Source organism: Pongo pygmaeus, chromosome 9, assembly GCF_028885625.2.
Source record: "Pongo pygmaeus isolate AG05252 chromosome 9, NHGRI_mPonPyg2-v2.0_pri, whole genome shotgun sequence".
In the NCBI taxonomy this organism is placed as follows: domain Eukaryota; kingdom Metazoa; phylum Chordata; class Mammalia; order Primates; family Hominidae; genus Pongo; species Pongo pygmaeus.
In genome coordinates, this window is record NC_072382.2 from 14,692,849 (window position 1) to 14,746,004 (window position 53,156).

Genomic DNA, 53,156 nt, shown 5'->3' on the forward strand with positions numbered 1-53,156 from the left:
TCATCACAAAGTAGTAGTGTAATACTTCTTTTTAAGCAAATAAATGAAAAAAATGAACATTGAAAAAAGATTTTCCAGAATGAAAATACCATAAGGGCTTTAAATAATACCACAGCAGGCATGTGACCTCTATGTTGCAATATCATATTTCTATTCCAGTCTGAGAATAGAAATATTCCATATTTCTATTCCAGACCTTCTAGGGTCTCAGATGGCAGGCCCAGCTGGAGAAATTTGTTCATAGTATAAATTTGCTAAAACCCCCTCAAATGGACCCTCAGTATAGCTTGGTAATCCTGTTTCTCTGATCAGTTTATTCTCCACTTCCATGAGTTTTCCCACATTGAAAAGTGGAGCCACGCAGTTCAAACTCATGTTTTTTAAGTGTCAACTGTATTATTATATTACTAAATCTCCTCTCTCCTATCAGAGAATAAGGCAATTTCTTCCAAATTTATTACAAGCTTACTATAGAGAAACATTTTTGTCTGTTTTGGCATTACAAATGTCTGATTCTATCCAAGACCATAAGAATAGTGGGAATAATGGTTAGGGCAACTGCCTGGACCTGGGAAACATACTGCCTGGGTTCAAATCCGTGCTTCACCATTTGCTAGCTACATACCTTAGGACAAGATTTTTAACTTTTCTGCCAAAGTTTTTTCATCTGAAAATGATCCACCTGCCTCACAGGTGGTTGTTGTGAGCATTGAAACAGTGCTTGGAATATGAGTGGTACAAAGAATGGGCTAAATATATGCTGTTATTATTACTATTATTAAAGCAAATTGAAAAATAGAATATATTTGATAGAAATTTAGTTAAAAAATGAACTTTGCTGGAAATGCTTCTGTTCCCTAAGGTAAGTTACCTTTATATTTGTTTATTTTACATGTATAGATATACAGTATACCATCCCCTCCCCCACATTTTGAGGCACCATTTATTTTCCAGACCCTTAGACCATGAAATCTATGTCTTCACTTTTGCTGAGCTGTTGAGCTTTATGGTGAAGGACACAGCATTTCTAATCACCCAGTTGCTGAATAATTGGGACCTAGGCAGGCCAATGACGTTGAAATTATGTGACTCTCGCCTGACATAATACATCTGCTTTCCCAGATTCAAAAATCCTGTTCTTCTAATCTGCCTCTTCCCTGATTTTGATTTCTCTGCCTACTCTTTTTGTTATATTTTTCCCCTCTGGCTTCTTTAATAATATTAAAATTTCAAAAAGGGACAATACTTTGCCATTTTCAAACCATATTCATATAACATTATTTCATTTGATTGTCACAACGGCTCCTGGAGAAAAGGCAGATTTCTCCATTTATGATCAATCTGTCTTTTTTCTTTATTATTGCTTTTATTATTACTATTATTCCTTCCTTATCCAGTTTGGATTCCACAGTCTATCATTTAAATAATATTTTTTACAATGTCCTAAGCTTTCTTGCCCTTCTGCTATTTTGTCATCTCCTCTAGCAAAATCTTAACCCTGGATAAAATCAAATAGATCGCTTCCTGGGTCCATAGTTTGCCTGGCTCTAGCAGCAAGGCCTTGCAGGAGCAATTTGTTCATACTCTGAATTTGTTACCACATCCTCAAATGTGCCCTCTGTACAGCTTGGCAATCCTGTTTCTCTGACCACTTTATTCTCCAGTTCCATGACTTTTCCCATGTTACCATTCTGTTCAACATTCTGACTCTACCTATGCCCCTGCCTTGGGCATGACGTCACTACTGCTTTGACAGGGATGACATGAGCCATCACATCAGATCCTCACTGCCACTACTGCAAAGCTGTGGATATCTGTGATAATTATACCTTTCTATTTTGTAGAGAAACTGCCCTTTTTCGTGACTTAGGTGATGTTTTCCATCTGTGCTTTTGATTTCTTGAAACTTACACTGTCATTCATCCCTTCTGTCTTACCTTGGTTGTTCTAATTGGCTTATAAATATGCCAACAATTCAAAAACAAAAAGCCACAACTCAAATGAAAACCCCTCGATGCAGCATCCCTGTCTGACTGTTGTCCCATTGCAGGTGAGTTTAATGTACATGAAAATACTCTGTAAATAGCAAAATTTTGTAGATAGTTAAGAGGCAAGATGTTTGATGGTAATTAATGTATAGAATAATATGACCTCCAACAAGGACAACTGGACACTTGCTTTCTGAACAGAAAGATGAGGAGGAGATGAGTTAGGGAACTCCAGTGACTGGACACCTAGAAAAATCATCATTAAAGAAGGTTTATCAATCTTCTTGGAGTATAGGTCAGATCTACTGCTCTACAACCAATATCAAATCAAAATCAATTTTTAAACATACTGAAAAAGGCTTTTGTTTCTAATGACATTTTATTAAGGAAAAAGTAATATGAACAGAAAAATTTCTAACTTTAAGAGAGTTGCAGAATCATTTTTCAGTCCTCTGATCCTTCACCTTTGCCAGCATGTAGTACTGGTAATGTAGGAAGAGACAGTGAAGGGAGATACAGCCATCATTAGCGACCAACCTAAAAACAAATCTCAAACACAGTTTTTAAAGACTAGAAATCATTGTGGACAATAAAAGACATCTTCTTAAGAAGTTTTTGCAAGTAGTTTTTCTCCATGAGATTAGACTGATACCCCTTTTTCTTTTACTATTTAGGGACATTAGCTGAGTAGTTGTTGCATCTGGGAGGAGCTGAAGAAGACGCTGGTGTCACAGGATTGTTTACATACATATTTGGAATAACCAGGACAGACTGGAAAGAATGAATAAAAACAAGCAATATGGTTACTACAATCCTATGCAATTTCCCCTGGTACCATCAGAGTGAAGGACAAAGAGCATTCTGGTAAGCCGATAGTAGGATTTAGCAGACACAAGTCTGTATTTCTCCAGGGCATTTTCAGATTGTTTTACAAAGAAGAGACCCAACTCACCATATTCGTCGTGGTGTTTGCTTGGTTGGCAAAATGGGCTGTGGCACAAGCTATGAAGAACTCCAAGAGGGAGAAGATCGTCAACATGGCTGAAATGCCTTTTCCAGAAAGCTGAAATCATAAATAAATAGTGAAATTTTGGCTAATCAGGAGGGCCTCACATGGGCTTCAAAAAGTTATTGACTCATCAAATGTGCTATTGCTTATACTCAATTCGCTCCATGCTTGTTCTTCCAGTATCATCAAATGCTTGTTCCAGAGGAGTGAGAATTTATTTTGGATTTTCTTTAAAATGCCAGAAGTCTTTCCTTTTGGTAAGTAGGCTATTTTGTTTAGAAATATTAGAAAGAAGGTAGTTTTTTTCCTTTGTGATGGCCTCATTGTTTTTTTTTAATAAAAATGTTACTACTCATTAAAAAAGTCAAGCAATATAGAAACCAACAGATCATTCCAAATGCCAGTGCTTAGAAATAACCAAAATTAATGTTTGATGACTATTATCCTAGCTCTCTGTGTACAGGGAAAAGACAGAAGAATGGATGTGTGGAAAGATGCCGTGAGAGAGAGGGAAAAAAGAGAATAACCAAGAGAGAGGAGCATCATTCTATAAGAATGGAATCATGTTGTTTCTATTTTAAATAAAAGTATTAAGCTCACTTGAACTCTATACAGGCCTTCTATTTGATCAGATACAGTGTAGGTGAATTTTCCTTCATTCACACTTCTGTTTATTTGGGTCCCATTTGTCTTCCTTGCTTCCATTACAACTTGAGCCCTAGCTGTTGTTTTATATCCATGTTTCTGAATGTGAACATATAGCTGTTGCAGGGAGAGAGATAACTTAGCTGGCTTCAAGCACAGTTCTTGCTAGTGAACATGGACTTCGCTTTTTCTGTCTTCTGAGAGCCTGCTAAATGCTTAGTATGGAGGCCTGCACCTTGGCTGGAGGTTTATTTCTGTGCATTCCTGTGCATTTCTGCTCATTCCCTGCTGGTAGTAGGGTACTATGCAGGGTATGGGAAGGTGTTGCCCTTTCTTCTGTCTCGTGAGGTCCTGGGTACTACCCATGGTCTTGTACCACACAGGATTTGCTTTATCCTTTCGCAGAATTGACTGCGTCCACCCCAGCCTTCTCAGCTACAGACTGGAGAGTGTTAGTGAGACTTCTCAGTATTTTTTTTTGGCTTCCCTTCTTTCCTCCGTTTTGTTTCTAGGGAAACAAGGGCCAGGTCTAAAAGCTGTGCTTTTTTTCAGCTTTGAGTAGCATCAGAATGATTTGTTTCTCTACTTGGATGCCAGTTTGAAAGCTGTTTTTTTGAATAATTTCTGTTCTTTTGTTTGGTATTTTGGAGGATGAATTTTGTTCTTGCTTCACTCTGCCTTATTTACCAAGAAGCTTTCTCATCTATTTTTGCCTCCTGATATGGTTTGGCTCTGTGTCCCCACCCAAATCTCATCTTGTAGCTCCCATAATTCCCACTTGTTGTGGGAGGAACCTGGTGGGAGATGATTGAATTATGGGGGCTGGTCTTTCTCATGCTGTTCTTGTGATAGTGCATGGGTCTCATGAGATGATTTTAAAAAACAGGAGTTGCCCTGCACAGGCTCTATTTTTTTTGCCTGCCCCCATCCATATAAGATGTGACTTGCTCCTCCTTGCCTTCTGCCATAATTGTGAGGCCTCCCCAGCCATGTGGAACTGTAAGCTCATTAAACCCCTTTTTCTTCTCAGTCTTTGGTATTCCTTTATCAGCAGTGTGAAAACAAACTAATACACCTTCTTATATAAGCTTTTCCTTACGCTGCAAACAGTGTTGTCCTTTCCAAGCACAAAAGTGATCATTCAAATTCCCGGCCTAAAACTCTCCTATGTTTTTAACAAAGGATTGTCTCAGAGCTTGGTGGAAAAGGAGTGTGCCAGCAATTCAAACTACGGACACTGCAAAGAACATACTCTAGGGGACGCGCATCTGATGGGAGTGCTTAGACAACTTTCAGATTATACCAATTGTTGGAGTCAGGATTTCAGAACCCTTTAGTTGAGAAGCAGATGGCTTCATAAGCCTGCCACTCCGAGATCCAGTGAAACAGAATTACTTACACAGTATTGAGTGAACTGATAAGGGAAATGTTATTGTGGTTATTTGTTCAAAATATTGTGATATTGTCTTAATGTTAATATGTTCTAGATAGATAAGGAAGCCATTCTGTGTCTTTCTTAAGATATATGTAGCCCACAGTAATTTAATAAACTCTGCTTTTTGTAAACTGAAAAGCAAAAGCAAAACCAACCCCAACATAAAATAAAACAAAACCAGTAAAACCACTCTTCTGTGGTTTTCCATTGCTCACAGAATGAAGACCAAAATTGTTAACGTGGCCATTGAGGTAGGATGACAGCTTCCAGCCCAACCTCATTTTATACCATATTGCTCCATTGCTTATAGATGGTAAGCATTCCTGCCCTCGGGCCACCCATTTCCTCCTAAGGTCAGAGTCCATGCTTGGCTATATAAGGCTAATGAATGTGTGATTCTGTTTTGAGCACATACAGAGATACGTGCTTCATTTTGCAATTGCTTCATTCCTTGGGTTTCTCTGTAAAAATCAGATGTTCTTATCCCTGTCATTTCCCTCTCACTTCATACTTTACTCTGAAGTTTAACAAAAACACTCAATAGCTTGACTACGTTATTTATATAGAATTTCAAATGTTGAGAAAATAATTTTTGGACAATTTCAGAAGCCATGGAGGCCTATCCAAACCCTTCCCCATTGTTCATGTGATTAACAGTGAGATGGGCCAATAAAGGATGTCCTTTAAGCCTCGGTCTATCTGTAGAGGTAACCCTCTCACTTTATTCTATAGTCCCAGAGATCATATGACTAGGGGTGGGGCTAGAATAGAAAAAAGATTTTCCACTAGAGCTGGTGTACGGTATTAAGAGATAAAACATAGACCCACTTTACGGGACTGAAAAGAGAGCAGGCACATGGTGGATTATGGGATACTTACCACGGCCCGGTAGTCTTGGTTAGCTACCCCATTGATGCACATATCCACCAGCAGCAGAATCACTCCAATGAAGGCCAAGATAGAACTAACAATGTTCATTCCCAGGCTGCCTTTCACCTAATGGAGATGGCAGGAAAAAATCAATTATATACAGGATCACTGAAGTTAAGTGAAATAAGAATCAATCAAATTTCATGGTTCTTAATGTTTGAACTTTCAAAACAATTTTTCAAGTTTAAATTATTCTGTTTTCTGCCCTTCTGGGTAATTACCATAAACATTATTCTGTATGCAGCCTAGATGTAGGGTACTTCTAAAAAGCTGTAGAAAAATGTAAATCGTATAAAGCAGGCACTCATCTATTGGATTTTACTAAAAGCCTCATGCACAATAACAACTATATTTTCTTTATGAAAAAAATGAAAAAACAAACTTCTAATGAGCATTTTTCTGTGGCAGACACTGTGTTAAATTATTTAAATTACCTCACTTAACTCTTACAGCCTTTGAATGAGGTAGTACAATAGCATCTGATTTTATGGATGGGAAAGTATTTAGACACAACATGTTTGCTGAAAAATTTAGGAATTAATGAAAACCCTAAGTCTCTCTAGGGACTGAATATGAACCCCCGAATTTGGAAGGAGAAACTCTTTAAGCTTTTGTGGGCAGAGGTGTATGGGCGACTACAAAACTTTCCCTAGTTTCTACAATAGGATTTTAACATGCAGAAGAATAATTGTGAAACCAAGTCCAAAGGTGACTTGCTAAGGGTGGCACAGTCGAGTTCTTTAGAACGTGCTTGTGCTGCAGCATGCCTTAGAGCCTCCTGAAGGTCTCTAAAAGCTCTTAGAAAAATTGTCTTAGGTAAGTGTCAGTGGCTGTCTCCTCTAAAAGGATGGAATCTATGCTTGGACAATCTCAATTAGACGGAGGGATCCTTAAAAGTTGCACAGAAAGGGTGCTTTATTTTGTTTTTGGACTGCAACAGGAGTGGTTAATCAGAATTAGGCTTATTTTATTTTATTTTAATTTGATTTAATTATTTTATTCTTCTTTTGTCTGCAAGAGCATGAGCTACACGATCCTGTGTTCCTCTTTCCGCGTTCTTCCCTCTTGTGCTGGATTACATATAATCTTGACACCACCTCTGCTCTGGTTGACTCTAGTTCTTGGTAAATCACTTTCTTTTTCCTGGTTCAATAGTAGACCACGAAATTGGAATAGGTGGGGTGCTGTGACCGACAGAACTCAAAGTCCGGTCTTACTGATCATTTTTATAAACTCTTCTTACAGAACAAGCTAGACTCATTTAATGGCAATTTAAAGAATTGTAAAACACACAATCTGCCTAAGAGTAGGAAATAGCACAAATAAAAAAATAAAAATACAAGACAGAGCTGAGAAGTGGCAAATGAACAGTAGAGACTTGGTAACTGATGTGTCTAGTAGGTATTTCCTGGCTCCTGGATTCTCCTTTGGACTTCCCATAATAGAGTGTGACTGGACTGAACCAGGGAGCTTTTAGGTTAAAGCTTAAACAACCCTGATCTTTACTACTTCTCACCCTTGTGAGTTCAAGAGTCAGGATGTGGAGCTCTGCCCTTTCTTAGTGGCAAACTGTGTGGACCATTCTCCCACCCCAGCGCTCAGACCATGAGGCAACCAATAGATTTTTTTGGGAAAGGTGCTCCCTTTTGCATTTCCCAAACCCAGCTTTTCAATTTTCCTCCCCAATATGTTAAGCTAATCTTTAAAGGGGTTCAAAAAGTAGAAATAGTTTAACTTACCAGACAACGGGAAAGCTCCTTGGATGCTGACACAGAGAGAGAGCCAGAGATAATGAACTGTGGAAATGGACAAATTTATTTGTGAAATGGGTTAACTGGTTGTGCTTGGGAATTTCTCTTTATATGAAAGGTTGGTCTATTTATGTTCATCTAGTTTCCATCTCAAAATTTTCTCTCGCACTTCTGAATTTTCTGGAGTAACTCTCAGTCATTATGTCCTTGACTTCTTTTTTATTTTCTTTTCCTTAATTTCTGGCCTATGAATAACTCATAATGTTTAAGCATTCCTTGTTCTGAGGCTTACTGCTCCATCCCTTCTCATAATCAATTGCATTTTTTTAATTAAAAAATTTTTTTTAGAGATTGAGTCTCACTATATTGCCCAGGCTGGCCTCAATCTCTTGAACTCAAGCAATTCCCCGGCCTCAGCCTCCCAAGTAGATGGGACTACAGTCACACACCACTATGCCTGGCTTACTTGCATATTTTTAATCATGTTTCCAATCACCTTTTCTTTTCTCTCTCTCCACCCAATACATACATTTCCATCTCAAATGTAGTAGGAAACCAAAACTTTGGCTTGCTGATTACGTGATTAAATTTTAAAGAATGGAATAAGCTCCTAGGTAAAATGACGAACAAATTCCCGATTTTTTCATGCTCATTCAGAGCTGTTAATTTTTCTAAATTCTCCAGCCCTCAGATGTAGGTCTTTATCAAGAAATGAGTTGTGAATTGGCTGGAGATAGCAATACTTTATAAACCAAGAGGGAATACTTTATAAACCAAGAAGGAGTGGTGTTCTAGCAATCTACTCACAGAAAGGCCACCCCAGAATGGGTATCCACCAATAACAGCAGTAGAGGCAAAACCGAGTACTCCTTTAAAAGGGAAGCATATTAAACACAAAACAATTCCAAAACCAATGTGTATCAATCCAACCGTGATCTGGATCACCTGAAAAAAGAAAACAGCCATTTTAAAATTACTTCTTCACTTTCAGACGTGTGAAACATTACTGTCATTGCTGCCCCTGCTTATTTATCGTCAATTTTGCTGAGATCCACTGTTGTCATTCAGGCACGCATCTGAAGCAGGAGGTGGGCCGTGAAGATTCTGACATACACGAGAATAACTGGAGTGCAAGGCCCTTAGTGAAATGCCCTGTTTTGAGGTATTTGGGGAGACTTACTGGGGTGGCCCAAGAAGAATTCTTCAGAAAGTATAGCTGCTTAATCATGCATTAGCATCTCTAAGGGCTTCTAAAAAACTATTAGAAAAAAAAAATACTTTAACTGTGATGTCAGTAGCTGCTTTTTCAGATGGATCAGTTATCTGCTTGGGTCATCCCAGTTACAGGTAAAGGAATTGGTGAAGATAAAACCATTTATTAGGCATGAATTATGTGCTTGATCATGTTCTGAACACTTTACATTTATTGTTTCATGTAATCCTCCCACAGCTGGATTTAGTCCCAGAGACATAAAGATATCAGGTATCCAAGGTCACACAATTCCTAAGAGGCAGATCTGGGAATTTACTGCAGCACATTGACTACTGAGCCTGTCTGAATTATTCAGTACTGTCTTCCCCCATGCTCAACTCTGCTCTACCTTTTCCATGAAGTCTTTTTGATTACACCAAATTAATCTTTTTTCTTTCTTTCTAAATTTCTGTTGCATCTCATGACATAAAACACACCTTATTACTTGATTTTGGATTCATTTATATTGTTCTTTTTTTTCTTTTTTGAGACAGAGTCTTGCTCCATCACCCAGGCTGGAGTGCAGTGGCACGATCTCGGCTCACTGCAAGCTCCGCCTCCTGGGTTCACGCCATTCTCCTGCCTCAGCCTCCCGAGTAGCTGGGACTGCAGGCACCCGCCACCACGCCCGGCTAATTTCTTTTTGTATTTTTAGTAGAGACGGGGTTTCACAGTGTTAGCCAGGAAGGTCTCGATCTCCTGACCTCTTGATCTGCCCGCCTTGGCCTCCCAAAGTGTATATTGTTCTTTTTTAAAAAGTTGCAGGTGTGCAATCATTTTCTTACCAATCATTCTTCTTATCAATCATATATTACTAAAAGTAAGGTATACATCTTTTAGCTCCTTGTACCTCTTATTGAACCTTCCTTCATTGTAAATAAAGATAGATTTCTGAGGAATAATCATTTCTAGATTGGTCCAAAAGTTGATTGTAGATTTGTAATTTATTTTTCACCATGTTTACATCTTCTCTATCCAGGGAGACTGCAAATACAAAGACTGCTGTATTTATTTCTTCAATAAATAGCTACTGAACACAAGTAAATTGAATTAAAATTAGAAAAAAACCCAGTTTCATAAACAATGCTAAAAGTTTCTTGAGACTTCAATAAAAACCATGAACCTTTCTCCCTGAAAAATTATTCTTGCACATTCATACACACACATACCATACTTTTGCTTATAGCTTCAGAGAGATGATGGGCCACATTTAGCCTATCTCACTTAAGGAACTCCTGTATTAGACTTTATATTTGGTTTTTACAACTGTTCTTTAGAGCAGCAATTCAGCCATCTGGCCACAAACTTCCCATTCTCATCCTTGCTGTCACCTTGATGAGGGGCAGTTAGATCTGGATTTGTACTGGCCCTCATTTCTCCTCCTGCAGCCCTGCCTGTGCCATTTACTGATCAAAATTGCCTATAGGACAGACTTAAAAATTTGGACATACAATTTGTCTGCATTTTTGGCCACAGAAGCACTTTAAGGTCTGAGTTCACTGGTACAGGTGTGCCACATCCTGCCACCTGTGGCCCCTGCACTGTCATGATGCCCTGGGCCTGCTGATGGCATAGAAATAACAATCTTCGGAGAGAGGAAGTAGCTTCTGCCAACTGGAGATTTTGAAAACAAAACTTCACATTCTTTTAAAGTATTTTTATCACACGCCTCTTCGGTGCCGGGCAGCATGCTTCAGTGGTTCCTCATCCACTCAGTCAAAGCCAAAGCCTTCCGCTCTGCAGGCCTCACCAGCTGTGGCCTCTGCCACTCATCTGCCCTCCTGACAACTGCTCCCTCCCTCACTCATTCTGTTCTATTTTATTGGCGTCCTTCCTGTTCTCAAATACCTCACACATGTTTTCATCTAAAGACTTTTACACTGGTTGTTTTCTCTTTCCCTAATATCTGCAGGGCTCACTCCTAACTTCAGGTTTTTGCTCAAATGTCATGTTCTAAGGAAAGCCCATTCTGACCACCTTGAAATTGCTGCCTCCTCACTGCCTAGTACTTTTTAGCCCTTTTACACTTCTTTGTTTTGTCCATATCATTCGACACCTTCTAACACACTAAGTACTTTACTTCCTTATTATGTGTACAGTTTGATTTCCCCCTCTAGGGCGTAAGTTCTGTAAGGGCAGAGATTGCACCTCCTTTGTGCTCGATGATATTCCAAGCACCTGTGTGGGGTTGGCTGTATGGGGTGTTAGTTTGTCCCATTGGCTTATTAGGAGTGGGGAATTTCCTCTCTCTGGGAGGAGGAGGATCAGAAGGGCCACCTCCACAGCTTAGTAAATAGGCTGCTGCAAGAGAACCTATGCTCATTTTTACTTCCCTAAGACATCACAACTTGAAATAGGTAGTAAGATGGCTAGAAGAGTTTCTGGCACATAATGAGCATTCATTTACAGAATGCTCCAGCAGAGCATTTTGAGCTATTCACAGGGAGAGACTTAATATAATTTGGTGGAATTGTGCTAGCGGGATGAATGACGTATTTGGAAAGTACAGCGAAGGGACTAACAATTCTACCTAGACAGGTGGAATTTTCTTACAAATAGGGCATTTTTGTTTTTACAATGCCTATAGAAACAAGGTAGTCAGTTCAGAGTCTCCTTTGTAGAAGTAAGGTGACAGTTAAGCCGTAGCATCTCTAAGGGTATTGGCGAAAGAGGCACAGCAGATGGAATGTCCCCTAATTCTTTCACACTCAGCCTTTCCCAGACTGCCCATTTGTAGTTTCCTTTTCTGGGGCAGCCATCAATGTTCATTTTTATGTAAATTCACCTTTATGCAAATACCAGACTTGTAACTAATCCAGAGATGGGATTGAGATTGTCCGAAAAGTCCTTTGAAGAAATGAGATCAAGCTAGATGTAATAGTGCTTCCGTCATGTCAATATTACCAAATCCTCCAGCTAGGGAGGCTCCTCTGTCTCCTGTTATATTTTTGCTTGATCTAAAATGAAATGAACTCAAGGGAAAGTCTATAGGCAAACTAAATATTTCTGTCTAAAAGAGATAATTTCAGAATAACATTCAGAACTTTTTAGCAATTGGATGATATTCTCTTCTCCTATAACTTATAAGAAGACCTTGCAAATGTGAAATTAAAATTCTGGTAGTAAATAGACTTACCCCTAGTGCCTTTGCTTCTTCTTTAAAGTTCATTTCTGCTGTTCCCACACTTGGATTTATCATTTGTGTATTTCCTTGACCCAGCTGACGGCTAGCAAAGGTTCCCGGAGATGTGATGCAGTAGGGCTGAGCGTGCTGAGCACCCTGAGCTTGGTTTTCTAAGCTGATTGAACCCAGAGGCTGTTGAAATCCAGGAGCCATAAAGCTGCTTGGTGGGTAAGGGTTGGGTATGGTTTCATTTACTTCAGCATGGCTTGTTGGCTTGGATGACATCATTATGTCCTAAGTATCACAAAACATACCAAAGTGATACGTTTATCCAGAAAAGAAACTAAAGAAAATCTTACCAAATGTCAAATGTCAATTATCTATGCAAATGCAGAGAACAAGCGAGCAGATAACAGGCCATAACAACTGATAGAAACATGATTCTCATAAATCCCCAACCCCCACGCCAAGGACTGGTACCTGTCCATGGTCTGTGGGAAACCTGGCTGCACTACATGAGGTAAGCAGCAGGCAAGCATTACTGCCTGAGCTCTGCCTCCTATCAGATCAGCGTGGCATTGGATTCTCATAGCAGCGTGAACCCTACTGTGAACTGCACGTGCTAGGGATCTAGGTTGCATGCTCCTTATGAGACTCTAATGCCTGATGATCTGAGGTGGAACAGTTTCATCTTGAAACCATCCCTCATTAGAGAGATGCTATGCTGCCAACTGTGAAGATGGAGGAAGGCGTCCATGAACCAAGGTGTATGGGTCACCTCTAGAAGCTGGATGAAACAAGGAAACAGCTTCTTCCCTAGAGTCTCCAGGAAGGAACATGACTCTGCTGACAACTTGAGCTTAGTCTAGTGAGCTGGTATTGGAATTCTGACCTACAGAACTGTCAGATAAAAAAATTATATTGTTTTAAGCCACTACATTTGTGGTAGTTTGTTATATCAACAAATAGAAAACTAATACAGGGGCCAAGTAATACAATACTTGTATAACAAGGAGGGCAGTCCAAGATTAAAATTATTTGCCAGTAATTGGGAAACTAGATAGTTCACATATGCCCACTTAAGATGATTCTTCTGTTCTTTAGGAAAAATGCTTTTATTCATTTCTGTCCTTCTGAAAGCTTAGAGCATCTCAGGCCCCATGTAGGCAAGGGAAATTTTGTTGGAAATAAGCCAGTACAACTGGATATGGACAACAATGACTATTAATTCTTGAAAAAAATTATGACACTTAAAAAATTTGTCTTTAGCCTTAGATTCCTTTTTTTGAGGTCTTCAAAAGCACAACAATTTTCTTGTGCTTACGAATATCAAGAAAGTTAGAGTGATGAATGTCTCATTCTTGGTATGAAGTGTGAATACTATGAATAACCTATTGGTACAATGTATCACTGGTATCTAACAGGGACACATATTCAGACCCTGTGCTCATAGAATCCAGAAATTTTAGAGTAGAAAAGACCCTTTCCATTTATCCTGTCTCATTCCCCTTGATTTACAGATGAGAAATTGAAGCTGAGTCAGGTTAAGTGACATGCTCAAGGTTACACAGAAAACATGTGTCAGAGTTAGGACCCGAAAATGGAATTCTTGGCTGTTGGTTCAGAATACCCCTCCATGCAGCATCACTCTGGAAATTTGCAGCTTGTTTTCCAGGCCAGCCTTGCTGACCGGGGATTGACTCTGCTCCTACAACTACCCAACAATAAAACTTCTGTCTTCTGATGCCATGGAGAGGAGTTTATAAACCAGATTAACTTCTTCGTGATTGAGTAATTAAGTTAGTAAGGATTCTCTTTAGCAAGCTTTAGGTGAGGTGTGTAGAGAGCTAACATTTATTAAAGACTTATTGTAGGCACAGTAGGGTCTGTATAGTGTCATGTTTAGGAACATGAACTTGGGATCTAACCCCAATTTTGTGTCTTTGGCAAGTTTGTTAACCTCTCTTTGCCTTTGTTTTCTGTCTGTAAAATAGAGCTAATAAGACTACCTTCCTTAGAGAGTCAGTTTGAGTATTAAAGAGTTATTCTCTGCAAAGTATGTGGAATTGTGCCGATTACAAGGGTTGGCTCTATTATTATTGCTATGTTAAGTGCATGAGATACATTATCTCTGTACCCTTTACAGAACCCCATGAGATAGGTACTCTACTAATATCCCCATTTCACAATGAGAGAATTTAATCCAGAACCTGCACTCATAACCCTTACTCTCCGATGCTAGATGCAACTGAAAATGGTTGAAAACTCAATGAAAAGGGAGAAAACATCTTTCTGAAATATCTGATTACAAAGGCATTTTTTTTTTCAAAATGGAAACACATCCAGCACTTTAGGAGGCTGAGGTGGGCGGTTCACGAGGTCAGGAGATCGAGACCATCCTGGCTAACATGGTGAAACCCCGTCTCTACTAAAAATCCAAAAAAAAAAAAAAAAAAAATTAGCCGGGCGTGGTGGTGGTCGCCTGTAGTCCCAGCTACTTGGGAGGCTGAGGCAGGAGAATGGTGTGAACCCGGGAGGTGAAGCTTGCAGTAAGCCGAGATCGTGCCACCGCATTCCAGCCTGGGTGACAGAGCGAGACTCCGTCTCAACAAAAAAAGGAAACACATTTTAGCCCACAAAAGTTTATTTTAAACATGGAAAAAGAAACAAGTCCATAGCTGTGACTCTTAGAGTAACACCATGTAACTTTCAATAGCATTTGAGAATGTGAGGTTATACATCCTATGGATCTGGTTTCTGTGGCCAAATATTGCTCAAGCCCTCTATTCTAATCTTCAGTCTGCTACTTCACTAAGTCTGGGGCTTTAAGCAAGTTTCTTAATGAAATCCCTGTTAATTCCTATGTCTCGACTATAAAATGACAGAAGGTACCTAAAGAGCCTAGTCTAAAGATCAAATTATCCTAATTTATGCAAAACTGTTGGAACAGTGCCTGGCACATGGCAAGAGCTTAAAAAGGAACTATTATTTTATTATTAGATCTCAAGGTATTCTATCTTGTTTTAGGCAGTGGATGTGGCCATAGGAAAAGTTTATAAAAGGAATTGAACAGGGTCAATGTCAAGAGCAAGGAAATAGGAGATGGGTACTCAGAGTACAGTAATTAACCAGAACAAGAATTTTTTTGAGCTTTTAAAAAGCAAACAATTAAAGAATTGTCCACGTTTCTGCATGTATATGATTTCATTACATTCTCCTTTGCTGTTGATCATTGCTTTTTTTTTGTCTCGAGAAATTTTATGAGGAAAACTCAATACTTTTCATTTATTTATCAACAGTTTCTCCTTTCATATCTGCTGTTTAGTTTCTGGACTAAGATCTGTAAGTTTCATATAGAACCCAGATTATTAATGGCTAGGTCTATAGTTATTAGGACTCAGAATACATTTTTACTGGGTCAAGTTCTGGTTTTATAAAAAGAATTAAAGACAGAGCCAGCCAATTCTGATTCTTTAATTATTCAACTGAAATGAAGACAATTCTGTAAATGATACCTGAGAAGGGAAACTAATAAATAGACTCCTTTTATAGATTCCACCTATTGACTTAGTAGGATTGTTCTCTTGACAGTCGACAAAATATTTACCCCTAGTTGTCATTTTTTAAAAAATAAGAATTAGAACAACTGCAATTATTTTTAAGAACAAGGAACACATAAAAATATTGGCGCTCTGATGAGATCAAAAGTATAAGACTAGAGCAATTAGAGAAAACCTTAGCAATTTGCTCTGTGATTACATTATTTCAAATAAAATGGGAAAAAATTTATTTTTATAGTTTCTTTCTACCTCATTTTCATGCTAACTTCACTTTTGACAGAGTGAAGATGATTATTATTTTCAAGAGTACTTTACAGCATAAAGCAAAACATGAAACCGAATCATTTCCACAAAATCACCCAGTACATCCACAGGTATACACTTATATCACCTTTCACAAAATGCTGATCTGGTGAAAATGAATGTTCTTTCCCCACCTATTTTAATTTTAATTGTTTTCTTGTCAGAAAGAAGTACCTTAATTAAAATGTGTTACAAAGCCTAGGGCTCCAGTATTACTTCTGTGTTCTATGTTGTCCCTATGGTAGCCATATAATCATCAAGTGCCCAGTGGGGCATGGCCTCGTCCTTTTGGGTCCATGTTCATGGAATGGCATACAGTTGAACCTACTATTCACCTTTCTTAGCATTAGCTTTTTTTTTTTTTTTTTTTTTTTTTTTTAAGATAGAGTTTCACTCTTGTCACCCAGGCTGGAGTGCAATGGAGCTATCTCGGCTCACTGCAACCTCCACCTCCCAGGTTCACGTGATTCTCCTGCCTCAGCCCCCCGAGTAGCTGGGATTACAGGCACCTGCCACTATGCCCAGCTAATTTTTGTGTTTTTAGTGGAGATGGGGTTTCACCATGTTAGGCAGGCTGGTCTTGAACTCCTGACCTGAGGTGATCCTCCTGCCTTGGCCTCCCAAATTGCTGGGTTTACAGGTGTGAGCCACCGTGCCCAGCAAGCATTAGCTTTTTTTTTTTCTTTTTGCAGTCCATTTTATCTCTTGTATAGCAATCAACTTACTTTTTCATTCCTCTTCTATTTTGTTTCTTTCTTGTTTCATTCATGGTTTTATTCTCCCTCATTTTTCAACTGGCCTCAACATAGAGTCAAGAACTTGTCTTCATCCCTCCAATCTAGAGAATAGAACCCACACAGGTAGACCAGCCCCACTTTGTGCCCATTGATTTGGAGGAGAGATAGGCAAGGACGTATCAGTGGACTTACTTTGTTCCTTTGGCACCTCGTGTTTCCTCTTTCTCTGCTTCAACCTGTGTGCCAGTATCAGATATTTACCTGGATTTTATAGGTAGCTTTTACTTCCGTGCTCCAAACCAATTTGCCTTGTATCTTTATGTAGTTCCGAAGTCCTTTTATGGTTATTTCTCTTTCACCTCAAGTGATGTAAATGCAACTGTAAAGTTTGGAATACGCTGTGCTTTCACTTCCTCCTCTAATTTTTACTGGGAAGCCTATTGTGACCCTCCCAAACACTTTAGTATTTATTTTCTCCAGCTTTCTGATGCTTAATCATTGCAATATCATACTGCATTTTAATGCCTTTTAAATTAGATGGACAAAATTGGAAAATGCAGATAATAAAAAAGGGAGAGAAAAAGCACTCAATCTCACCACGCAGACATAATTAATGATAGTATTTGCATTTTGATTTGTAAACTTTTGTGTGCACATATATGTATTTTACATAGTAAAATCAAGTTAGGATCATAATGTATATATACTTCATAACCTGCTTTTAAGCTTAATGTCCTATAAATAGTTTTTCATGTCAATAAACATATTTATCGTAATTCTTTTTTTTTTTTTTTTTTTTTTTTTTTTTTTGAGATGGAGTCTTGCTCTGTCACCCAGGCTGGAGTGCAGTGGCGCGATCTCGGCTCACTGCAAGCTCCGCCTCCCGGGTTCACGCCATTCTCCTGCCTCAGCCTCCGGAGTAGATGGGACTACAGGCGCCCGCCACCACACCCGGCTAATATTTTGTATTTTTAGTAGAGACGGGGTTTCACCATGTTAGCCAGGATGGTCTCGATCTCCTGACCTCGTGATACGCCCGCCTAGGCCTCCCAAAGTGCTGGGATTACAGGTGTGAGCCACCGCACCTGGCCTATTTATTGTAATTCTTAATAGTGGCATGCTATTTTATTTTTTGGAAGTGTCCTATCACATTCCAGTTATTTATTTTAGGTTGTATCTCAGGTACAAATGAGTACCTTGAGACCAGAGATCCTTGGGGCAGGGGCTGATATCTATCCCCACCTCCAACTCCATGTATGGCAGAGTGTCTCACACATGTTAAGGCTCATTAAATATATGTTAAAAGAGTTGGTGGCATGAGTGCAGATTCTTTTTTCTTTTTTTGTGTATTATTGAGGGTTTTCTTTCTCTTGTGGGTTTACATTTTTATGTATTTTTCTAAAATAGAAAAAAGATGCTGAAGATTTATTAATGTTATGAGCTTAAGAAAATGACAATTTCAGGCAATAATATTGCTGAAAGGCTTGAAGGTATTTAAGCCTTGATTACTGTCTGGAATCATGATTACTGTCTGGAAAGGTATAACATGATCAACCTTATTCATGTTATCCAGGCAGCAGGAAGAGAAAGTTGAAAATAAATAATGTCAGGCTGGGCACAGTGGCTCACGCCTGTAATCCCAGCACTTTGGGAGGCCGAGGTGGGTGGATCACTTGAGGTCAGGAGTTTGAGACCAGCCTGGCCAACATGGTGAAACCCCATCTCTACTAACATACAAAAATTAGCTGAGTGTGGTGGAACACGCCTGTAATCCCAGCTACTTGGGAGGCTGAAGCAGGAGAATCACTTGAACCTGGGAGGCGGAGGTTGGAGTGAGCCGAGATTGTGCCATTGCACTCTAGACTGGGTGACACAGCGAGACTCCCTCTCAAAAAAATAAAATAAAATAAAATAAAATAAAAAAAGAAAAAAAAGAAAAAAGAAATAGTGTCTTTTAAACCTAGAATCCCCTTCCTTCTCCTGTTGGCCTTTCAGACCCACCTCCATGCAGCGAATCTTGGTAAGACTTCTTCACTATTCTCTCCTATAATCATGTGGTTAGTGCCATTAACAGTGTGATTCTTCTATGTTGTGTTCTGATTTGTGATTTCTTCAAACATGCTCTAACTTCTAAGGGCAGGAGTTATAGTACCATTTCATAATCTCTTTTGTATCCCTAGCTTATTAACATGCTCGTAAAGCTGAATGCTTTACAAAACAGTCTGTGGAGAAAGGCCATTTTTTCCATTAAAACTTTCAATTTATTGTGGACCAACACATTTGTAAAATATAATAAAAATAAACAACTAGGAAAATAAGATAGACAATAATTCAAGCCCAGCATTTTCATTAGAATCTGTAGGCATAAAATTGTTTTAATAAATGTCACCTCAACATGGGAAAACAGAAAAGAATTACAAATCTGACAACAATCCACAACTATTATAATCACTATTACACATAGCTTTTGGCTCTTCCAAAACTGTAGCTAAACAAAAATTACAAAGGAAATACTGATTTCCTGCATTAAAAGTCTATAATACACACTTGGAATAAACATTGTGTACATCACTCTTTAAATTTCCACTATTTAAATAAACTTGCTTCTTGCTTATTAATTTGTTTAACTTGGATTGATGGCAGTGCTACTTGCAGAGGATAATGCATTTTTAAACTGTTTCTATGTTTTGTTTTAACAATACCCCTAGTAGAGAAATCAGTCTCACAGAGGTATGTTGATAGGAACAGAATAAATTTTGGAATAATTTCAGAAACACATCATTTTTGTTTGTTTGTGTTTTTGAGACAGAGTCTCGCTTTGTTACCCAAGCTGGAGTGCAGTGGCATGATCTCAGCTCACTGCAACCTCTGCCTCCGGGGTTCAAGGGATTCTCATACCTCAGCCTCCTGAGTAGCTGGAATCACAGGCGTGTGCCACCACGCCCAGCTAATTTTTGTATTTTTAGTAGAAACGGGGTTTCACCATGTTGGCCAGGCTGGTCTCGAACTTCTGACCTCAAATGATCCACCCACCTCGGCCTCCCAAAGTGCTGGGATTACAGGTGTGAGCCACAGTGCCTGGCTGGAAACACAGAATATTTATTTAAAATTCTTATATATAACAAAACAAGTGATATCATGTTTTCCAAATACATATTCAATCCATCGGTAGTCACTGCCAACAATTTATCCTGTCTATAATTTTTTTCCTTTTGATCAAAAAATTGATTTTGAGATAATGCGATATATTTTTTTCTGTGTCTGGCTGATTTCTCCTATTGATCCATTTGTCTGTTCTTTCACCAATACCACACTGTCTTCATTACTGTAGCTTTACTGTAAGTCTTGAAGTTGGATAGTGTCAGCCCTCCAACTTGGTTCTTCTCTTTTGATATCATTTTTGCTAAAAAAATTTCAAATATACAGATATAGAGAACAAAATGTTGGTTAGCAGGAGTGGCTGGGGGAGGAAATGGGAGATGTAGATGAGAGGATACAAAGTAGCAGATATGTAGGATGAACAAGTCTAGAGATCTAAGGTACACTATGAGGATGGTAAGTAATAAAATTGTAATGTATATGGAATTCGTGCGAAATGAATAGATTTTGCTTCTCTTGCCACAAGAACAAAACAAAAAAACGGGTAACTGAGATGATGGATTTGTTAATTTGCTTCACTACAGAGGCTTTTTGCTGTCTATATGTATCTCATAACATCATATTGTATATTTAAATATATACAATAAAATTTATTTATGAAAAAGAAAAAAATGCATTCTAGAAAGATTAATTTTCAATTTTTGGACCTCTTCTGAATTTTATATTCCATCAAAAGAAATATAAAATTCATACGGTGATTGGTAATAACTTATTGCAGATGTGGAATATCAAAATCATCAACCACTTTCTTGCTAGTTGTTAAATGCTCTTTTTCTAAGCTTTTAATGTTTGTTTTTGCCCTCTAATCTTACCTGCAGTTTTTCTTTGCATAGAGTTATTATAATGATTAAATTATTAAGATATCACACAAATAAGTGATTCTGGTCATAGGCACATCTTTGAAAAGTTGAGATCAAACAGGCTTCTTGTCTTGATGAAATGCAAACAGTTCACTACCTATTTCAAATGTTTTCAGCAGAGCTTTTCCAATGGAATAATTGGTTATAAATGATGTTTAAATTTTCTCAATTTTTAAATATATTTTTTTGAGTTAGAGTTGACAAACCAACCTTAGCATATTACGTGTTGTAATGTGGTCCTATAGAGCATGACCAATATGAAGCTCATACCACATACAACTTGTTGTGTAAGCTGCATGCATGATGGTCTGTACCCTGTTCAATGAGACGGAAGTCACTACATGCTACTACATACTCCTCTCCATACTTGGTCTCAGCCAAAAGGCTGAGAAGTGATGCAAGCTTTATTCTCATTTTCTGTATTTATATTTTCATGAAATGGCAAGGAAGGAAGGAAGGAAGAAAGGAAGAAAGTAGTCTAGCATTGGTCTGTGGTCAACGGTTTGGGTAACACCAACCTGTCAACCATTATGACTCCATGTTTGCCAGACAGGCTCTATCTGGCAGCTAGAGGTACAGGGAGTCAGGTCTAGTCTTCTGGGACGGGGAATGGTGAGAGCTAGGTCACTCAGGCTGAAAGGGTCAGTAAAGGAACCGAGGCCTAGTGGTATAAACAGGGTCAGAATAAAGATAAGAAGAGGAGAGTTAGCATGCTTAGGGCTCCTGGAAAATGTATAGAAATAAATTCTAAACCTCAGTCACTGGTGGGTAGAGAATGGTAGTATATTCAATATCAGGTTAGGATTGATTTAGACATAATATCATGTGCCATTTAATGGATACTGTTTGGCTTTGCATAAACCTTTATTTAATTCTTCCAACAATGCCATAACAGACTTAACTGCCATTTTACACACAGGAAACTAAGTGGTAGCACGGTGAGCAATATGATTAAGGTCATGTAGTCAGAAAGTGGAAGAGAGTCTGTCCGGGTGTGTCTGAGTCCAAACTCTTTACTTTTTCTACTAAAGCAGGGCACCTTCAGCGACTGGGAGCCTGACTGAGTCTCTAGGTAAACTTGAGCCAATCAGGGAGAGTGGAGTGAGACAGAGGCAGAGTGCACTCATCCAGTTAATGGCTGGGGCTTCCACAGCATGACTTTTCAAAAGGTTTGAAACTCACATGTGTGCAGTATCTGAGCCTCAGCAGTGGCCTCAAGTGGCAAGTGTGGTACGGTACAGAGGAGCAATTGTGACATGATGGTGACAGATTTCACCACCAGGTGTCCTTCATGGTTAATCTTTGCTTAAAAAAAAATTCTTTCTTGTTTTGAACAGTTATTCTTTTATTCTCCTTTTTCTGATATAACAAGAAGTTGGCTCAGAACCTTGGAAAGGCAAGGAGACATATCTCTCTGCTTCTCTCCTAATGCTGTGCAACCTCAGAAAATGACAAGTGGTTGGAAATCTTACAATAATACTTGTACAGTGTGCCCATTTGGGTCAAGTATTTTGAATCTAGAGAAAGTATTTATCTACTAAAGCCCTTGAATTTCACTAATTAGGGATTAATTGGTTCTGTGACTCTGGTTTAAATTAGAAAGCTATAAAAGAATAGAGCACATTTTGAAATTCACCAGATACTTACTGTAGTGACTATTCTAGGCTCTAATAAGTGAATATGGTAGAAAATGCTTATCACATTCCTAGCTTCTGTATCCCTTAGGTACTCTGCTTAGTACTATTCTATCTGCAAGTTTCAATTGGGTGTACAAGCCATGTTTCCTAGGAATAGACTCCTATCATCAGAGTCTTCCAAGTTCATGGATGGTCCAAAGATCTGGCATAAATTTAGGGTGTAAGGGTAAAGCCTACAGACATTGTTAGATTCTTATATCTTGTTCATGCTAGGGTTTAGGGTGTCTCTAAAATACTGATGTCTTTAATTTCACAGATAAGAATCCATTTCTAATAATGCTATGTCATAAGCCACTCATATTTTTAAAAATTGGACATGTATTATTCTAATTAGAAAAGGGTCTGATATCAATACCACTGATTGCCTCTGAAGAATGGAATTTGTGGTTAGAGTGCCAGTTAATCATCACCATTCCTAATTAAAGTGGAAGCAACATAGGTTTCTATTATAGCTTAATGCAATTAAAAAGCAATCAAAGTACACCATCTACATTGAAGTATGTGAACTACAGATATTGTAACACTAGTCCTTACCCTCAGATGTTCAGATTCAATGGACCTCAGACAGGATCTAGAATTCTGCTTTTTAACATTCATGACCAATTGAAGGAAGGCCTCCCTCTGTGTTTTGAGAATCACTGGACTATTCTGGTAGAAGAACTATAGGAGGCTAGAAGAAAATGAAAGGTTGTAGCTAAGCCAACTACATAGCCATTCAACGGACTACTCAAAAACAAAAAGTAATAAACTATTGATACAGGAACTGAATGATCTCAAGGACATTGTGTTAAGTGAAAAAAAGCCGACCTGGAAAGATTACATTCTCTATGATTCCATCTATAGAATATTCTTAAGATGACAGAGTATATGATGATGAACAGAGCAGTGGTTGCCAGGGATTAGGGATGGGGTAGGACTGTAAAGGGGTGACACAAGGAAGTTTCTTTTTGGTGATGGAAACAATCTATACTCTCAAGTGTTTGGTGGATGGTGGAACTGTTCTAAAATCCAATTATGGTAGTGGTTACAAAAATCTCTACATTTGATGAATAAACTGTATGTACACACAAAGCATAGTGAGTGCATTTAAAAACTAGTGACATTCAAATAAGTTCTGAGGTTCAGTTAGTGGTGTTATACAAATGTCAGTTTCCTGGTTTAGGCAGTTATACTATGGTTATATACAATGTGCACACGAGGGAAGCTGGCAGAAGTGTACCTAGGAGCTCCTTGTAGTATTTTAGCAACTTGCATGTGAATGTAACATTATTTCAAAATAAAAAGTAAAAAAAAAAAATCAACAATAACAAGCCTATGTTGAAGTTGCCAATGTAGTAAGGATTAAAGATAGGTCTAAAAAGACAAACGGGGAACCCATGGAGGTTAAGAATATGATAGGATCTAATACAGACACCCTGGGTTCAGATGCCTGTTCTCTGTCTTCCTATTTGTGATCTCGGGCAAATTAGTTAACCTCTCTGTGCTTTAGTCAACTTGTCTTTGAATTTGAGAAATAACAGTATCTATGCCAAAGGGTTATTATGAAGCTGAAGTGAGATATGTGTACAGAACACTTTTATTAGTGTTTGATACATAGGGAGGACTCCAAAACATGTCATTGTTTTGTTAGCAATATGGAGAAAGAATCATCAAGACTTAGGTTAAAGTAAATGTGGGGACTAAAGGCAAGTGAAGGATCCTGGAGCAGAGGACAGAATCATCACTTGGTGCAGGTAGCTGTTTGGAGAAGGAGTGTCGCCTTTTGTGTGGAATACACAAATGGGGCTCACCTGTTGGCTTTTGGGGACAAGGTATTAGCAAAATATAGAAAAGAGAATTAACTAAACATAGTGGAATTGCACTACCTCCTCCTTCTCAAAACATCCGAGCCAAAAGAATAAAAGCTGAAGTGCTTAGAGCTGATCTCTGGAATACTGACAAATGAAAAATTGTATATATTTATGGTATACAACATGCTGTTTTGATATATGTACACCTTGTGGAATGATTAAATCCAGCTAATTAACACATCCATCACCACACATACTTATCATTTGAAGGAAAGTAAAGTTGTGTAGAAGATAAGGCACATATTTACTTTTGTTCTAATTTGAGTGCTTTACAGAGGTAGTGCTGCTAATGGAAATTGTGTTGATGATTTCGCTAAGTTCTTAAAGAACAAAGTCTAACATAGTTATTCAAAGAGAATTGAATGAGCAGGGACTGGGGATGCTGAGGTGAGTAAAAAATGGTTATTACCTTCAAGAAGCTTATATCCTAATGACAGAGTCAGACCCAGTGAAATACACAGTTATTATGAAATCCAATCAGGCCATGAGAGAAGATTTGACAGTGGTTGGTGAGGAAAGGCTTTGCAGAAGAGGTCATCCTTGAACCCGCCTTTGAGCAAGTCTTTCTCTGAGTTGGGAGGGTCTGCGTGGTCTCTGGGGCTAAGAAGCAAACTTTGGTTTAAAAGTAGCAGCATGATAATTTAATTTTGGCCAATACGGGGGGCTAATTGTGGTCTCATCATACTCACTCATAGGGTCTTCCTCAGATCTGGAAATTCCTATGCATTGGAAAGGGTGAGAATCCTGGTGCCTTATTTAATGGTCACCTTTCATAGTATCCCCTGGAGTTGAGAGGATAGGGTGAAGAAATGGAGTTCCTCCATCCTCATATTAGGGAACAGAGGGGAGGGTGTTTGGGGAATGCAGGACTGGCCAGCCCTGATCTCCATCATCAGATACACACCCTGTTCACTTCCTCTTCCCGTCATGAGTTTCTGCCTTCTGGAGTAAAAGGTGAAGGAGGTGCAGTCTGGGCCTAGCCTCTTGGGGGCCAAGTTTGCTCCTTCCTGATCCTTCACTGATTTTACTGGATACCTCCAAACACACCTTAGCTTTTGCATTATTAATGGAAGGTCCTGTTGGTGGGTACTGTCATAAAATGTTTTTGTTTTTCAGAAAAGCAAAGTGAAAGATCTGTAAACAATGATGTTTGCCAAGTGTTGGAAGGTAGAATATTTCAGAATGAAGCACCATCATCTAAGTGTGGAGAACATAGAGCTAAACAAAGAAGCTGCCTCTTAGAGATGTTCTATTCCAGGCCTCTGCTTTCCATCTGAGAGTGGATATTCAAATCTAAACTATTTTATTAATATTGTTCTTTAAATATCTGTGTCAGAATTTCCATCAAAAGTCAGTCATATATCTGAGTAGTTCATTGAATCTATCACATAATTGTTGTTAAAATGTGCCATTATTTTATACAACACCAAGAAAGAAAATTCAGCCACTTAACCTATGATACTGTAAGATCTCAAAGATGTTAAACAGTGGAAAAAAGTAAAGAATTAATGTAATATGTTATGTCTTTAGATGGAAGAGAGAGAGATTTTCCCTTTTAGTCCTAAGACAGTAGGAGAAATAATGAATATTGTATAATTAGGCTGAAGTTTGAATTCCAATTCCTCTATTGTGTGACCTTGGGAAGTGATGTTTCTTTAAACTCTATTTCTTCCTCTGTAAAATGGGATTATACCCACCTTCGCTGGGTTGAGGTGAGGAATAAATAATTTACTGGATGTAATGCTTCTACCCTAATCCCTGTCCTATGGTATACATTTAAAAGAAAATTAGTTTTCCTTCTCCTTATTTTAAACCAATATAGTTCTCGTATTAATTTAAGTCAAGTTCCTCCTGTTTCAGTCCTCTAAAGCATAGGCATAATTCTAAATTGAGATGCCTCATAAGGAGGAGTCTTAGTCATAGTAGAGCATTGCTCTTTCTCACCATCTCTGTCTCCTTACTTTGTCCTCCTTTCTTTCTTGCTGGTTAAAATGTAGACTTCAATGATTAATTCCCTGTATTGCTTTGCACACAGACACAAACATTCCTTGCTTATTGAATAGTCATACATGAACACCAAAAGGAGCAACTCTCATTTTCACTTATTATGGAAAGTGCCTTCTTCCTAGATAATGCTATAGAATGTTGTTAAATATTGCCTCTCTAATTTCTCTAAGATTTTAATCATACCCTCTTTAACTCATTGGATCTCTTCTGTCACCAACTGCCTTGTTTATTAAATTATCTCCTCAGAAGACTTCTTTTAATTCATTTATTCAGTTTAAAACTTTTGTGCATCAAAGGATACTATAAATAAAATGCAAATACAATCCACAGAAGGGGAGAAATATTTGCAAATCATATATCTGATAAGGGTTTAGGATTTAGAATACAGAAAGCAAGCTTACACCTCAACAATAAAAAGATAATCCAATTAAAATTTGGCAAAGGATTTGCATATATAGTTCTCCAAAGAAAATACACATATGGCCAATCAGTATGTGCATGACAGGCATCTGAAAAGATATTCAATGTTATTAGACACTAGCAAAATGCAAATCACCCCAATGAGATACTACTTCACATTCACAAAGACGGCTATCATCAAAAAGAAAGTAACAAGTGTTGGTGAGGATTTAGAGAATTAGAGCCCTCATAATTTGCTGGTGGGGACATAAAATGGTGTGGTTGCTTTGAAAAGTTGTTTTGCAATTCCTCAAAAAGCTAAATATAAAGTTACCATATGACCTAGCAAGTCGACTACTAGGTATATACCCAAGAGAATTGAAAATATATGCTCACACAGAAACTTATATACAAATGTTCATAGCCATAATAACCAAACAGTGGGGACAACTCAAATGTCTATTAACTGATGAATGGATAAAGAAAATGTGGTATATGCATACACTGAAACATTATTCATTCATCAGAAAGAATGAAGTACATGCCACGACATGGATGAACCTTGAAAACATCATGTTAAGTGCAAAAATCCAGATAGAAAAGGCCATATATGTGTGTTACTCCATTCATATGAAATGTCCAGAATAGACAAATTCATAGAAATGGAAAGTAGATTAGTGGTTGCCAGAGACTGGGGGAAGAAGAAAACGGGGAGTGACTGCTAATGAGTCTAGGTTTCATTTTGGGGTGGTGAAAATATTCTAGAATTATATAGTGGTGATGGTTGTACAACTTCCTAATATATTTAAAAACAAAGGGATAATTTTTCAAATTTTATGAATACCTAATAGTTGTACATGTTTATGGCATATATGTGATATTTTAGTACAAGCATACAATGTGTAATGATTAAATCTGGGTAATTAGGATATCCATCATCTTAAATATTTATAATTTCTTTATTTTGGAAATGTTCCACATCTACTCTTCCAGCTGTTTTGTGATATACAATAAATTATTAGCTCTAGTCACCCTGTTGAACACTAGCACTTATTTCTTCTATATAACTATATTTTTGTACCCACTGACCAGCTCCTCTTTATCCCTGCCTCCTCACTACCCTTCCCAGCCTCTGTTAACCACTATTCTATTCACTATCTCCATGAGATCATTTTTTTAGCACCCTCATATTGGTGAGAACATGTGACATTTGTCTTTCTATGTATGGCTTATTCCGTTTAACATAATGTCCTCCAGTTCCATCCATATTGTAGCAAATGGCATGATTTCATTAATTTTTATGGTGGAATAATATTCCTATATATATTATATATTTCCCATTTTCTTTATCCATCCATCTGTTCATGGACACTTGAGTTGATACTATATCTTGGTTGCTGTGAATAGTGCTGCAATAAACATGACAGTGCAGGTCTCTTTTCAATATTCTGATTTCCTTTCTTTTGGATATATACCTAGCAGTCAGATTGCTGGATTAAAGCTTTCAACAACAAAGAAAATAATCAATAAAATAAAATAAAATAAAGAGACCTACAGCATGGGAGAAAGTATTTGCAAACCATTCAACTGACAGAGGATTAATTAACAGAAACGTATAAGGAACTCAAACAACTCAATACAAAAAAAATCTGATTTAAAATGGGCAAAATAGACATTTCTCAAAAGAAGGCATACAAATGGCAACAGGTATATGAAAAAATTTTCAGCATCACTAGTCATCAGAGAAATGCAAATCAAAACTGCGATGAGATATCATCTCACCCCAGTTAAAATAGCTGTCATCAAAGAAAGAAACTAAATGCTGGAGAGGATGTGGAGAGCAGGAAACACTTGCTCACTGTTGGTGGGAATGTAAATGGGTACAGCCACCACGGAAAACAGTATGGGAGCTTCTTCAAAAACCTCCTTAAAAAATTAAAAGAGTAAATTTTATGGTGTGTGAAACAAATCTCAGTACAAATAATTTTACAAGATAACCAGTGATATAAGTCAGCCCAGAAGAGCTAAATAATGGTATAATGTCCTGGTGCATAGGACAAAATAATTGCTCAATAACATAGCACAGGTGGGAGCTCAATAAAATTGGAGTATTAGAAGAAAACCTCATGGAGTAGGAAGGATTTGAGATGAATCTTAGAGAATAGGTAGAACTTAGTAAGAGAGAAAAAAGAGGGGAATATTCCATGTAGGGGAACAATATCTAAACAGGATGAAAACAGAAACATTCTATTTGTGTTTAGAAGCAATAATTGAATAACCAGGCTGGACTGTGGCTAAATTAGGGTGTAATGAGAAGGCAGTAGAGAAAAGTTAAAACAATGCTATGCAGGATCTTAAATGTCCATGGCATCTGGACTTTAATTGGTAAGCACTGGAGAATCATTCAAGATGTCTAAGTAGGGATGTAACAATTCCAATTAATCGTTTATAAAAAAAGTGAAACAGCAGGAGCAAATGAGAAAGTAGACCTAAACTGAAGACTAGAAAGAAGAAAGTTGGATTTTAGAGACATTTTAGAGTAGACAAAACTTAAAGTATGTGAGGAACTTCATTAGATACAAAGAATGAAAAAGGAATAAATCAAATACATCTCTCAGCTGTGAGTGTGGATGATGGGGGAGGATGCGAAGGGAGAGAGACAGGAAGCTGAAAAGGAGGTGCGTGGGAATTGGACCGCAGGCTCAGACTGGAACAGCTCTATAGTTTTACATTGCAGATAGGAGATCATTACGAAATAATTTGCAAATACCCGGACATGCAGGCTTGGAAATCAGATGAGTAAACAGGATTGAAAATGCAATTACATGAATTAGTTACCTAAAATTGATAGACTGAGTTATGGGAATGGATGAGAGTTTTGGGGGGAAGGTGACACTTTGTAAGGAATGTGCACATTTGGTTGTCAGAAAAAATGAAACTAGTGAAGATGAAATTGTGTACGTCTAAGAAAGTAGGAGAGAGAGTTAAGAGTGTCCCATCTTGGAAGCTAAGGAAGGGCATGTGTCTCAAAAGGCAAGGAAGCAAAAGGGCAGTGTTGTTAAATCTCACAGAATGAGAATTGAGTAGAATCCACTGGATTCAACAATTAAGAAGTCATTGGCAGCATTTGGGGAAACAATTCTAGAAAAGTATTAGAAAAAACAGACTGTAATTCACTGAAAAATGAACGCGATATGAAAACATTCAAACTTGAAAGCAGACTCTGCTTTTGAGTTGTTTGGTTGTGAAGGAGAGGAGAGAGAGAATTCAATGGTTTGCAGGAGCATCTAGGCAAGCAGTTACCTCAGAATGGTGGGAGGTCTAGAGCCTACAGGCACAGCTAGATAAAAGGGCTACATTCATTCAGCAAATTCAACAAATTCAGCTTTCCACGTGCTTGGTATTAAGTGCTGTGTATATAGGAGTAAATTATGTTATTTACTTAGGAAGAATTCCTGCCTTTGTGAAGTGTACAGAATTTAGATGAATTAGTCTCCATCTCACTAGTGAGTAGTCAAGAGGATGGTGCAGGTGCAATTTAGACACTTCTATTCACTTAGAGCTAAAGTTCAGTCATATCACTTATAATAACTCATTGACAATTGGGTGTTGTAAAATGTTCTTCAAAGCAATTCTTGCTCATCTTTGATGGAAACAACCACAACAGCCAATACAGTAGCAACAAATCGGTGAGGTGCAGCATCAATGACAAGAACGATACTGCTCCATGAACCAGGTGAGATCAAGGAAACGAGAAGTCCCCAGCCCTAAAGCATCAGAAAGCTCTCATTGCATAAATAGCTCTGGCACCATTTTTCATCAGCTTCTGCAGTAACAGAGTTGCCCAGAGATTTATCCACAACTTTCTGTACTTTTATCTTTATAGGAAATGAAACTTGTTGAAGTTACGCTTTTGCGTTTTGCAGGAAACAGCTGCAGTAAATCAGAATTGATGACAGGAACAATGCATCACGAGATGACAGAAAACTTTATTAAGACATTAAATAAGACACACAATTTTTCTTCTTTTAAATAAACTTGAATTAGGTGCTTGTCAAAAAAAAAAAAAAAAAAAAAAGCTAAGATCCATCTAGGATATACTATTTTGCAGGCCTTTTGTTTGCCAGTGTGGAACTGCAAGAGATTCTCTTAAAGACTTTTTTTTTTTTTTTTAATTATATTTTAGGTTTTATGGTACATGTGCGCAATGTGCAGGTAAGTTACATATGTATACATGTGCCATGCTGGTGCGCTGCACCCACCAACTCGTCATCTAGCATTAGGTATATCTCCCAATGCTATCCCTCCCCCCTCCCCCCACCCCACAACGGTCCCCGAAGTGTGATGTTCCCCTTCCTGTGTCCATGTGTTCTCATTGTTCAGTTCCCACCTATGAGTGAGAATATGCGGTGTTTGGTTTTTTGTTCTTGCGATAGTTTACTGAGAATGATGATTTCCAATTTCATCCATGTCCCTACAAAGGACATGAACTCATCATTTTTTATGGCTGCATAGTATTCCATGGTGTATATGTGCCACATTTTCTTAATCCAGTCTATCATTGTTGGACATTTGGGTTGGTTCCAAGTCTTTGCTATTGTGAATAATGCGGCAATAAACATACGTGTGCATGTGTCTTTATAGCAGCATGATTTATAGTCCTTTGGGTATATACCCAGTAATGGGATGGCTGGGTCGAATGGAATTTCTAGTTCTAGATCCCTGAGGAATTGCCACACTGACTTCCACAAGGGTTGAACTAGTTTACAGTCCCACCAACAGTGTAAAAGTGTTCCTATTTCTCCACATCCTCTCCAGCACCTGTTGTTTCCTGACTTTTTAATGACTTTTTCTTTCCTGAGTTCTCTTGAAAATGTTTAATTAGTAAAGCTCTGAGAAAGACAAATTCAAAAAAAGGCTCTCATTGAACAGGACAAAACGGAGTAGAGTTCAGCAGAATTGAGTTTTCCGCAGGCGTTTAGCATTCTAACCTAGGATGCATGTCATTTTTAAAATCACTAGTTTTCACGGCAGCTGTACTGATAAAAGAAAAACTTCAGCCAAATTAAATTTAAAGGCGTTTAATTGAGCAATGAATGATGCGCGAATCGGGCAGCCCCTTGAGCCGGAGGCTCAGAGACTCCAGCACAGTCACGTGGTGGAAGAAGATTTATGAACAGAAAAGGAAAAGTGACATACAGAAAAGGAAATAAGGTAGAGAAACAGTTGGATTGGTTACAGGTTGGCATTTACCTTATTTGATCACGGTTCGAACGGTTGACTACATTTGATTGATCAAAACTTAGTGACTGGCACAAGGGTAGGCTACGGTCTGTTTACACCTCCACTTGTTATAGTTCACGATGTAAAAAAAAACTTTTAGGCCAACCTTAAAATACGTAGGGAGGCGGGCAGGGCACAGTGGCTCACGCCTGTAATCCCAGCACTTTGGGAGGCGAGGCGGGTAGATCACGAGGTCAGGAGATCGAGACCATCCTGGCTCTACTAAAAATACAAAAAATTAGCCGGGCATGGTGGCGCGCGCCTGTAGTCCCAGCTACTCGGGAGGCTGAGGCCGGAGAATGGCGTGAACCCAAGAGGTGGAGCTTGCAGTGGGCCGAGGTCGCGCCACTGCACTCCAGCCTGGGCGACAGAGAGAGACTCCGTCTCAAAAAAAAAAAAAAAAAAAAAAAAAAAAAAAAAAAAAAAAAAGTAAGGAGGCAACTTTAGGCTAGATTTGATTGAATTGGAATTATCTGGGGACCTTTTAAAAATTCCAATGCCTAATGCTAGCCCAGAGATTCTAATGATTACATGTGGGCTCAGCTTAGGCAGTAGGGCTTTGGAAAACTCTCACTTCATGCTAATGTGCATCCATTTGGTAACCCCTATTTTAAATTCCTTCTGGGGAGGCTAAAGTATACCAAAACTCAAAACCCAAACAGTGTGGAGTAAAGTTGTGTCCCTCTTTATTTCCTTTACTTCCTTTCTTTCTCTTTCTCCTCCTTCCTTCCTTCCTGTTTTTCCTTCTTTCTTTTGTTTGTTTAAGAACAAAGTTATCTATTTTTTCTTTGGTTGCTTGTGCCTCTGGTGTCGTATTTAAGAACTCATTGCCTTTCCAAGGTAACAAAATGTATACCTATGTTTTCTCCTAAGAAGTTTTATAGTTTTAGCTCCTACATTTAGGCCTCCATTTTAATTTTTGTGTATGGTGTGAGGTAGGTATCCGATTTTATTCTTTTGTATATGGCTATCCACTTGTCCTACCACTGTTTGTTGAAAAGATTGTTCTTTTCCCATTGAGTTTTCTTGGACCTTTATTGGTTATCTTTTAATACATATGCTTATATCATTCTCAATTAGGCACTAAGATTTTTGAGATCATGGAGCTTCTCCTATCTTTATCTGTACCCCACCATACTTAACAAAATGCTTTACCCATAACGGGTACCTGATGAACTAATTTCTCTTTCTCCAGCCAGATAGTAAGTTCTAAGGGGAGACAACTTATTTATTCTTGCTCAGCATTTTGCACTGCTGAGTAGGCTGGGGTCAATAGAGGATAATTGTAACTTTGCTTTGATTTTGCCACCACATGATTCTATCATATTCATTTATGACTTGGTACTTTTTAGCTCAGAACACACAACCAAGTTTTCCATAAAAGGAAACTCACTGAAGGATTGAAGACTTAACCTAGGAAAATTTCAGATTTGAACCCCTCCATCAGTGTTTTATGTTATACACCAAGAATTTAAAACAAATCAAATTTCTTAAATGAACTCATGCTAAATGAATCTGAAGTAACTATTTCTGTGTATTGGATCTTTGACTATTCTCTTGTTGATGTGAAATTAAAAATAAATTTTCTGGGTTTTAACAGGTGCTAGTACTTCCTACTGGTCAATGTTGACAAGACTTTAAATGTAAAGCTACATTTTGAATAATAAGAGGAAACGTGTCTTGCTCATGATTTCTGTGCTCCAAAAGTGATTAGTAAAAAGAAAGAAAAGGAAATACCCTACATATCCAATAATAGAGGAATGGTAAATTTATATTGATTCATAAAATCCTAAGTTGAAATTAAGTGATGCTTATGAAATTATGTATCAATAAGGAAAAATCTATGTTACATGTAAAAAGCAAATATTATGCAGTGATTGTAACTGAGTAAAGTTATCCATTACTATGAAGTAGGATAATCAACCATCCTGTTTGCCTGGGACTATCTTGGTTTTAACATTGAAAATCCTGTATCCCAGGAAATCCCTCAGACTCAGACAAACTGGGATGGTTTATCACCTTATTTTAAACAAAGATTATAAGAAAACCAGAAGAAAATGAAAATAAGTTATGTCAGCCTCCTAGTCAATGAGTGCAATTGGGTTTTTAAAGTTTATTTCCTTTGTGGATACAACATTATTTTTACAAAAACGCAAATTGGGAGGAAAAACTAAGGCTAGAGAATAATCTTCCACTTCTTGGCAAAGCATGTTTACTATTGGCCAATGTTATTATTTGACTCTATATTGCCAAAGGGATAATCGGGGAGAAGGTCATAAGAATTTTCATTCTTCTTTAATAGCAGACATTAAAGATGTCTCCTATTATAAGGAGTTACGTGAGGTCAGCTAAAACTAATTATTTGAGGTCATACAAATGACTGAAAATTCTTAGAGAAACCATGGGTTTGGAGAGGAATCCTCATATATGTTTCAGAAGAGGAGAAAAAATAAGATAGAAATAAGATCTTGTATTTTTTTAAAGATTTCTGACTTTCATTTTTTTCTCAGGCCTGCCCCTACCATGTCCTTTTCCTTCTTCTCTCATATATTTCAGTCGTCTGGAGTTCTGAGAATAAGGAATCCATTATCAATGATCTATCCCATGAACATTTTTTTTGAGAACCTGTGTAAGACTATATAGGCATGAATATTTGATGACCTGACACCTCACAGTTCAAACCTAGATTGGGGTTATATAAATATCAACTCAAGGCTGTAAGAGCCTCCCATGGTCTAATGTTTCAAGAGTAAAGAAGAATGGACAAACACCCATGTTGAAATCATCTGCTGCAGAAAAGAACACAAAGATAGTTTTATTAATTTAGAACAAATTTTGAGAACTTTACATAGACAGAAATGTTCTATCTTATTTTTTTCTAATTTTGGGGAATGTCTTCCACTAGTGGTCGCTAAAAATGTAGAAATACCATAGGGAGTGCAAATTACATTGTCTCTTTACCTGCCACAATCTGGCAGCACTCATCATGTAGCAAATGCCCAAATAATAGACTACAGATTATAGTGACTTCACCCTAGGTTAACATTATCTCTAGGTAAGGTACTAGTATATCTGAAATGAAAAGTAGGGAAGCTATTGATTCAGATTTGGCATTTTAATTACATTGTTTCCAAGTATGATATTCTGAGAATGTCTATAGCACTTAATGTCTGCTTTATATAAACTACCAGTTATTATATATTTATGATGCAAGTAGTTTTCCAAATGTGGTGAAAGTCTGAGTCTTTATCCCCATGGGTAAAATCTGATTCTGACTCTCTGTGTCTCTCAGTGCTTGTTTAGTGCTGGTCAGAGAGTAAATTCTTGATAAAAGCTGTTGACTTGGCGCTCACAGTTTATGCAGACATTGGAGAGACAATTTGGTTATTTCAAGCATCACAGGATTTGAATAAGAAGACCTGGTTATGAAACAAGGCTCTCACAATTATTAGTTATGACTGTTGACAAGTTACCTTTTCTTGTTTACAAGTTATTGGGCCTCCTTGAATTACTTGTAAAATAGAGATAGGGATTCTTTCTTGATCATGGAACATCAAATGAAGTTATTTGATAAAATACTTTGTCATCTGGAAATTATAAATACAACTAAATGTTGATTATTATTTGAAATTTGGGCACCTCATTGTGGCATTTTCTATGGTCATTTTTTTCTTTTCTTGCATAAAGGCTAAAAGTAGGTAGACATGCAAACAATAGCCTAGAGTGGGAGTTAGGAAAAGTTAAGGCAGAGACATGTCCATGTATAAGCTATGCTGTTTTTACAAAAAACAGATGGGTGTTGGCCATTTAGAGCTTCCCTCATGGGGTGTGGTAACTCTAAGAATGTGCCACAATGTCAGCCCTGTAGAAAGATAAATGGAATGGGTTCTATATTGTCCCTAGTTGTTATTTTTTAAATCGTCCTTAAAACAGTGATGCAAAAGGGACTCCACCAAAAACGTAGATGTGGAAAAAAAAAAGATAGTTTAGGAATGTCATGAAGCAGTCATATATCTTTTCCATCAGGTGCAGTCTCCCTGGTTGCTGATGGAGAAAATGAAAAAAAAATACTATACTAAAAAGCCTATCCAAGGAACAGGTTAGTAGGAAATCACATTCTGAAGCACTCATTCTGCCTTTCTTCAATGTAAGAAAGTTGCTTAAAAGAAGAATCATGACAACACAAGCTGCTACAACGGCTATATTCTCTACATTCAATGTAAGAGAGAAGGAGCTATCTATGGTCACTCCATGCAAAGGCCAGATAGAGATGTGTTGCGTATGTGCAGAGTACCTCAAGAAATGAAAGTCAGCATGTCTCTTGGAAGCTATGAACACTAATGTTTAAAAAAGGAAACAGAAAATAGAAGAAATCACTTAAGGAGAGCTGTCATTTTCTATTGGTGAGGATTCCTGATCTTGGGGGGGTTCTGGAAAGTTCGTCTCTGTTTCTTCTTCTTCCTCTTCTTGGATTGGAATAATTTCAATATCTTCTTCATTCTTTGGTTGGGAAGAGGTTTCAGTTAGCCCAACCGCTTCTTCTTTTATTTCAATGGTCTGTTCTTTTTTTTCTTCAGCTGACAGGAGAACTATGTTCTAAAACACAAAATTAAACAAACTATTCTTTACTTTTACCACTGACACCTTTGTCAACAATCTCCACAAACATTTATCAAATACCTCCTGGTTTTTATGCTACTTATGTCATTTATTATATGCCTTTAAATGCCAAGATTTATTTTGCAGGTGCTTAAATCCTTATCAAGTCACTTATTAAAACTCGAGTCTGAATAAATCTTCAAGGGTAACAGACATTGACCACAGTGCCTGGAATGACCACGTGGTATTGGGAAAAGAACATTGCAGTAATAGAGGAGTTTAGATTTTCGTTCTGATTTGCCTTTAGTGAATATAACTCTGGGAGAATAATTTTCTCTCTTTGATACTATTTTTCTTTAAATGCAAAATGAAGTAATTAGCGATGATTTCTAAATTCTATTCTTAATCTAACAGTCTGGTTCTGAAGCAGTTAGTAATATATCTATTATTGGTCTCTTTTTATTTCCCATTTGTGGAGCCCTTTAACCTATTGTTTTGGAAGAGGAATTAGGTGAAAAAGAGGGAAGAGGGGAATACTGAAAAATGAAACCAAAGAACTAGTGACTTTAGTCAGCCTTCAACCTTCAACCATCTTGCTTTTACACACTGTATATGGAATCATGAAATCAGGATGGAAGCCTGAAGTCAAGCAGCAGAGAAGGTTAATAAGAAGATGTACAGAGGCGGGGTATGGTGGCTCTGGCTCACACCTGCAATCCCAGCACTTTAGGAGGCTGAGGTGGGGGGATCACCTGAGGTCGGGAGTTCAAGACTGGCCTGGCCAACATGGTGAACCCCCGTCTCTACAAAAATACAAAAATTAGCCAGGCATGATGGTGGGTGCCTGTAATCCCAGCTACTCAGGAGGGTGAGGCAGGAGAATCGCCTGTACCCGGGAGGCGGAGGGTGCACTGAGCCAAGATCGCGCCATTGCACTCCAGCCTGGGCGACAAAGTGAGACTCTGTCTCAAAAAAAAAAAAAAAAAAAAAAAAAGACACACAGAATATAGAACTGTAGGCTCTAACTACAGACTTATTTCAAATTTCAAGACATCTTTCCTTATTATTGATATTATTTGCTTTCTAGAAATATGCCAAGACCAATTGTTTTTTTAAATCAAGCTCCTAGTTTCAACGACTCATCAGATTACATTCTCCATAAGTGATCCTTTGTGGATGTGGATTTTCTAGAGGGAGGTTTTGGCCAGAGGGGCTACTACTTACAGATTTGGGTCTGGAGCACGTTCTTTTCCATTCATTCTCAACGATGCCAGCTATTACAAGTTCCTGGAAGAAGGCAAAGATCAGCATCACTGACAAAATGCCCTGAAAAACAACAGAAGAATGAAGGTGAAAATGTAATAATGGCACAAAGAACATTGTTGGTGTTCAGTAAGTTACTGTTGACTATAATTGAATGATTAAGAGATCAATTCTTTAGACAGGTAATGAATAGCTGTGAGAACTGCTAGTACAGGAGACAGCGTCTTTATAACCCTAACTCTTAACACAACTTTCGGCACACAACAGATGGTTAATGTGTATTGCTGATAGAAAGTAAGGTATGAATAATCAGTTGAAGAATCAATTCTGTATAGGAAAGAATAAGTAATGAGTCTCAAATTAAATTGTATTCAGCCTTAGTTGGTGTGGCATCATGCCTAGGAGACCTCTTCATCCTTGGGAGATGCATTTTTTTTTAATCTCTTTCAAACTCTACATTTAAAAGTCCTTGGGCAAAAGATATTCATAACATCTTAGGAATTTCTTCTATGCTCATCTTAGTTAATATAATGATAAATATTAATGCCATTAATGATGTTGACAATAATTAATGTTAAAGCCAATGCTTACATAGTACTTCTGTGTACCAAACACTGTTCTAAATGCTTTGTATATATTAACTTATTTATTCCTCAGAACAACCCTATTGGATAAATAGTGTTACCATCCCCATTTTACGGTTGAAGAAATTGAGGCACAGTGTGGTTAAAATTCTTTCCCAAAGCCACACAGGCAATAACTAGCAAACTCAGGTGGTCTTGATCCAGAGTTCATGCTCATAATAAACAAGTCATCCTTCCTCCCTGGAGACAAATCCAATCTCACACTTACCAAGAACACTTACCAAGAACAGAGATTGTATGGTGTAACAGTATTGGGTAGATGGAGAGTTTTTCTCAGAGGGATTAGCTGGTTCACAGTTGTATATGTTAATATATGGTGTGTGAGCTCTAATAAAATTCAGACTCTCCATTTTTAAAAAATGGGAAATTTTAATATTAAGTATGTCCATGATTGAAAGAATCATTCCAGAAATGGCAGCAAATAGGCTCAATGAATTCATTATCATTTTTCCTTTGACCTGAAATGGAGACACAGATTTATTAACTGGGTTTGATTTCCCTTTGGAAAACATAATCTGGGAGGGAATTCCAAATGCAACTGCCCTGACTCACAAAGCAACTACAACTAAATATACTGAAGTTCTCTCAGATGTTTTTAGCCTCTTTGTCACTATAAAATAAAATCATGTCTCTATCCTGTTCTTTTCTCAGTCTTCCCTATCTCATTCACCATCCATCTGTTTTATAAAGCAAAAATTCTAAGAGTAACCCTTGATTCTATATCTTGTATCCCTGCATTTCCTTCACTGCCACTGCCACCATCCTAGTAGGCACTCAATAAATATTTGTTGAATAAGTGAAGATAAATATTATCCAGTTTATTATCTGTCTGCATAAATAGGTAGAGGGAAGAGAGTGAAGAAGGTTCCTGTATCACACTTTAGTTGGATGGTATTATGAAGTATGGGTTGGGAAGGTTCAGATAGAACCCTCTAGATCTGTACTATCAAATAAATGGAAATAAAAAAAGCAGAAACAACAACAGTAACAACACCTATTCCTGCTGACATAGGCTGCAATCAGCCCCAGTCAGCCATCTTCCAAAATACAATTAGGGCTGATGTCTTTGGGTAGCATAGGTAAGAGACTATCAGTGTGAATGTTCTACCTTGCAGGGATGATAAAAGGTTGAAACAGGAAAATATAAATAACAAGTACCATAATGATATGGGATTATTGATTATTATTTTATGCTGCACGTATTTCATTACTGGCTCTATGACCTACACATGGCAAGTAAGTAAGTCTGGCTGTATCTAGAGAATAATTTGATGTTCATAAAAAGTTTTCCCCCCAAAACTGAGTTTGTCAGGCCACTTTAAGACAGGAACCATCTCAATCCACCCATTCCCTCATTGATTATGAAAGTAACTCAGTTTAGTAAGAGACAGTGTTAGGGGAGGAATTTTTTGGGAGCGAACTTGCTGGTAAACTCTTTTCATCCATACAGCATCAGCAGCTCTGCAGGCCAGTTTCCTGTGGATCTACATGGGTCCCTAGGGGTTTTATGGGCAAGACCGCAGTGTAGTACCTTATAGCCTTTGAAGCACCATCACACACTCTACTGCCTTTCATCTCCATTGGACGTCACATGGTAGCAAGGACTGTTACCCTTCCTTTCTAGGTGAAAACTCAGGAACATAGAGGTAAACTGACTTGTTCAATGTTACGGCCAAAAAATGGCTTAGCTAGAATTTGAATCAATCATGACATTGATCAGATAATTTTCCTAAATGGTGATCTGGGAGAAAAGGTAGGGTTTTCAGAAAGATCTATTATTTTCACACAGCATTTAACATTCATAAGACTGTAGGTATGGTTTTCATGGATCTGCTTTTAGTTCTGTTCCCATGAACATACTTCAGATAGACCTTGCTTCTAAGTTTTTCATGAATAAAATCACAATAACATTGTGGAGGGTCTTTGCTTTTTAGGGCTGAGAGGCTGTGATACCTTGGCTTTTTAAGGGTCTCAGTTTTTAACTGAAAAAATAGGTACTTCTCTGACACGTGGGAAAGAAGGACATATGGTTACTTGCCAAACACTTCCTGGAGTTTTTCTCCGTTGCTGCCAGGAGTGATCCGGAAATAATATACTATAAAAAAGAGAGGTGGGGGAAATGGAGAGGGAGTGGGCAAGGCAGGAGAAAGAGGAGAGAGGGAGATCACTTTTTAACATTGATAACTGGTCAGAAAGAAGCCTACACTTTCAGCAACTTTCACGCAACCATCCACCCATTTTTATCAGTTTTATTCATTTTTTGGCTGTCATATTTCTCCTTGATTCAGGCTCAGTGACACTAAATTCATGCCTTTCGCTCAATCATCTGGGGATCTGTGACTAGGAATATAGTAAGACCAAAGAGACAGAACTCATATTTCCTCATCAATTAATACTCATACCATGAATTTAAAAGTTTTATTTCTAGTTTTTCTTTGTTTTTAACTTGTGGAACTGCCCTTTGGGGTTCACAGTGACATAAATGACTCTGATGCCCTCTGAAGAGTAAACTGATGGAGAAGGACATACTTGACCTGAATGGCACAGGCACTCCATTAAAACATTGGCTGTTACAGGAAGTGATGATGACTATTGCTCATCTTCCTTTTCTCACATTCAGGCTGTAGAATGGAGGAAACTCTTGTTCTAACTCGCCTCTACTTGTTTGGAAAATTTTAATCCTGGACTTATCTTTTATAGTGGCAACTACGAAAAGTATCACAGGGAAATAAACATCACTGTCCTATGTGCCACACCCAGACAGGGTTACAGATTTGGAAAACATGTACATAAAACAGCCAAAAGAGTGCTGCTCTGTTGATAAGCAAAATGAGACTGACTTGTGATGGGACAAATTTCACCAGGTACCATAGTAACCAAACAGAATTGTAAGCAAGAAGGAGTAGATGGGAGAAGTGGATGCTCCTGCTCCCTCTTGCTTTCCAAAACATCTTGCTATCTAGTCTAAATGTCTAGGGCCACCCTCCCCACCAGAACTGACTTTGGAGAGTTCTTGCTTTGGACAGTCCCTGTGAGATCCATGCAGGGCCCCTTTCTCTGAATTCACATGAAATAGGACCACTGACTCTCAACCATGGGATTTATACTCAATTTGGTCAGCCTGTCTTCTTAATTACTTTAACCCAATAATATTTCCTACTCATATATTTCCCTCAACACAGAAATAATCTGGCATATCCCTGTGGAGCCTTTTAACATTTTTGTCTGCACCATTTCCCAAATGGCTGCTATTCTTTTACTCACCATAATGCCTCCCCAGAGAGGGTACCACACAGTCACACAGATGGGTGCATAGATCCCTGCTGGGATCATCAGAAGACCCCCCAGGGCAATGTGGAAGAGTCCATTCATAATCTGGACAGCCTGGGGAGAGAACAGAGGCAGCAATGGATGAGCTGAAATCATCACTGCTAGCAGGCAAAGACAAGGTTGGAAGCTCTGGCTCCTGACTTGGAGCTGTGAGGAATGCCTAAAGGAAGCAGTGGAGGTGCCAAGAATTTTATCTTTTTCTTGTTCGAATCTGTTTCCTCAACCACACAGGGCATTTCCAGGGAGCATATATGCCTGGGATTCTGGCAATGGACTGGGATGGGGGACCCCTGAATATACAAGCCCCAAAACCAAAAGGTGACATAAGATCACCCAGAGGTGATCTAGGTGATAACTTCTCTGATGCACCCCTGATTTGGCCCACTGTGTTAGACATAAAGAACACATAAGGTTGGATCCCAATTCTTCAAATTGGATTGAATTCTGTATGTGGCCTATACAGCATCAGCTTCTGTCGGCCAGAGAATCCCTGCGGCGTGGGATGGAAGGCAACTGACTTACCCCCAAAGCCTTAGATTCCCTCATGAAGAAGCTTTGCGTGGGGCCCACCAGTGAAGACATCTTCCTGAAGAGTGGTTTTGGACCAGGTTGCATAGCAATAGGGCCTTTCATTGGCTCTGCCGGGAAAGTCCCGTTTACTGAATTTCTGGGTGTTGTCATTTTGCTCTCAAAACTCCTAAAAATAAAACAAATAACAAAGTGAGGAGAGCAAGAACAAGATTTTTGGCAATCTTACCTTGTGTCATGCATCTGAATGCTTCTCTCAGCATTTCCTCCATGAGTGTCATTGAGGGTAGACATGGCCTCTTCCGAGTGACCTTGGATCTGAGGCAAGGCCTACTGCTGAGTTCTGAGAAAGGAGATGGAGGGGTTGTTTAGGAAGAGCATGTGGGCCCAGGAGTCCCTGCCGGTGATCTTGGCAACTGGGTTTGGGGCATACTTCATCTTTGTAGAGAACACCTTGCATATATGATTGCATGTCCTCTTTGTTTCTTATTCCTGGATGCTTTTCTTGTGCTTTAATATTGAAAAATGTGTTTTCAATGGACTTGTCCTTGGCCTTTTGCTTATCTGCCTTTGTGCATTACGATGGGCCAGAGGCAACATTGCAGAGTATGGTAAAGACTATCTGTAGAAGCAGGAGGGGTCGATTCCAGGCCTCCCTCTGTCTCTAACTCTGCCACCTTGTGCAAGTCACATCAAGAAGGCTCTCAAGGTCGGGCATGGTGGCTCATGCCTGTAATCCAAGCACTTTGGGAGGCCAAGACAGGCAGATCACCTGAGGTCAGGAGTTTGAGACCAGGCTGGCTAACATGGCAAAACCCCATCTCTACTACAAATACAAAAATTAGCCAGGCGTGTTGGTGTGCACCTGTAATCCCAGCTACTCGGGGGAGGCTAAGGCAGGAGAATTGCTTGAACCCAGGAGGCAGAGGTTGCAGTGAGCTGAGATCATGCCACTGCATTCCAGCCTGGGTAACAGAGTGAGACTTGGTCTCAAAGAAAAAGAAAAGGCTCTCTAAGGCTTTCTAATGCGGTATGTAAGACTGTGGCCTCCTGAGTCAGATTGCCTAGGTTTCAATAGTGATTCCTCTATTTGTTCTGAGATGTTGGGCAAGTTCTTTAAATTCTCTGGGCCTCAGGTTCAACTGTAAAATTGAAATAATAAAAATTCTTATCTCGTGGGCTGCTATAACACTTAACTGGGCTCATGGTCTGTGCATGGCTAGTGTCTTTTTGTTCAGGTGTAGCTCCAATGTCAGCTCCTAGAGGAGCCTACCTTGAACCCGCAATCTATAACACGTACTCCTATTTGCTGTCTTTTACAAAATCCTATCTTATTTGCTTTACGGCATTGATCCCTGCAGGAAATTACCTTATTTATTTAATTGCTTATTGTCAATCTCTTCCCCACAGAATGGAAGTTCCATCAAAGTAGAGATTTTGTTCTCTCCTGTTCAGTATCTAAAATAATTCTTGGATTTAGTTACTTCTTAATAAATATTATTGAAGAAATAAATGTATGCAAAGAACCCATGTTGGAATAAATAGTTATTTTTGTTGCTATTCTTGTTCTTTGCACTTTACTGAGCATTAGTTTTGATTTTATCCTTCTGTAAAGTTGGAACAGTACCCCTCTCTGAGATGTAAGACATAAATAATTTAACATATGTAATCGTGCCTAGGACAAAGGGAGAGTGTAGTAAATGCTATTTATCAGTTTTCATGATTTATTCATTTCTGAAGTGAAAAGGCAATTAATAAGGCCCTTTCCAGCTCAGACATTTTAAGATTCTGTTCAATCTTCATCTTGGGTTTCCTTAGTATTCACTTGTTCACGTTAACCACTTAGCGGACTCCATTGGGTCTTTCCTGGAATCTGAAAATCCCTCTTTTGGGGACACATCTTTGCTCTTGTCTTTATTGATTGTAAATCATGTAAGATGTCTTGGAAATCAAGACTGTCTATCCAGGTCACATATCTTACTGAAGCCAGTGCCACATCCCAGCCATTAGACCACAGCCTGAAGTATATCTTACTGAAGTCAATCAGAGCTGAGTAGCTGCAGGTATGCTGTAAAACAGGCAGCTGACTACTGTCACTCACATTTATACCTACTTTAGGGCTAGAAGTAAATTGGACACATGGCATCTCATCTGAGCCTTATAGAATAGGCAAGGGGTGAATCATCACCTGTGTTTTATAGAAGAGGAAACAAGGGCATGGAGAAGTTAGGTTATTTGTGCCAAGTTACATAATTAGTAAATATTTATTTATTTGTTTGTTTGTTTTCGTGACAGGGCCTCACTCTGTCACCCAGGCTGCAGTGCAGTGGCATGATCACAGCTCACTGCAGCCTCTACCTCCTGGGCTCAGGTGATCCTTCTGCCTCAGCCTCTGGAGTAGCTGGGACCACGGGCAACCACCACCATACTCAGCTAATTTTTATATTTTTTTTAGAGATGGGGTCTTGCCATGTTGCCCAGGCTGGTCTTGAACTCCTGGACTCAAGCAATCTGCCCGCCTCCACCTCCCAAAGTGCTAGGATTACAGCTGTGAGCCACCACACCCAGCCAGTAAAGATTTAAAATGAAGACTTGGATCTCTCAAATGAGACGTCCAGGGTACCAGGCTGCTTTGTCTCCTGTGAGAAATAGGAATTCAGCCTTTCCCTTATGACCCCTCTTTTCTCCTTCCAATATATGCACTATGTGAATGACTATAAATCAATTGAAAATTATTATCTGTCTGGTGCATGGGCTAGAGGGAAGAGAAGAAACTTTGGTTGTTTCTCACTTGATTTTGCCTCTGCCCTAGATAGCCAGATGCCACATGGTCCTGGGGATCTGCTTTGTACAACAAGCCACTCTACAAGACCTCTAACAAAAACGAATATTTTAATATAGCCCACTAAAGAGTTTGCAGACTGATTCTGGTCACTAGGTAGGATTTCTAGAGCTAGTCCAAACCTCAGAAACCATTCTGTTGATTTCACAAATGAGGAAACTGCAGTCTGGGTATAGAATGTGTCTTGGTAAAGACCTCACAGTTAGCAACAGAGCCAAGCTAGAAGGCACTCACCATAGCTCTGATGTTGATGCTTTTTCTGCTGTACCATAGGTGAGTCCAGATAATTATAGTTGTTTACTGAGCACTACTATATACTAGGGATATTGTATATGGCATTGCGAACTCACTCAACACCTTCCTAAGTAGGCATTTTGACTACTTTCTGCAGATGAGGAAATGGAAGTTCAGAGAGGTTATTTTTCTCAGGGTCCTGTGGCAAGTATGGAATGAGCTGGGAGTCACTACACTCCGCCCTAGAGGGGTAATTTTAGCGAAGATAGCTTAAAGTGCAAAGGTCATCAATTGTTTGAACTGAAGGAGATGATTGGACTACCATTGTTTTAATTTCATTTTATTCATCAACTGCTTGATTAAGGCTGTGTCTGTATTAATGGTGAGATAAACCTTTTTTGTAAGCCAATTCTACTTGGGCTATGCCTGTTGTGACTAATGGCAATAATGACCACGAGGGCTGTGTGTGTGTGTGTGTGTGTGTGTGTGTGTGATATTTCTCTGTTAAAATGGTATCTCATGATGGCAGTTATACTTCTACAAACCTTAAACAAATATTTGTATAAAATAGTAGTTTATAAAGAAACACATGAGTGCTTTCTCTGTTTTTTATTTTTTATGGAAACTATCTCATATATATATCTGATATATATATATCTCATATATATGAGAGATAAATATATTAATTGATTCATGGCATTGTGGGCTGACTCTGTAATGAAAAGCTTTCGTTCCATGAGAATTCATAAATACATAAAACTAGCCCACATACTCCTACAGAGATTGGAGATTCTCGCAATTTTGCCTTATCATTAAAATACATTGTTCACAATGACTTAGTGCCCAATGCACAGTTATGCTCAAAGACTAGTTGTTAGATTAGTAGGGGTTATGGACCACATTAGCCAAAATATGGTAACAATAAGATTTTACATTTGCTGGTGTCCAAATCAGCATGAATGTTAAAATCAAGACTCAGGTGATCACTCAGTACCTCATTTAATTACTCACACTAACTCCTGCAAGTATTTTTTTATTTTTAAAAGCACCCCTGTTTTCATGTCCATCCACTGAATAGGATCTCACGGCCTTTATGGGTTTTGGTTTGAATAGACTTTTAAGTCCACTTGTACCATCATATACTGAGAAGTTTAAAAACTGCCTCACTTTTGTTACCTCCCCTTCATTCTTTTCCACTCAAAATAGCTTTGCATTTTTATCCCTTCTGGCCTCCTGTGCACTTATCTCCGAGTAAGAATGCTCTTACTTCCCTTCCCTCTGTGCTTTTCAGCCCATCTCAGTCCAACCAAGCTGTTAGCTCTTCCAAGAAATTATTTCTTCTTTGCACCTTCAGTCTCCCAATTTCTGGCAATATGTAGCAGACAGTTAGTTCCAGCTCTCTTGCTTGCTCCTCTTGTGGTCTCTCTGCAAGTTTAAGGTAATAGTTGCCTTCTCCATTTCAAAGTATCATTTTGAGAATATGAGATAAGTTGCATTTGTTAAGGTGCTAAATACTCCTTTTATGACTAAAATGTACTTTGGTGACCCTGAATCCCAAAGTCCTCTTCTTTTAATCTAGCAATGTCCTTGGCCACTGCCCAGGCTCACATTTTCTTCACCACAGCTGCTTCAGAGCTTTGCTACCCACTCTCTTCCCCCACCTCCTCTCCACCCACTGACTTCTCAGTGCTTGGCAACTAGTTTCCGCCAGTCACTGGACTGAAACTGCTCTTTGAGGACTGTGCTGTGAAGTCAGTGGTCTTTTCTCAGGCCTCATGTCTCAGATTGTTTTATTTGTTTCTCCTGCCACCCAGGCTTAGATAGTTGGGACCACATTTCACTTTAGCTCCATCATCTCTCAGTCTATCTTCATCTTGGCTATTGGTCAGTCAGTGGCCAAGTCATGCCATTTCTACCTCTGCAACACATTTTGCATGTGGGTCTTTTTTCTATATCCAGAGTCACCTGTGAGTTTCTCATTTCCATTCATGCTTTTCTGCCTTTAGTCTTTCTCTTTTCTAATCCATTGTCCACAAGGCTGCTACATCAAGCTCCCGATCACTGCTTTGAGTGATGCTCTTCCTGAGCCTGAACTCCTTTGCTGGCCTGTCATTACCTGCTGGAGAAACCCTTCATCTAACCCCTCAAGGCCTTTGGAATTCAGCTCTGTATGACTTCCCAAGCTCATATCCCACTACCGCTACCAGAGCCACTGGTCTATACATGTCCTCTGCCTTCTTTCCTGAATCTTCTCAACTTTGAAGTGTTCCTTCTCCCTCCCTCTTTACTTTCAATCAAACTCTGCATTAGATATGCACATCACCTGAGGGCGTTCCTGCTCTCCTTGCCTGATTGCAAGGAATTCTTCAGAGCTCCTAGCTCTTTGCTTTCCTTACTAGACATCAACTACTTTCTTCGGAGAATCCTGTATCCTACTAGACTTGCATAGGGAACCTGTTTTCTATGTACTATGAAGTCAGTAACATTAAGCTGAACATCAAACTCAGCTACTTCCTCAAGGAAGCTTAACAAATGCTCACAATGGCCGGGCGTGGTGGCTCACACCTGTAATCCCAGCATTTTGGGAAGCTGAGGCAGGTGGATCCCCTGAGGTCGGGAGCTCGAGACCAGCTTGGCCAACATGGAGAAACCTTGTCTCCACTAAAAACGAACAGACAAACAAAACACACACACACAAATGCTCACAATGCTGGATTAAACATTTCTTTCCACCGGATTCGCAGTAAGATTAAGCCGTTTTATAGGAAACAGGGAAAGGGAATCACTTATATACTGGATTCAGAAAACAGTAATGGCATGATTAAAATTAATCCTTGTTTTCCTTCATTAGAGCTCCCCCACATCTGCAGCGCCCCCTCTTACTCTTGGTTTCCCATGTGATAGATTTGAGGCAGGATTTCGTGCTCAACTTGGTGTCCACAAATCCCCTCCAGAAAATGTTAGCCTGTAAAGCCACCTATACTTCTAGGTGTATTTACATTTAATGTAGACAAAAGCATTTACAGGAAGAGGAATAGAGTTTTTTTTTCATTATGCCTATGACTGATTATTTTCTCATTTGGTATTGGGAAGTCCTAAGGGATTCAGGATTTTAGTTCTAATTTTCATAATGCAATGGGTACCATTGCCCCCATTTTATAGATGAGGAAGCTGAGGCTTTAGAGGTTTATTAATTTGCCCAAGGTTATATGGCTTGTAAGTGGTAGAGCTGCAGTTTGAACCCAATGGTTTAGAAACCATGATTTAATATATATGCTGCAATCTACTACTTTTGTGGAATGATTCACAGTTGACTGCGTAGGGTAATTGTTGAGAGGGAGACTGATTAGAGGAGTGAGTTGGCAGCAAGCCTTGATATCGCTACCCCTCCTTAAGTCATAAAACTATTAGGAAGTCTGACTAGGGAAACTCTAGAATTAAGATCAAGAACCTCCAGTCTTCAAAACCATTCTATACCTTATCCATCACTTCCTTTAAGTCATTTAAAGAAAGCAAATTGATTCCTTACCTGAGTCTCCAAGGCCTCAAATCTCAAGGGCTGATTTGGATGCTAGCTGCGGAGTTCAGTGGGTGCAGTTCGTTTCTCAAGCACACTGGGAGGGTGAGTGAGCTAGTCCAGGCCTGAAGATGAAATCGCTGATAGACATCAGGTGACAGGAAATCAGTAGCTTCTGCTACCTTGGGCTTCGCTCCAATTACTTTGGTTTAACACTTACCATAGCTGAAGGAGGTGCAAAAAAAGTTTCTGCCCTACCAGGTTTCACTTCTTGAAAAAGACCCCAGGGGACTGCCTGGCATGCTCATGCTACCTTAATTAGAAGAACTTCTGCAGCCCCCACCCTATAAGCAGGTGTGGATGGTAGGTCCCTAAGGACAAGAAAGAGTCTAGAAGTTGGCCAAAGATGGGCTGTTAGCACTGACTTTTACCTTCTGGCTTCACTTTTAGGGCTGAGTAGGTGGGGAGGAGGCATCCATGCAGAGATTCAAGAATCACTGAGGCTGTACACTTGGCAGCACTATACTTAGGGGTCCCCAAATATCGTCCTCATTGGCTCACACTTAAGTTTCTTATGAACCATGTATATATCTTGTGTCAGATTTAGCAGAAATGGCCTAAAATTATACTTTAGTGCCATAGTACATGTACCCAGCCACTCAAAGCAAGAATTAGCCTCCATATTTGGAAATATAAATTGAAATAGCACTTTTACCTTTGAACCCACCTTTTTCTTCCATCTATCAAGTTCCCTTGTGTCCCCTCTCTTTTTAGTCTAGTCTGGAGCTGCAGGGTCATCAAGCCCAGTGCTAGATCAAGTAGGGAAATGGAAGAAGTTGGTGGTGTCAAGAGAGTCTGAATATTTGGGATGTGAATCAAAGTTTTGCCCAAAGATAATGTCATCTCTCTCCCCCTACAATATTCAACTTTTATGTTCATATGTGGGATTTTTAATTACATTTTTATTTCCTTGTTCATTGCTTCATTTTATTAGAGACACAGAGCTATAGTTAGGTAATTATTTGTTCATTTAATCTAAAAGGATGAAATATGGCAGGCAGCTCTGTTGCCTAATTCGAGGTTCATTCCTGTCTCTCTCTTTCATCTCTTCTCTCTTTCTCTTTCTGCCTGTCTTTTTAAATTTAAGATAGTTTGGAACCATAGGGTTAGATCCACTGGGTAGAAGTAGTTCTGGGGAGGCTGATTGTGGTGTGATATTTAAAAAGATGCCACTCTAAAAAAAAAAAAAATCGTTGGAGCGGTTCATTAGGGGAACTGGCTACCATTTCAATAGAGAATTTACTTCTTCAAGAATACTCAAGTAAAGCCATGCAGTCACCTCTCAGAGATGCTGTAGAGTGAAGGAGGGTGGGAACAGAAGATCCATCATCCATTTAACATTCTAATTGAGGGTCTATGCATATCTGCTGAAATGCTTGAGTGATTGGTGATGGGAGGACAATTACCTAGGGTCTGAGTTGTGGATGATTGTGAAACCTGAGGTTTGAGTCCTGGATGGTGGGGTGGGTAGAGGCATGTGCCTTCATTTTAGTTGGCATGGGAACAGGGTCAGGACTTGGCAAATGTATGGCAGCAAAGGGGCTTGAGTTGTGGCAGCACAACCTGGTCTTTTGCACCCTTTTCTCTGTTTGAGCCCTGTATTTCTCCAGTCAGTCTCAGGTTATTTGCTACTTTGTGGCCAACGAGATAACTTAGGTGGCTCTATGTATGATTCTTCCCAAATAAACTTGAATTTGAATTTGTATGAATGCATAAACATTTACCTTGTCTTTGCTGATTTGAATGATCAACATTTTAGTGCTTGAGTGTGTTGAAATTCTCACCACAATTTGGATTTGTCAATAGCACCTTATTTGATGTATCACCATCACTCTTCCCCCAAAGTCTGAGAATATTTTATTAGGTTGATAACATATTTAAAATATTTCTCTTTGAATTAAGGCTGTTTTCATTATCTAGTGACCTTGCTTCCAAAAGACAATCTTAAAGTCTACGTAAAATATGCCAACTTTTATTTAGTTAGTATTTTCCTGATGTGAATTTCCTTTTTATTCTCTGCACATCCTAGCACTCCAATTTTTTTAATCATTGCCTTCTATATGAAAACTGTATGCTACATCATAATTATTTGTGTCCTTGCCTTAATCAGCCATTGTCTCCTTGTCCTTTGAAAGCAGGGGCAGTTTTTGTGATTGCTGTGTCCCTAGCAGTGCTGAGAAAGAATAGTTCTGTTTGGCTCTTTCTTTCACCCAGGTAATTGTCCCCAGGCTCCCCAATATTAGGAAGTAACATTATGTCATATTCCCAACTGCTTAGCAAGGCCCTGGCACCCAGAATTATCTGCTGTTGGAGGGTTTTGGTGTCAGAGAATTGGTAAGGGAGACATAGGGCTCATCAGAGGTGAGGCTAAAGATCTAATTGCAAATAGAACTTGGTTACAGGTCAGAAAATCTCGTTGTTGCACTTATAAATAATTCATACTAAGGAAAATGTAAATTAAAGTACTTAAGAACTTTATAGTTTATAGGGTCTTCTTTCTGTTCTAAGGGACTAGTTTACATTTGGAACAGCTAGGAAGGTAATATTAGTTAAATAATTACTTTTATGTCAAGAGTTGTCCGCATATAAGCCTTACCACACATATAATATTGATTCTGTTTTATAATTGTGGAAACTAAATTTCAGGAAATGGAGGAAGCCATTCCCAAGTTGCAAAGCTGGTAAATGGTAAAATAAGTGATGTTTAGCGCAAGGAAATCTCAATTATAAATTTTAAAAACTACCATTTACTAAGTGATTTTTAAGTTCCAGGCACTGATAAACTCCCTTTCCACGTTTCATTTAAGGTTCACAGTAAACCCATTAGGTAGGTATTACTATTATTGCATTCTAGTCTAAAAATTTTAAGCCCACAAAGATTAATTTGTGACACAGCTTTAAATGGCAAAACATTTATTATTATTTGTTTTAAGATATAAAAATGTCTGATGTACTCCCATGTGCAGATTACTGGATCACTCCCTTTGGTTTTGTGATGTGGGAATATAGCTGAAGAAAAGAATGCAATTATATGACCTCATAGTTATTGAAAAGAGTTTTTTCTCTTATGTACCAATAAATATGCTATCATTGGAGATGATATGTTACTGATATGTAACAGTAACATTTTTCTGCAGGTGTTGACTATAAAAATATCATTATGTGATAAAAATTTAATGAAAATAAGATGTTGTTTTGCTTTCTCAATTATATTTCTCAAAAAATTAAATAATATGTATGAAAAAGTACTTATAACAGTGAGACAAAAAACCATGTACCCACAGCCATGATTAGAGATACAAGAGTGTCACTGATACCTTTGAAAGCTCTCAGGTTATCCTTCCCCAAGCCACCCTCTTTATCAGAGCTCACAATTATGCTGAATTTGGTGTTTATCACTCTCTTCCTTTTCATTGTATTTTGTCTTTCCACATATGTTTATATTTCACACGACAGATTGCTTAGTTTTTGTGTTTTCTAATCATTATTTAGGTAGAATTAATAAGATGTTCTTTTGTGACTTGCTTTCTTTGCTCAACATTAAATGTGTAAAATTCATCTTTGTTGATTTGCTTCAAGTAATTTATTTTTACCAGTATGTGGTCCTCCAGTAGGGAATGTGGTACAATTGATCTGTTCTCTGTCCATGTACATTTGAGGTATTGCAGGCAATCCTGCTCTGGAAACATTTGTACGTGTCGTATGTTGCACATGTGCAAGAATTTCTCTTGCGTATATTAACTAGCGGTGGAATTGTTGGGTTATGAAGTATGTGTATCTTTACTTTTACTAGGGAATAGTTTTTAAAGTGGTTGTCTTCATTTACACTCATACCATCGTGGTAGGAGAGTTCCTTTCATTCCACAATTGCTTAAGAAATTGAGTGCTTTTCATATATTAACCTTTGTTTTCATCTCCTGTGAAATGGCTGTGCATGGCTTTGGACTAAGTTTTCATCAAGTTGTATTTTTCTATTAATGTATAGGAGGATTTTATATATTCTATGTCCCATTATTTTTGTTGGTTGTGTTGCTAAAAGGCTTTGATTTGTAGCTGCTCTCGTCACAGTTATGTAACATTCTTAATAATGACTAAATGGGTTGTATCAGTTCTTACTGGTACTATTCATGTTCTGGGATCTGTTTAAGAA

General features: G+C 38.5%; 2 protein-coding genes across 4 annotated transcripts; both read right to left on the bottom strand.

The window, feature by feature from the left end:
• Window positions 1-2,348: 2,348 nt before the first annotated feature.
• LOC129008301 (membrane-spanning 4-domains subfamily A member 12) lies at window positions 2,349-16,976 on the bottom strand. 2 transcript variants are annotated; one of them, XM_054440349.2, is made up of 7 exons: window positions 16,927-16,976; window positions 12,147-12,428; window positions 8,566-8,703; window positions 7,747-7,803; window positions 5,957-6,073; window positions 2,941-3,051; window positions 2,349-2,759 (listed from the first exon to the last, which is right to left on the bottom strand). In XM_054440349.2, the coding sequence occupies exons 2-7, from the start codon at window positions 12,420-12,422 to the stop codon at window positions 2,655-2,657; spliced, it is 804 nt and encodes a 267-aa protein (XP_054296324.2). In that variant the 5' UTR covers window positions 12,423-12,428; window positions 16,927-16,976; the 3' UTR covers window positions 2,349-2,654. The 2 variants fall into 2 exon arrangements, with proteins under 2 accessions (XP_054296324.2, XP_054296325.2); XM_054440350.2 differs by lacking the exon at window positions 8,566-8,703.
• A 17,098-nt stretch (window positions 16,977-34,074) lies between these two features.
• MS4A1 (membrane spanning 4-domains A1) lies at window positions 34,075-49,108 on the bottom strand. Of its 2 annotated transcripts, none has more exons than XM_054440346.2 (7): window positions 48,959-49,108; window positions 42,348-42,522; window positions 41,760-41,879; window positions 40,534-40,590; window positions 38,717-38,953; window positions 37,813-37,914; window positions 34,075-36,585 (listed from the first exon to the last, which is right to left on the bottom strand). In XM_054440346.2, exons 2-7 carry the CDS (start codon window positions 42,504-42,506, stop codon window positions 36,367-36,369), a joined length of 894 nt encoding a protein of 297 aa, XP_054296321.2. In that variant the 5' UTR covers window positions 42,507-42,522; window positions 48,959-49,108; the 3' UTR covers window positions 34,075-36,366. The 2 variants fall into 2 exon arrangements, with proteins under 2 accessions (XP_054296321.2, XP_054296323.2); XM_054440348.2 differs by lacking the exon at window positions 48,959-49,108 and adding an exon at window positions 43,723-44,655 and having other exon boundaries at window positions 42,348-42,696.
• Between the last annotated feature and the right edge of the window lie 4,048 nt (window positions 49,109-53,156).

Bases quoted from the DNA above. Each gene is read 5' to 3' on its own strand.
- MS4A1 (XM_054440346.2), bottom strand. From the start codon at position 42,506: ATGACAACACCCAGAAATTCAGTAAACGGGACTTTCCCGGCAGAGCCA. The intron at 40,591-41,759 runs GTGAGTAAAAGA...TCTTTTTTATAG, and splicing joins CTCTCTGGGGAGGCATTATG to TATATTATTTCCGGATCACT. The intron at 36,586-37,812 runs GTAAGTAGTAGC...TTTGTGTTTTAG, and splicing joins CGTGCTCCAGACCCAAATCT to AACATAGTTCTCCTGTCAGC.
- LOC129008301 (XM_054440349.2), bottom strand. From the start codon at position 12,422: ATGATGTCATCCAAGCCAACAAGCCATGCTGAAGTAAATGAAACCATA. The intron at 8,704-12,146 runs GTAAGTCTATTT...TTCTTTTTTCAG, and splicing joins AAGAAGCAAAGGCACTAGGG to GTGATCCAGATCACGGTTGG. The intron at 6,074-7,746 runs GTAAGTTAAACT...CATCTCCATTAG, and splicing joins AGGAGCTTTCCCGTTGTCTG to GTGAAAGGCAGCCTGGGAAT.